Source organism: Trichosurus vulpecula, chromosome 5, assembly GCF_011100635.1.
Source record: "Trichosurus vulpecula isolate mTriVul1 chromosome 5, mTriVul1.pri, whole genome shotgun sequence".
Taxonomy (NCBI): domain Eukaryota; kingdom Metazoa; phylum Chordata; class Mammalia; order Diprotodontia; family Phalangeridae; genus Trichosurus; species Trichosurus vulpecula.
In genome coordinates this window covers 198766027-198838115 of record NC_050577.1, presented here as the reverse complement: position 1 = coordinate 198838115, position 72089 = coordinate 198766027, and the positions used below count along the sequence as shown (strand labels likewise).

The window sequence follows — 72089 nt, the reverse complement described above, 5'->3', positions numbered from 1 at the left end:
CAAATTACATGGGATGTGGTTAAAGTGCCAAAACCAAGTTGAAAAGTACCTTAGAAATAAAAAAAGATAAGACCCATTCCATTGCATAGCTTCTCAGGACATGAATAATGCCTCAATAAAAATTAATTAATTGATGTTACATTTAGCACACTCCATTACAGTGTGAGCTCCATGAAAGCAGGGACTGCCTTTTTTTAAATTCCGAGCATTAGCACGGTACCTGCCATTGTAGGCACTTTATAAATGCTAGTTGACTGACCATACTACGTAGTACCCATTTTAAACATTTAGCAGGTACTGCATAATACCTAACTAGTTCTAAGCACTTAGTAGATGCTCAATCAATATTTGTTGAGTAATTATTTAAACAATTTACCTTCTAATTCTGCTTCCTTTTGCTTCTATTCATCAATATCACAGACTCATAAAATTATAAAGCTAGAAGAGATCTGAGAGATTATTACATCAGCAAAGAACCCTTGGGTCAAAAAAAAAGAAATAAACTTATCTGGAGTTACTGCCTTTAACTGAATAGACCCCTGGAACTCCCTTCTTTTAGAATCTACTTCAATTTGGTTAGTGTGTGTGTGTGTGTGTGTGTGTGTGTGTGTGTGTGTGTGATTCACTGGCTCTCATATATATATGTATGTATATATACACTATATATATACATATATATATATAATATCTGTGATTTTGCTTCTGTTCAGTTGTCACTGTGCATCTTTGTTCAGTTTTGTTGGTGACAGCCCTCACCCTTGTCATTTTTCTTTTTAAAAAATTAATTTATTTTTAGTTTTCAACATTTGCTTTTATAAGATTTTGAGTTCTAAAATTTCCCTCCTCCCCTAGATGGCATGCAATTTGAGGTAGGCTATATATGTATGATCATATTAAACATTTCCATATTAGTCATGTTGTGAAAGAAGAATCAGAACAAAAGGGATAAACCATGAAAAAGAAAAAAACAACACACTATAAAAAAGAGAGCAAATAGTCTGCTTTGATCTTCATTCAGACTCCATGGTTATTTCTCTGGATGTGGATAGCATTTTCCATCATGAGTATTTTGAATTTTTTTAGATTATTGAATTGCTGAGAAGAGCTAAGTCTGTCAAAGTCAATCATCACACAATGTTGTTGCTACTGTGTAGTGTTCTTCTGGTTTGGTTCACTTCACTCAGCATCAGTTCATGCAAGTCTTTCCAGGTTTTTCTGAAATCTGCCTGCTCGCCATTTCTTATGGAACAATAGTATTCCATTACCTTCGTATACCACAACTTGTTCAGCCATTCCCCAATTGATGGGCATCTTCCCAATTTCCAATTCTTTGACACCACAAAAAGAGCTGCTATAAATATTTTTGTACACATGGGTCCTTTTCCCTTTTTAATGATTTCTTTGGGATATAGACCTAGTAGTGGTGTTTTTGGATCAAAGGGTATGAACAGTTTTATAGCACTTTTAGCGTAGTTCCAAATTGTTCTCTAGAATGGTTGAATCAGTTCACAACTTCACCAACAATGCATTAGTGTCCTAATTTTCCCACATCTTCTCCAACATTTATCATTTTCCTGTTTTGCCACGTTAGCCAATGTGATGCCTCAGAATTGTTTTAGTTTGCATTTCTCTAATCAATAATGGTTTAAAGCATTTTTCATTTGATTATAGATAGCTTTAATTTCTTCATCTGAAAACTGCCTGTTCATATCCTTTGACCACATCAATTGGGGAATGACTTGTATTCTTATATATTTGACTCAGTTCTCTATATATTTTAGAAATGAGGCCTTTATCAGAGACACTGACTGTAAAAATTGTTTTCTAGCTTTCTGCTTCCCTTCTGATCTTGGTTGCATTGGCTTTGTTTGTGCAAACCCTTTTGAACTTAATGTAATCAAAATTATCCATTTTGCATTTCATAATGTTCTTGTTTGGTCATAAATTCTTCCTATCTCCATAATTCTGAAAGGTAAACTATTCTTTGCTCTCCTAATTTGCTTATAGTTTCACCCTTTATGTCTAAATCATGTATCCATTTTGAACTTATCATGGGATATGGTGTAAGATATTAATCTATGCTTAGTTTCTGTTATACTGTTTTCTAATTTTCCCAGCAATTTTTGTCAAATAATGAGTTCTTATCCCAGAAACTGGAGTCTTAGGGTTTATCAAACAGTAGATTACTATAGTCATTGACTACTGTGTTTTGTGTATATTTATTACGGAAATTGGTCTATAATTTTCTTTTTCTGTTTTGGCACTTCTGAGTTTAGGTGTCAGCACCATATTTGTATCATAAAAAGAATTTGGTAGGACTCCTTCTTCACCTACATTTCCCAATAGTTTTTATAGTATTGGAATTAATTTTTTAAATGTTGGGTAGAATTCAGTTGTAAATCCATCCAGCCCTGGAGATTTTTTTCTTAGGGAGTTCATTGATGGTTTGTTCAATTTCTTTTTCTGAAATGGGGTATTTTTTTCTGTTAATCTAGGCAATTTATATTTTTGTAAATATTCATCCATTTCACTTAGATTGTCAGATTTATTGGCATACAGTTGGACAAAATAGCTTCTAATTATTATTTTAATTTCCTTTTCATTGGTGGTAAATTCACCCTGTTCATTTTTGATACTGGTAATTTGGTTTTCTTCTTTTTTAAAAAAATTAAATTCATCAAAGGTTTATCTATTTTACTGTTTTTTTTTTTCATGAAACCAGCTTTTAGTTTCATTTGTTGGTTCAATAGTTTTCTTAATTTTCTTAATTTCAATTTTATTAATCTCTCCTTTGATTTTCAGAATTTCTAATTTGGTATTTAATTGGGGATTTTTAATTTGTTCTTTTTCTAGTTTTTTTAAATCTCTTCTTTCTCTATTCATGTAAGCATTTAGAGATATAAAATTTCCCCTATGAAGCACTTTGGCTACATCCCATAAGTTCTGGTATGTTCTCTCATTATTGTCATTCTCTTGGATGAAGTTATTGATTGTTTCTATGATTTGTTGTTTGACCCACTCATTTTTTAGGGACAAGCATTAGAAAGACTAGCCAGTGGAAGATGGATTAGATTCATTCTGCTTGACCCCAGAAAGCAGCACTAAGAAGCAGTGTGGAAATTGTAAAGATACAAATTTAGGCTGCATATAAAGAAAGACTTTCTATTAAGTAGAGCTATCCAAAAGTGGAATGGGCTTTTTCCAGGCAATGATGGATTCACTCTCACTGGAAGTCTTCAAACCAAGTCTGGATGACCACTCGAAGATTATTCTGTAGAAGGGATTTTGGATAAGGTATGAATTAGAATAATTGGCCTTTGAGGTCCCATCAGCAAAGAAGTAGAAAGCCTGAGCAGTTAGTTGCTGGTTGTATATGTTTATGACAAAGGAGGAATTTGGAACAAAAAATTGGGGAGGGAGAGAAAAATTACTTGCCCAATTCCACCTGGACTTTTACCACATTATATTCATTTGACTAGAAGATCCAAAGAATCTTGGGAGAGAAAAATTGAGGGGCCTGAAAATCAGATAGGCCTTGGCACTGTTGAATGTCCACTTGTAAGAATAATATTAAATAGGTATATGTTGTCAATCAGAAATTGACAGAAGTTAAAAAGACTTTTTAGCCCTAAATCAAATACTTGAGATAGACATTATTTATGGAAAACAAGAGGAAGTAAGGTTTGGGAAAATATTAAATACTTATGGTCTCTATTAATTTGACCAATCTATATTTCTGAAAAGCTTGATACTAAGAAACCTACTCTTCTTCCAGAGAGGAAAAACTACCCACAACTAAGACTCTGAGAACTATATATTTCTTTTATTTTTGGAGGAAAAACAAGCTGAAGTGTTTTCCTTCTCTGATACTGAATGTGTAAAGGACCTTAGTCACTAAAACAGCTTACTTAAGCCACAGGGATCTAAGCTAAAAGAGAGATGGCAGACCCTATTCTTCCTCATACAAGAAAGGGGAAGCACTCCAGTTAAAGTCATAAGCCAGAATTAGAGAGAAGTTTTACAAGCACATGCTCAGTTAAACAATTCCTATAAAAAAAAAAGCCAAGAACAATGCAGAACCACAATGCAGAGAATATGCACCATCCAGTCCAGTAGGAGCGGGTGCAGTACAAAAACATCACCAGAAGGCATCAGCAGTGAGCTGTTCCTCCACCCGTATGATTTGTCCACATGAGCTCCCATCTCTATGTATGCTCCTTAGGGATTACTACTGTCCCACTCATTTTTGTGTTAGGGGTTTTTTTGTGTGACATCACATTTGAGAATTAATGTATCCCATGTTTGTGGAAGAAATGTTTTACTGCTACTTTTTGTCTTCTGCTATTTCATTAAATAACTTTGTCTTGAATCAATTGTATCCTCTGGCTAATTCACTAAAGTAAATTCATTAGCATGGACTCCCAAGTTATATTGTTGCTTTGTTTTTGTTTTTTAGTGGATACAGACCAAGACAGTACCTTGAACTAGGAATTGATTCTCACCACCCCCCTACCCCATACCTGAAAGAATAAGTTGACTTAGATACTAAGTTCTGGGGTAGAGTTCTGACTTAGAGATTCTGCGATTCTATAAAAAGGCTTCTATGTGATGGCTTTCCCTTTTCTGGAAGTAATTTAAGCTTTAGAAGGACAACCACTTATTAGAGGTATTGTAAAGGAGATTATCAGTCAAAATTTTGCTGGACTACACTTACAACTGTGAAGTTTTGTGATTCTGGGAAATGTTATTTTATCATTAATATCATTTTATTATGCCTGTGCTGAAAAACAATGGGTGGAAAAGCACAATATGTAAATGTCTTCACCCCCCAAAGAGAGAAAGAATGCAAAGAAAATAAATCATTTATTATAATGCTTTCATTAACCGAGTCATATAAATCTCCATCCAAAGAAAATGAGCCCTATGAGTTACTATATCTAAAAGAATTCTCTTATTGGTTTCTGGGCATTTTAAAACTTCAGAATATGATGACTGAAGTTTTCGTAAGAAGCCACACTGTGTCTCATTCAATCAACAATACATGAAACAGAGTATTTTTAAAATTCTATGTAATGATATAACACAAAATGATAAAGAATCACAAGAGCAAGAAAAATAAATAAGTCATGGTGATGGCCCAGAATTGGGATGCTATTGGGACATTTTGGGAATCACATCATTTCAATTCTCAGCACTGAGAGCCTTCTCACATATACACATTTATATATACACATAAGTCCTGGGAATTCTCTTGTGGCTTTGGTGATGCTCTGTAAGAATGGGAGAGAGTGGGGGCAGTTAAGTGGCGCAGTGAGTAAAGCACCGGCCCTGGAGTCAGGAGGACGTGAGTTCGAATCCCACTTCAGACACTTGACACACTTACTATCTGTGTGACCTTGGGCAAGTCACTTAACCCCAATTGTCCTACCTTCTCCCCTACAAAAAAAAAATTTAAAAAAAGAAAGAGAGAGAGAGAAGAGAGATTGTGAGAGAGAGACGGAGAAGCCTAACCTAACCTTAACCATAAGCCTGGCATAGAATTATAAACATTTGATTATTCTTACAATATTGCTGTATTGTAAATTGTATTGGTTCTGCTCACTTCACTTTGCATTAGTTCATAAAAGTCTTCCCAGGTTTTTCTGAAACCATCATTTCTTACAGTACAATAGTATTCCACATTCATGTTCCATAACTTGTTCAGCTATTTCCCATTTGATAAACATTCCCTCAGTTTATAATTCTATGCCATCCCCAAAAGAGCTTCTATATACATTTTTTGTACATATGGGTCCTTTTCTTGTTTCCTTGATCTCTTTGGGGGTACAAACCTACTGAGTCAAAGGGTTTGCATAATTTAACAGTTTGGGGGGCAGAGTTCAAATTGCTTTCCAAAACGGCTAGACCAGTTCACAGTTCCACCAACAATTTATTTATATACCTATTTTCCTACATTCCTTCCAACATTTGTCATTTTTCCTTTTCTGTCATCTTAGCTACTCTGATGGGTATAAGGTAGTATCTCAGAATTTTTAAATTTATACTTATCTAATTACTAGTGATTTAGATTCTTTTTCAGATGACTATAGCTTTGGTTTCTTCCTCTAAAAATTACCTTTTTATACCCTTTGACCATTTATCAATTAAGGAACAACTCTTAGTCATAAATCTGTCTTAGTTCCCTATGTATTTGAGAAATGAAACCTTAACTCAGAGGTGGGAACCTACAGCCTTGAGACCACATGTGACCCTCTAGGTCCATAAGTGCTGACTTTTGACCAAATCCCTACCCCTGGATGAGTCAAAGGGCTTCATTTTAGGATCTAGAGGCCAAATGTGGCCTCAAGGCCTCAGGTTCCCCACCTGTGTGCCTAGTCAGAGAAAGTTGAAGCAAAGAATTTTCCCCCATTTCCTGCTTTTCTTATCATTTTAGCTACATTGGTTTTATTTGTGCAAAAATTTTATTTAAAAAATATTTTTTAAAGTGAGTATCAGAGATGTTAACAAATTTCTTTCTGCAGCCTAGGGAAGGAAAGGACATCACTAGCTGGAGGTATCAAAGAAAACTTCATGGAAGAGATTCCATATGTGTTTGATTTTAAAGGATAGTTAAGAATTCAATAAGCAATAGGCAGAGAATTAGTGAGGGAACTCTAAAGCTCTGAGGAGAGAGCAAATTCCAATCCTCAGGTTACCCTCTTGTACTTTCTTCACTGTTCCAGTGAAGCTTTCTACTTTCTTGTGTAAAGAGTCCAGTTCTTTGGGGAGATCATCCATCTTATTAGCTGATTGCTGGATATTTTGAAAATCTAAACACCAACATAAAATCCATACATGTGATTGATTGTTTACAGTACAAGTTCTTGGTTTACAATACAGAGGTACATGGTGAGAGTAAGTAGGCCACAACACATCATTAACAAAGAATTACATGAAAGGGGACCATAAAAGATATCATGAGCAAGATATGGGATAGGAAATTTAAAGTTATAGTTTCATTACATGGAATTGTCCATCTCTCCTACACCTAGTATAGCAAGTACTCTAGTTAAGTAATTTGGTGAATATATTACTTTATTATATTATATTATATTGTATTTATTAACTATTATATATAATATTATATGATAATGTTGGAAAATACATTAATTATAATATAATAGAATGTATTTATTATATATTATATTATTATGTTTATTATATATTTTCCCTTTCTCTTTTTCCTTCTCTTCCTCCTCTCTCTTTTTCACTATCATCATATTATTAACATGTTATATATCAACATATTATTTATTATGTATTTTCTCCTTCTCTTTTTCCTTCTCTTCCTCCTCTCTCTTTTTCACTATCATCATCTTCATCATGTGCAGAAGGGTAAATTCTATAATATCCCTTGTTAAACAATCTCAGTATTAAAAACACTCAGTCTGTTTTTTTAAAAAAGTTAACTATAATACTAGTGACTTCTGTTTCACATATTTTTCATTGATTCTATGTTATCCTTGGCAAAAAATGGTCAGAATTGCTCAAAAATAAAAATAAACTTTTCAATAATTGAACAATGTGAGACTCTCATGCCTATTTACAGACAATTCCTGCTCTTTACTTTGTTCTGAAACATTAGGTTACGTTGGTAACCTAAGAAGCCAGATGTTACCACCAATAGTAGGCTAAGAATCTCTAGAATCATTGCAATGACTGCCCATGGAGAACAGGTAGGAGGAACATCTAATAGAGACAAGTGAAGAAATGTTAGAGATGGTGAAAATTTCTGCCTTGTGAATGAATAAAACAATTATTTTTTTTTGAAATTAGATATAGTCTATCTCAAATTGTCTGAAGTTTGAAAGTGACTTATGAGCAAATATAGAAAAAGAGAGAGAGAGGCTTGTGGGTTGTTTGTTGTTGTTTTTTTTCCTTTGTGTCAGGGGTGGAGCAGAGACAGGGACTTCATTTACTATACATTCTGACTTTAGGATATCCTTATAACTCATATATGGCTTAATAACAGGATAAAATTTTATGGATCAAAGAAACCTCAGAGATCTCCAGAGATATGGCAGCACAATAAAAGGAAAGTATATCAATTTGGTATCAGAGAACTCACATTCAAATCCTTCTCAGGATACTTATGGTCTTCATAACCCTGAGCATGACACTTAACCTCCATGGACCTCAGTTTCCTCATCTGTAAAAATGAGGGACAGACACAGTAGCACACTCCCGTAATCTCTTCTACCAGGGAGTCTGAGTCTGGTGGAGTTTTTGAGCTTAGAATCTCTGAGTTGCAATTGACCAAGCCAATCAAGTCCAGTACCAATGTGGTGAGCTTCCAGGAACTACCTAAGGAGAAATGAACTGGTCCAGGGTGGACATGGAACAAGGCATCACTCCAGTGCCAATAAATAGTGGGTCCAGGCCTGTGAAGAGCCACTTCACTTTTAGCTTAGGAGAGCTAGAGAGACTCAGTCTAAAAAAAAATGGGGAGGGGGACTAGATGTTCTCCTTCAGCCCTAAATCTATGATCTTAAGAATCACAGAATTTCAGAGTTGCAAGCGTCTTCAAAATTTTCTAGTCTAAGCCAACCCCCACCCCCCAAAAAAGATCTACTACCACAATGTCTTCCCAACATGGTACCTTGAATATAGTACTCCAGATGTTGTCTGAATGGAGCAGAGTACGGTGGAAACCCTCTTATTTCACAGATGAGAAAACTAAAGCCTGGAGATAGTAAAACCAAGGTTTACAAAGTTTAGCAAAGTTGAAACTGGAACTCGGGTTTTCTCAATCCTGGTACAATTCTCTTTCCAATATAACTTGTACCTATTTGCTGCCAAGAAAATTATCTACAGCAAGGTTAAAATGATTATTCACTTAATTATTGACATTTCCCAATTAAGTAGTGACATACGTGTGTATACATATATATATATAAAATACATATACATACATACATATACACACATGTTTGTTGATATAGCTTAGGAGAGAGAGTACAAATGTTCAACATGCAAATATTTATCTTGAGGACTTCTTACGACTAAAAGTATTTTACCTTGGTTACAATTTTTTTAGCCACCTATTAACACATTCATTAACTAATTCAGTGCTAACAAAAAGTTTATTATGTCCAATAGTTCTATAGATTTTTTTCACAACATATAATACCTTTATGCACAAATAGAAAAGTTTATTTTCTCTAGCATACTTGCAAACATTAATTCCCTAATAATATAATAAATCATGGTATAAGCAACTATGCAGAGAAATCTGGTCATAAAATTTGATGACTTAATGAAACAAATATTCTCGAACATTTGTTAACACATTGTTTCATCAGTATAACCTGAAGACCTGAAGGTTCTTTTCCTTAAAATGAGGGTCAAGTTTGATCAAAATGTGCTTCATTTTTGTCAGCATGGATAGAATTCAACCCAACTCAACAAATTTTTTTCAAAGTGCCTACTTTCTGTAAAGCACTATGCTATTTATTGTTGTGCACATTATTTTCAGAAGATCATAGAATTTTAGAGCTGGAAAGAATCTTAACAGATTATCTGGTACAGTCTGTTTTCCACATATGAAAACAGAGAGTAAAAGAGGTTGAGTGACTTGATCAGGTCACACTGATAGCTAGTGACTGATTAGTCAAACTCTGCGTTATACTATGCTACTAGAGAAGTGCATATTTTAACCTTTTTTTGTGAGCTGACATGGATTTTTTTACTTTGGTCTCATGTGTGTATTTCTTATTTACTTTTTAATCAGGAGGCCTCCATCTTTTGGCCCCATCTAAATTTTCATTTTGTAGTATTAAAATCAGATCCAACAAACAGTTTAAACACATATAAAATAAAGAATATGGACTGAGAACTGTAAGCGAACCATACCTTTGATGAAGATTTCATTGGGGTTTGGTTTCCCTTCTTCCTCTGGCGCAGCAGAAAGAGGAAGAGAAGGAGATACCCAGGTCTTTACTTCCTGCTCTGTAGTTTCTGTTGGTTAAGAGAGAACAAGTAGTTAGTCACACAAACACTGGAGAAAGTGAGATTTTAATTGGAGTTGAAAGACAGTGGAATAATTAGAACCAAAAGAGGATGAGTCAGAGAGAAGGCAAAGTGAAGGAAATAGAAACCTTTGGCATCAGCCTTATCTTGCTCCACTAGGATATAGGTTGGCATGCACCATACCTCCACAGAAATCTTAGGACCAGAATGTGAGGTCCTGGCAGGAGCCTGTTCCAAATGCCAGGAGAAAAATGTTCTGCATGCCTCCAAACTCTATCCATTTCATAATAACAGAGTGGAGGAAATGACACTATTGGGGTGATCACTAGTAAGAGATCATGCTGATATGGTAGTTTAAGGTTTATAAGTACTTTCTTCATAACAATTCTGTGAGTAATGAAAGTTATTCCCATTTTACAAATGAAAAAATTAGGTACTGAAGGAGTTAATTAACTGTGGTGGTGACACAAGGCCAATGCCAGGGCGAAGACTGGCACTCAGGTCTTTTCTGATACAACAATGGCCTTGCCAACATAGCATGCCCCCACCCCCATCATTAATTACTTTTCTTATAGAAGGTCTGTTAGACCAAAAGGAGAAGCAGATGTCCCTTTCTCTGTAAGAGAAAGTTTAGAAAGAATAATAAATAATATTTATTTTGACATTTCAAATATGTCATCTCATTTGATCTTCATGACAATCAGGTGAGGGAAGCCCTGTAGGTATTATTATCCCTATTTTACATATGAGGAATCAGAAAAGTTAAAGGAATTGCAGTCCTTTCTGACTCCAAGTCGAGCACTCCTTCTGTAGACCAAGTCACGTCAGCCAGGAAGGCAATTAACCCAGCTTAACTACCGGGTCATCCCCCAAATCACCATAAGTAAACTAGATATCCAAATCAGACATTCATTGGCTATCACTTTAATCTTACCAGAACCCAAATGTACTTCTCCCTTATAAAAATGCTTTATTTGATATCAAAATCCTTTCCTTAGACACTAAAGAAAACAAATTCTAGTTATTCAACATATCAGAAGGATTTATGTTAGACTTGGATAAACAAATATTAAATTTTACAAAGACATCCCAGAAAGGTTTGGTGGAAATATCTGGGTCAATAATTTTAGGTTCGAATTCTGATTTATCGTGGTTGCTGGAAGGGTTCTTAAATGATGATTCCTCCATCCTGATCCTGTTTATGAATCAAAAGGAAATAAAAAAGAGAAAGACGCTTTGTCTAGCTGTCCAGGATTATATGTAGATTGAGCCCGATAAGGAAAGGTCACTTATGATAGCTATGTGACAGTGGTGTTAAAACCACAAAGGAAATGTGCACAATTTTGTTGTTTCTAATGAGAGAAGGGCTTGCAATGAGAGAAATGATGCCTGTGACTTAGCATGAACAACCTTGAACAAATGAGAAAGTCTCAGTGGTATAGAGGGAATAGAAGCAGAGAAAAAAGTGAGGCAGGATGATACAAAAGACTCATTGGATTGGAATATCCTAAAGTCAGCCCTAGTTGAACATCTATCCTAGCAATGAGGATGATTATGTTGATGACAACAGTGATAGTGGTGATAATGATAGTTAACATTTATACAGTGCCTTTTAATTGTCACTTTATACATGTTACCTCATTTGATCCTCACAGATAGGTGCTATTATCATCACCATCTTAAAGCTGAGGAAACTGAGTCAGACAGAGATCAAATGACTTGGAAAGGGTCACACAGCAAATAAGTGTCTCAGGTTAAATTTGGACTCTGATCTTTCTCATTCCAAACCTGGCGTTCTATCATTCATATTATCTCCTTCTCTGACCTCTCCATTGGCTCCTCCCCAATAATGTTAATACTTTCTGTTAATGTAATGTTTTACAAAGCACTTTCACATCCACATTCTCTCTTAATCAAATGAGATAACCCATGCAATGCACATTAAAACTTTAAAATACTGCAGAAATGCTATTATATTATTATATGTATTATGTATAAATATATGATATATAATAAATAATATATAGATATATATATATGTATTATTACTATACTTACTATGTCTTCACAAAATCATTCTGAAAAATGTAGGATAGGTGTTATTATCCTAGGTTTATGGAAGAGGAAATTGAAGCCCAGGACAATGCAAAGAGCAGACAAAAGAGGTGAGAATTAAACCCAGGCCTTCTTTCTCTGAGTCCAGCTTTTTCCATGTTGTGATTTCTGATATGGATTCCAACATCCTTTCTCCAAGATTTAGAGTGTATAGAGAGCACCAGTGAATGCTTTTATCCATTTAATGGTGCAGACTTGAGGTGGCATGTTAAATGCCTAATCAACAGTCCTGTTCATTGCTTTATGTTCTGATCAGGTATCACCAACCCAGCAGATTCCAAAAGTAACTAAGTTACTGAATCCTGTTTAGTTTGTTTGTCAGATTAACACTTGTGAGTATCCTGTGTTTAACATTCCTTTTCCTTGTAGAGATAGATTACCTGCCCCATGCTTGATTCATATCGTAGACAGTGAACACTTTTTTTTAACTTCTTTATAAGAAATCCCTAGCTGTTGTTCAGTCAATCAGTCATGTTCAACTCTTCATGACCCTGTGGACTGTCCATAGAGTTTTCTTGGCAAAGACACTGGAGTGGCTTGCCATTCCTTCTCCAGTGAATCATTTTGTCAAACAATCAAAGGTTAAGCGATTTGTCCAGGGTCACACAACTAGAAGTGTCTGAGTCTGGATTTGAACTCAGATCTCCTTGACTCCAAGCCCATTGCTCTTTCCACTGAAGCACCAGCTGCCTCAAGAAGTCTCTTGATACTTGCATGATAAACAATCCCATCCCTAGGAAGGACGATTTAACAAGCCAAAGAACGTGTGAGCAGGATGCCTAACCCCTTTCATGAGAGGCAGACTTTCCCAGAATTGAATCCACTCCAAATAATGAAGTTGGGAACAGAAAAAAAAGGGGCATGGTATCCCTAGTGTCTTGGGCACAGCTGAACAGTTCCTCAGTATTTGGAATGGGAATACCAAAGAAGTAGAAATCTTCAGATGAAATTCTACCTTGAAATTAGCAGCATCCCAGATCAAATGTGCTTTTGATTCACTGTGCTCTGTGTTATCATAGAGGCAGGAGCACTGGGATATTTGTAAAAAAAAAATAGGACCTTCTGCTAATTGTTTCTGTCTCACACATTTGGTGTTTAGCACTATGCAGACCCAACAAATAGATGCGACTCTTCTACAGTGGGATTCTACCCTCAGAACCTGCTGCATTTGCTTTGAGCTGGTGAGGTTCAGACCAGACAGAAAGCCTCAGAGGCAGAGATCACTGCCTTCACTGTTGAGTTCAGTAGGAAGGCCTTTTCTTTTGCAACAGTCAGTGCAGCCCTCACAAGGCTCTCCTCACCAAAGATGAGGAGCAAAGGCATAGCCATTGAAACAGCAAGAGAATCTGCTCTCAACCGCAGTGTTGTATGTAAAGTACTGGCTTTGGCAGCAGTGAGAGCTGGATTCAAATTCTGTCTCTGATGTTTAGTGGCCATATGACCATGGGCAAGTCAATTCATGTCTCTGAATCTCAGTGTTCCCAATTGTAAGATCGGTATAATAATACTGGCAAAGTCTTCTCATCAAGGTTGTTGGAAGGCTACAGCGAGATAGATGACAAAACATGAAAATACTGCATAAAATGCCAACCCTTATTATTTCCATTTCTTCAGGCATATACCCCAGAGATGTCAGGAAGGGAAAGGAGAGAAAATATTTTATGCAACTTTTAATGGCTACGTAATGGGGGTTAGAGAGCTGTCCAGTGAGCACCGAGTCCTTAAGGCATGCTTGAATTTGTGCTTCTTAACGGGTCATACCTGCCTGGGGTAATCCTGCCTGGTTCCAATCCAAGATGGTGGAGATTTAATGAGCCCAATTCATTCAATGAGTCACTGAGGGGCTGGTACTATGTGATAATAATGAGTCTTCTGATTGCTTCAGAGTAGGAGGAATGGGGAGAAGATATAGAGATACATTTCAGCTTAATATAAGGGAGAACGTTTGTAATAATCATAACTACCGAACCATAGAATGGCTACCTTACAAGATGCCAAGCTCTTCATCACTAAATGCATCTAGGTTGTAAAGGGAATACTTCTTTTGACCGGGGGTATAAGGGGGTGTTAATATTTTATTTTTCCCAATTACATGTAAAAACAATTTTAACATTCTTTTTTTCGAATTGTGATTTCCAAATTCTTTCTCTCCTCTTCCCCCCTTGTTGAGAAGGCAAGCAATTTCATGCAAAACACATTTTCATGTAAGTGATGCTGTAAAAGAAAACACAAACAAAAAAAAGACCAAGAAAAATAAAGAAAGTAAAAAAAAATTTCAATCTGCATTCAGGTTCCTCCAGTTCTTTCTCTGGAGATAGACAGCACCTTATAAAGCAAATTCTTTAATTAGGTGAGATATTGAACTGGATGGCCTTTAAAGCCCCTTCCCAAGGGAGTGGCTTCAGAAAGACCTGTGAAGACTTACCATATTCCCCCATGTATAAGACACACCCTTTTTCAATAAATTTGAGGTCTAAAAACTGGGTGTGTCATATACAGTGATTGTAGATTTTTTTACTTACATTTCCCGCTTTTTCACACTTGTTGTCCTTGCGCTCATTGTTTCACATTTGTTACAGGTTTATTAGGTTATGTTTTGCAACATTCTGCCCAGAAATGGCTCAGAAAAGATTTTCGTACAGTGCCGAATGCAAGTTAAAAGTGTTCCAGTTTGCAAAAGTGAATGGAAATCATGCTGCTGAACGTAGGTTTGGTCCTCCTCCAACTGAGAAAACAATCTGAGACTGGCTATGGGAGGAAGAAAACGCTACTGAAAACGCCATGGCAGAAGAAGGCCATGAGAGGCAAGTCAGCAAAATGGCCTGATTTAGAGAGGGAATTGAAGATATGGATTGAAGAGCAAAGGGCACTTGGAATTCCTGTGTCCACAAAGGTGGTTCAGCATGAGGCAAGAAGAATTGTTGATGAAAAAGAAGTTACTGATTTCAAAGGAGGACACAATTGGTGCTTCAGGTTCATGAAAAGGAATGTACTAAGCATGCGTACATTCACCAGACTTGCCCAAAAGATGCCTGAAAGCTATGAGCAGATGAGTAAAACTTGAGTTCAATAACTTTATGTAATACATTTTTTTTTTCAAATTTCAGGCCCCAAAACTAAGGTGTGTGTTATACATGGGAAAGTATGGTATATAAACTGATGCAAAGTAAAGGGAATAGAACCAGGAGAAGAATGTATACAGTAACAGCAATATTGTAACAATGATGAACAGCAAAAGACTTAGCAGCTGTGACCAACACAATCATCCACAATAGTTCCAAAAGACTCCTGATAGAATATGCATGCTATCCACCTCCAGATAGAGAATTGCTAGACTATGGGTACAAACGAAAGCATATTTTTTATTTATTTATTTTTCATGCTTTTTTTCTCCCAACATGGCTATTGTAAAAATATTGTATGTTTTACAAGACTTCATAGGTATAACAGGGATCTTTTTCAATGGGTAGAGGAGGAGAGAAAAAGGGAGAAAATTTAGAACTGAAAAACAAAAATTAAAAAATAAATTTTTTAAAAGGAAAAAGATTCAAAAATGAAAAAAGCAATAGAGTCCCTTCCCAGTATGAGATTCTATGATTTTAAATATGCCTATCTGAGGTGTGCAGCAGCTCAGGACCCACCCCAAAACTCTGGTCTCCTAAGAGCATTTTGAGGCAAATTCCTGTGATATTGAATTACTGAGTCCTAATGGGTCAGGCAAACAAAATTATCTTCTCACCTAGCTGAAGATATTTCCTGTGCCAAGAGGGGTGAGTTACATAAATCAACAAATTCAATTATTCCTTAAGCATTTATTAAACATTTACTAAAATCTCACAGGATGAAGCTGCCTATCCTCTGACTCCTTGCAGAAAGCATCAGGAGAGAAGTAATCTCTCCGTTACTCTATGGTCTCTGAACAGAATTCCATGGCCTTCAATTCCCCGTATTCCCTAGAAACTATTTTTTGTGATGTGTCATTTATTTAAACTTCTATTCCATTAAATGGAAGGGGAAAGGAAAAAGAAATCATTTGCACCATGGATATCGTTCAAATTAATTTAAAATATTTTCTGACTTGGAAGCATTCTTTTTTTTTTAATTTGCTGAAATTCCCCCTAAATCACTATGAAAATGAGTATTATGTCCTTCCATATCCCACAGAAGGAGCTAGGCGGCACCATGGTGCACAGAGTGCTGGACCCGGAGTCAGGAAGACCTGAGTTCAGATCCAGCCTCAAATACTATCTGTGAGATACTGGGCAAATCATTTAAACACTACCTGCCTTGGTTTCCTCAACTGTAAAATGAGGCTAATAACAATACCTACCTCAAAGAGTTGTGAGGATCAAGTGAGATAATATTTGTCAGACTTAGCACAGTGTCTGGTATATTGCTGCTGTTGTTCAGTCACTCCATCATGTCTTTCTGTTTGTGATCCCTTGACCATAGGATGCCAGGCAAATTTCCAGTCCTCCATTATCTCCCAAAGTCTGTCTAAGCTCATGTTCGTTGCTTCCCCAACACTATCTATCCATCTCATTCTCTGTTGTCCCCTTATCTTTTTGCTGTTAATCTTTCCCAACACCAAGGTCTTTTCCAAGGAGTCCTGTCTTCTCGTTATATGACCGAAATATGTAAGCTTCATCTTCAATATTTGACTTCCCAGTGAATAGTCTGAATTGATTTCTTTGAGTATTGACTGGTTTCATCTCCTTACTGTCCGAGGGACTCTCAAAAGTCTTCTCCAGCACCATAATTTGAGAGCATAGATTCTGTGGTGCTTAACTTTCACTATAGTTCAACTCTCACAGCTGTGCATTGCCACTGGAAAAACCATAGCTTCAGGGGGGAACATTTTCCTTATCTTGTTAATCAGATAGTTATTACGTGGAAACCCAGAATTTTAATTTTTACTTCTCTTAAGCATTTTTTCATGTGGCTACTGAGAGCTTTAATTTCTTCCTTTTAAATCTATCTTTGACCATTTATTGTGGAAAAGATCTTGTGATTACAAATTTGAATCAATTCTTAATATATCTTGGGCTGCAAAGATGTTTCCCCCCCTTAGGACCTGTTTAGCTCCTAATTTTAACTGCAACATGTGTGTACACATAAAAAAATTTGCATTTTACAATTTTGTTTTTGGCCATCCTCCCTATTCCTTGTTTGGTCATGAACTCTTCTCCTTTCTATAGTTATGAAAGTTAATTTCCTTTTTGAAGAAAAAAAAATTTCCTTTAGGTTGCTTATAACGTTACTTTTTATATCTAAGTCTTATATCGATTCAGAGTTTATCTTGGCATATGGTATGAGATATTGAATTGTACCTAATTTCTACTAAAGTCTTTTCCGAATTTCCTAGAAGTTTTTCTCAAATAGTGAATCCTAGCATCTACCTAAAACCATCAACAAGCATTATTTGTAATGGGGATAAGCTAGATGCATTCCCAATAAGATCAGGGGTGAAACAAGGATGTCCATTATCACCCCTATTATTCAATTTGGTACTAGAAACGTTAGCTGTAGCAATAAGAGAAGAAAAAGAAACTGAAGGAATTAGAATAGGAAAAGAAGAAACTAAATTATCACTTTTTGCAGATGATATGATGATTTATTTAGAGAATCCTAGAGAATCAAGTAAAAAACTACTTGAAATAATAAACAACTTTAGCAAAGTTGCAGGATATAAAATAAACCCACATAAATCCTCAGCATTCCTATACATTACTGACAAAGCCCAACAGCAAGAGATAGAAAGAGAAATTCCATTCAAAGTTACTGTAGACACTATAAAATATTTGGGAGTCTATTTGCCAAGACAAACCCAGGGCCTATATGAACATAACTACGACACACTTTTCACGCGAATAAAATCAGATCTAAATAAATGGAAAAATATCAGTTGCTCATGGTTAGGCCGAGCTAATATAATAAAAATGACAATTTTACCTAAATTAATCTATCTATTCAGTGCCATACCAATCAAATTACCAAAAAATTATTTTACTGAGCTGGACAAAATAATAACAAAATTCATCTGGAAAAACAAGAGGTCTAGAATATCTAGAGTATTAATGAAAAGAAATGCTAGAGAAGGTGGCCTAGCAATACCAGATATTGAATTGTACTACAGAGCAGCAGTCATCAAAACTGGTTAAGAAACAGGGGTGTGGATCAGTGGAATAGGATAGGTACACAAGTAGGAGAAATCAACAAGTTTAGCAATCTACTCTTTGATAAACCCAAAGAGGCCAGCTTCTGGGCTAATAATTCATTATTTCACAAAAACTGTTGGGAAAATTGGAAAATGGTAGGGCAGAAACTGGGCATAGACCAATATCTTACACCATATACCAAAATAAGGTCAAAATGTCTTCATGATTTAGGAGTAAAGGCCAATACTATAAGTAATTTGGGAGAGCAAGGAATAGTCTATTTATCAGATTTATGGAAAAGAAAAGAATTCATGACCCAACAAAAGATAGAGAGCATTACAAAATGCAAAATGGATAATTTTGATTATGTCAAATTGAAATGTTTTGTACAAAAAAATACAATGCAACAAAAATTAGGAGGGAAGCAGAAAATTGGGAGAAAATCTTTGCAACTAGTATCTCTGATAAACGCCTCATTTCTAAAATATACAGGGAACTGAGCCAAATATATAGGAACACAAGCTATTCCCCAATTGAGAAATGGTCAAAGGATATGAACAGGCAGTTTTCAGAGGAAGAAATTAAAGCTATCTATAGGCATATGAAAAAATGCTCTGGATCACTACTGATTAGAGAAATGCAAATCAAAACAACTCTTAGATACCACATCTCTCCTGTCAGGTTGGCTAAAATAACAAAACAGAAAAATGATAAGTGCTGGAAAGGATGTGGGGAGATTGGAACATTGTTACATTGCTAGTGGAGTTGTGAGCTGATCCAGCCATTTTGGAGAGCAATTTGGAACTATGCCCAAAGGGCTATAAAAATGTTCATACCCTTTGACCCAGCATTACCACTTCTAGGGTTGTATCCCAAAGAAATCACACAAGCGGGAAAAGGACCCATATGTACAAGGACATTTATAGCAGCTCTTTTTGTGGTAGCCAAGAATTGGAAATCAAAGGGATGCCCATCAATTGGGGAATGACTGAACAAGCTGTGGTATATGAAGGTAATGGAATACTATTGTGCCATAAGAAATGGGGATGATACGGACTTCGTAACAACCTGGAAAAACCTACATGACATAATGCTGAGTGAGCAGAGCAGAGCCAGGAGAACATTGTACACAACCACAGATATATGGACTCTGTGAGGACCAACCCTGACATGCTTCGCTCTTCTCAGCAACATAAGTTGCAAGGACAACTCCAGGGGACTCACAATGGAGAATGAAATCTTCATCCAGAGAAAGAACTGTGAAGTTTGAATACAGATTGAGGCACACTACATGCTCGCCTTTTTTTGCTTCTCTTTTGTTTTTGGTTTTGGTTTTTTTTTGTTTGTTTGTTTGTTTGGTTTTTTTTTTTGGTTATGTCTCTTCTTTCTCATGATTCATTCCACTGGTCATAATTCTTCTCCATAACTTGACTAGTGTATAAATTAATTCAATGCGAAGTTATACATGGTAGTTATATGAGATTCCAGGCCATCTTGGGGAGGGAGGGGGGAGGGAGGGGAGAAAATCTGGAACTCAAAATTATGTAGAACCATGTGTGGTAAACTAAAAATAAATTAATAAATTAATAAAAAATGAAAATAAAAATAAAAATAAAAAAAATAGTGAATCCTTCCCCTTGTAACTGGAGTCTTTGGGCTTATCAAACATTATGCTATTGTGTCTATTTGCTTTGGTATGTTGTGTACCTAATCTGTTCCACTGATTGACCTCACTTCTTAACCAGTACAAAAACATTTTGATGAATACAACTTTGTAGTATAATTTAAGATCTGGTCCTTTGGGGCCTCCTTTTTTTTCTGTTCCTCTTGAGATTCTTAACCTTTGTTTTCCAGATGAAAAAAAAATCCTTTGGTAATTTATTTATCACCAAATAAGTAAATTAATTTAAACAATACTTGGATTTCTATTATATTGGGTTGTCCTACCTATGGGTCAATGATATTGTTTAAGTCTATTATCATTTCTGAAAAGAATATTTTAAAAATTGCATTCATATAGTTTCTAGGTTTGTCTTGGTAGATAGACTCCCAAATATTTTATGCATTTTGTAGCTATTTTGAATAAAATTTCTGTCTTTTCCTGATGGATTTTTTTGGCTATTACTCAGGAATGCTGATGATTTTTGTGGATTTATTTTCTGTCCTGAAATATTAATCTTGTTGTTGTTCAGTCATTTCAGATATGTCTGACTCATTGTCACCCCATTTAGGGTTTTCTTGGCAGAAATAACAGAAAGGTTTACCATTGCTAATTTTACAGATGAGGAAACTGAGGCAAAAAGGGTTAGGGGACTTGCCCAGGGTCACATAGCTAGTAAGTGTCTAAGGTCAAATTTGAACTCAGAAAAAATGAGTCTTCCTGACTCCAGGCCTGGAATTCTATCTACTGTGCCACCTAGTTGCCCTGAAATACTAATACATTTATTAATTTTTTCAATTTTAGTTGACATTTTTGGGGTCTCTGGATGCTATCACCTGTAAAAAGTGATAATATTCTTTTCTATTTGCCTATACTTATTTCTTTAATTTCTCTTTTTTGTATTACTGCCATAGCTAGCATTTCTAGTACTATGCTAAATAGTGGTGTCAGTAATGAGCATCTTTGCTTTACCCCTGATCATATTGGAAATGACTCTACAGATAATGTTTACTCTTGATTTTATAGATAGTATTTATTACACTGAGTAAAAGTACATATATCCCTTGTGCTTTCTATTCTTTTTTAAATTTAAACAAGTATTGGATTTTGTCAAGAACTATTTTCATTATCTATTGATAAAATTAAGTGATTTTGATTTTTCATATTATTAATATGACTTATGATGTTTGTAATATTCCTTGTATTGAACAAATCTTGAATTCTTCATGTAAAAACAACCTGGTCATGGTGTATAATGCTTTTAACTTGTTGTTGTAGCTTATTTGCTAATATTTTATTTAAAATTTTTGTGTCAGTATTTATTGATCTATAATTTTCTTTCCCAGCTTTCCTTTTCCTCACTTTAGATATCAGGATAATGCTCGTGTCACAAAAAGAGACTGAAAGGGTCCCTTCTGTGGCGCAAGGGAGTTCAGATAAAAAGTTTCATCCCACACAACTTTATTGCTACTCACAAGGGAAGGAGGAAAACAGCAATCTCAGGGTTTGAACTCTATACCTTCAGTGGACAACATGTAGGAGGAGTATCTGGACTCCAGATGAAGGCTCTCAAACCCTCAGGCTCAATCTTAAATGTTATTTGAAACAAAAAGTCAGCATAGTACCAATAGGAGACTGTCCAATTATCTAAAGAACCAATACAATGAAAGTATTTCTGAACCTTATAAGGAACTTGGTATACAGAGCAGAAGAATAAAGAGGTAGAGAAGTTAATTTTAATAATACCATTCTAGTAAAAGGCTGAAATGGTAGGCTGGGGACATACCAATCAAGCCAGTTTTCACTGAATGACACCTTCTTTTCCTATTTTTGCAAATATTTTGTAATATTTGAATAAATTCTTTTAATGTTTGACTTGTATTAATTGACTATATTTTCTTTGTACTAGTTCACTTGTAAATCTATCTGTTTCTGGAGTTTTTACTTCAGGAATTTATTTGTGATTTGTTTGATTTCTTTTTCCTGATATTGGAAATAATATATTGAAATAATTTATTTGTTCTTTTTCTAATTTGAGTTTTTTACATTTTATGTTTCCTCTATATTATGAGTTGTGCTGCCACAAAAATGAGTCAATATTTTCTCCTTCTCTTACCAATAGCATTTATTTTCAGAAAAGGAGCCACCATTAGACAGAGATGCCAAAATATTCAGATGATTTCAAGGAAAATTCCATAGATTTTTCATTTGGCCATTTTTCTAGAAGTATATTCAAGTCACATGGTAAATTTAATAACAGTAAAACTAAAGAGTGGGAATTTGGGCCTTTTCAAAGTCCTTAAGACAAAGAAATAAATTTTAACTCAGGTTCAAAGTGTCCAATAACTGGACATTTAATTATTTTTCCATATGGTGACTTGAAGATTCTTAGCTCAGACAAGTGGTGCAAGATGGTGTAAGCACACAGGAAAATGATGAATGTTGGAGAAGATGTGGGAAAGTTGGAACACTAATTCATTATTGATGGAGCTGTGAGCTGATCCAACTATTCTGGAGAGCAATTTAGAACTATGCCCAAAAGGCTATAAAAATGTGCCTGCCCTTTGATCCAGCAATAGTACTTCTAGGGCTGTATCCCAAAGAGATCATAAAAATGGGGAAAGGAACCACATGTACAAAAACATTTATAGCAGCTCTCTTTGTGGTGGTCAAGAACTAGGAATTGAAGGGATGCCCATTAATTGGGAAATGGCTGAACAAGTTGTGGTATATGAATGTAATGGAATACTACCATGCTATAAGAAATGATGAATAGGCAGACTTCAGAAAAACCTGGAAAGACATATATGGACTGATGCTGAGTGAAGTGAGCAGAACCAGGAGAAGATTGTACACAGTAACATCCACAGTAATAGACTTAGCCCTTCTCAGCAATGCAAGGACCTAAAACAATTCCAAAGGATTCATGTTGCAAAGTGCCACCCACATCCAGAGAAAGAACTATGGAATCTGAATGCAGATTGAAGAATCTTTTTTTTGTTGTTGTTTTGTTTTTTCTTTATCATGGTTTCTCCCATTTGTTATAATTCTTCTATATAACATGACTAATATGAAAATACATTTAATAGGAATGTATATGTAGAGCCTATATCAGATTCTAGATCATCTTGGGGAGGGAGTGAGAGGGAGGGGGAGAAAACTTAAAACTTATAGAAGTGAATGTTGAAAACTAAAAATAAATAAATTAACTAATAAATTTTTAAAAAGATGGCATAAGCACATTTTCATTTCTGGAAGAGGAAGCCCAGCCAAGAGAAGAAATAACCCAAATATATTATGTACATAAAGAGTCAGTATACCAACTTTAAGACAGTTTCTAACCAGAATTTTTCTCCTTTACTTCCTTCTTCCAACAAAGAACAAAAGGCCAATAATCCAAAAGTCTGCCTTAACTGGACAGCTGAAGAGCACTTATGGACAGAATTCATAGACCTTTTTTTATAGCCCTTGTAAATCTCTTTTCCCTCCACCCTTTACTCCTCTCCCCATTTAACAACTGTAGTTTCTCTGAAGTGTCATCACTCTGGCATTCCCATAAATGTTGCATCACCACTCTGGTAGCTAATTCATTATGAAATCAGGAAGGATCTAATTTTACATTAGTCTTTCTTCTATCAGTCACCATTTTTCAAGTAGGTCGAAGCATCCCTCCTTGGTTACTCAATGTTTTCACAAAAATCGTATCATCAGCCAAGCACAACTGGTCAAATGCTCCTCATACCATTCTTACTATAAGAAAATGACAAAAGAATGTTGCTGTCCAAATATTTTCACAACAGAGATGAAATTAGCATATTACTCATATGGTATTATCACCCTGCCATTGCTATTAGCAGTATCCTGCCATCACAATGTGACCTGACAGACCATGATCATCTGTATGACCTCTGCTGTATTGCAAAATGTGTGGTTCATACTTCATTATTGAAGAGAACCGTGACATCAGGGAGGTGATGACATGACTTGCATTGAATTGGATTTGAGTGAAGGAGAGCTATACAAAGTCACCAGCCTCACTTTCTCCTCCAGAGCCATCTGAGTCCAGTCGCCACATATAGATCAGGATGACTGGAGATGGCCCTGGGTGCAGTGGCAAACCTTGGCCTTTTTAAGCTAAGGCCCATTCAGTGAAGAGGCCTCTTGAAGAAGTGAATCAAGGGATGGACCCTTTCATTAAAAAAAAAAAAATCAACCTGGGAGGGAAAGACCCTTAGGTTTACTGGAAAAAAGAGAAACAATTACTATTTACATTTACTAAGCTAGGAGGGACCAAAAAGTAATGATCAAGTGGTGCTCGGGCAGGCATCTATTGTTGTCCAAACAATGAGATCCAGAATGAATTAGATTTAAGGCATGGTTTTTGAGAAAGAAATCTAGCCAGTAAACCCCAAGACAACTAGTTAAGTTTCAGCCATTGAAATTTACCTTCCTTTGGGCAGAACACCCTCAGGTGAGAGTATGATCCTTGATTTTGGGAGAGGAGGGGAGGGGAGGGGGAAGGGGAGGAATGAATGATAGACACCTCATATGATCTTCTTCCACGAGGGTTCTGTATCCTCACTAGCAATAAATTCTTCTTGCACGTTCTTTCTCCACTGGTGAGGTTGGCAATGATATTCTACCATCTTATGTGTCAGAACAGGCTACTTGATTTCCTCAGTGAAGTCAGTTTACCTCATTGAAAGTAAGTGATAAGATATGCAGATACCTTAACCAGGTGAAAACAGTCAATAAGTCAATCTCAATAGGCTTTCTAAAATCTACATTCTAAAATCAGGCAGTCAGCTGCCTAACTGATAATGTTGGGAGTAAACGCACCAGTAGGGACTCAAACCACAGAGAATCATTCCTCACTCCTCAGGGGTAAATCTTGAACCCTGAAGGGAAAGGGAAAGCCTGTTCTGTCACCCAAGATGCATTTTTGAGAGTGGGAGTTGGGATCAAGATTCTCAAAACTTGTATGTGCTATATATAGAAAGGTGGCAATGACCTAAAAAAGATCAGTTGCCTTGTAGTCCACAGCTCAATTCAACAATTATTAAGTGCCTACTATGTTAAAAAAAAAAAAAAAAGCACTATACTGGGTGTTGAGGATACAAAAACAAAAAATATTATAGTCCATACCTTCAAGGAGCTTACATACTAGTAGCCAGATGAGACGTAGTCAGAATGACATCTTCTGCCTGACACCTTTCCCAACTCCCCTACTGTTCTCCCTTCCAAACTACCTTGAATTTTACTACTTTTTATGTTTTGCACCTTAAATGTATGTAAGAATTTGTTGTCTTCTCTATTAGAGTGTCCTATGAGTATGGATTGTTTCTTTCATTGTACTTGTATCCTCAGGCCTTGGCACAGCATGTTATGAATGGCAGAGACTTAATAAATACTTGTTGATTAGTTGGCCTGAATGATTCAAAAAGGGATAAATTGCTTCTAGCTGGGAAAATGATGCAAGCCAAAAGAACTTCCAAGGTAGCACCTAAACTGGACCTGGAAAGAAGAATGTCCAAAGACAGAGATGAGAGAATCTATTCCAAGCATGACATATGACAAGTAGGCCCCACTTTTCTAGACGAGATATAATCATTGTAGCCAAAAACATTAGACTGAGACTCAGAGGACTAGTTTCTATTCTGCCAGCACTTTGTTTTATGAATGACTGTAGGCAAGCTACTTAATGTCTCCTAGTCTCAGTTTCTTCATCAAAAGGTGTGAGGAAGGAGATGGAGAGGGAAAAATAAACTAAATTAATTGTAGATCTAACAGTCTGATTCCATGTTAAACTAGGATATGAACACTGTCTCTCATGTGTTGTAGCACAGAACTGAATTTTACAAATTTTTAATTTCTTCAAATCTTAGTGTAACTAGGAGCCCATCACCTCCAATCTCCTATATTGGGACACTTCCCATGGATCTGACTCTGCACCCTAGTCCTTTCCAGTAGGCTCTCTGTTTAGGTCCCATGAGGGGGTGGAGCCAAGATGGTGGCTGAAAAGCAGGGACTAGCGTGAACTCCCCTCCGAGTCCCTCCAAAACCCTATAAAAAATGGCTCTGAACCAATTCTAGAACTGCAGAACCCACAAAAGAGCAGAGGCAAGCAGGGCTCCAGCCCAAGACAGCCTGGATGGTCTCTGGGTGAGGTCTATCCCACACAGAACTGGGAGCAGAGCCGAGCGGAGCAGAGCAGAGCCCAGCATGAGCCGTGCAGACCAACCAGACCAGGAGCCAGGGGGAGCGTGCCCTAGAGCCCTAAATCAGTGAGCTGCAGCAGTTACCAGACTTCTCAACCCACAAACACCAAAGACAACAGAGAAGGTTAGTGGGAAAAGCTGCGGGAGTGGAAGAAGTTCGGGGTTCGGCTATTGCCCTTGGGGCAGCGGAGGTGGGGCAGCTACAGAAGTACAGCTGCAGTTGCTTCTGGCCCCAGGCCCACCTGGTGGGAGGAATTAAGTGGCGGATCAGAGCAGGAGTGCACAGCCTGCTGAAGGTCTAAGCCCAGTCCGGCTTGGGGGTTCTTGGGGAAGGAGGAGTGCTGGTGTAGCAGAGCTGGCACATCCCTCCAAGCATGGAACATAGAACTCTTTAGTCTACAAGCAGTTATACCCCGCTGAAAAACTCAAGGGTCAAGTTAGTTGGTTGGGAATATGGCCAGGCAGCGAAAACGCACCCAGATTCAGTCTCAGACTCTGGAATCCTTCTTTGGTGTTTAGGTCCCATAGGTCCTGTTTAGGTCCTTTAGGACATGGACAACTGTAGTTCCTGTAGGTTGATCCTCAATATTCTCTGTTGGGATATCTCAGGGATATGTCAAAGATGATAGGAGAATTCTATTTTAGCTCCCTCATTATCTTCTGAACATGTGGCTTGGGACTCTGTGGATAGCTCTCTATGGGACTCTGACAGCTCTTCCTCAGACTTCCAGTAGGAAGAAAGAGAGGGAATCTCCCTCCTCTCTACCTATCTCAAGAAGCAGAATGGTAGCTAGGTGCATAGGACAGTGAGAGTGTTTTCTTGCCCAGATGAGCCTGAAAATGGATCTCAAGTCTCTGGCTGCCTCTTCTAATTTGTATTTTTTTCCCTGCACACAGAAAACCAAACAGCAATACCAAAAGATGGAAACTTTCAGCCTGATGGTTACTTCATAAATTCTAGAGGTTTAGAGGTCATTAAGAAGTCTGGTTGCTGATTGCCCAGCAGGATGTGCAAACACACCCATCTCAGAAGAGAAGATGACCACAGGCAAGAGGCTGAGTCATGCATGCTTAGCTAGCTTGATGTGGACCTTGGATGAACTGCTCAGATCCAAGGTGAAAGTGAAATTCAGCAGTCTCCAGAATTTTGTTTTAAGCATCAGCCTCCCAGGAAAATATAATAGAGGATGGTAGAATATAGTTTGTGTTTTAGATATATGTTAATAAATGCTTATGAGTCATTTGTGTTTTAAGCATTTCTTTCATGGGAGGAAATGAATAGCTGTCCTCTACCTAAGGTCTGCAATTTTGACACTGAATAAACTTCTATAGATGAGACTCTATTAATCCATTTTAGGAAAACCCTAGGCATGAGTATACCTAAGTTTTATTTAAGAAAAGATCCCTGAAGCATAATGAGTCATAAAGGAAAAGGAAAAGACTGGTCTGTGTCCTTTAAAGTCAAGCTGAAGTTGGTCTGTGGGAATGCAGAACTAGGGGCCCTTTGTGTGTGAGAACAAGCTGCCTACTAGGGAAACAGTTTTACTTCAAATATATAATTTTCATTATCAGGCATGGGGAACCTAAGGCCTTGAGGTCTCATGTGGCCCTCTAGGTCCTCAAGTGTGGCCCTTTGACTGAATTCTTTATTTGTTCTGTGAAGTTTGGATTCAATCAAAGGGCCACACTTGAGAACCTAGAGGGCCACATGTGGCCTTGAGGCCACAGGTTCCCCACCCTGTATCTAAATGTTATACATCGGTAAAATGTCAAGCAAAGTAAATAAGTAAATGACATGCACTAAATGTGTCAAGAAAGATATCAAAAAGATCACAGTACTTCAATAAATACTAAAAGAAATTAATTTAATAAAAGGTTTTATAAGAAATCAATGGTATCTTCAGTATTAGAAATTGCCATTGTTCTGTTTGTCAGTCATCCCATTTTATTTTCTTTGTGAATGTCTTTGTGCCTCTGAACAGCACAGTCCTCTTCTTGGGGCTCCACTTTTGCCTGTTTTAATAAGTGAAGTAAAACTCTAGACTTTCTAACTGCCTTATAGGGTCTGAGAACCCACAATGATGAACAGTTAGAACTAGACATTCTCAACAGAGAAGGGCCTTTTCCAACTCCCAACCACTACCAGGGCCAAGAGGACTGATGAGAAATAAAAGGACCGACCATTTCTTCCTCTTTCTAAATCTCTACCTTCTCACCCCACTGGACAAAAGAGAATCTTCTTTTTTATGTTCTTCCTGTAGCCTCACATTAAGAAACAAGAGTTTGTACCTTATTACTCCTAATTCCCTTGGAAGGAGGATTCCTTAGTGAATTCTTATTTGGAGCAAATGTTGCCTGTAATTTCCTTCTCTCTATTTCTCTCATATTGACTCTCACCTGATTCTCATCTCCATGGTCTCACAATCAGAATTTAGATGGAAAATGTTCCAGAAGGGAACTTGTCTGGAAGCCACAACTGAAGGGGAGACAAACTATTTCCCTGATCCCAGAAGCATTGTGGATTTGTAAAAATCTTTGAAATATTGTCCGTTAATTTCAACCTGGGTCTTACAGACCATCCAAAAACCCAAATCCAGATCCCAAGTGTTGATTTAGGAATTCATACCCAGCTATGTCCAGAGAATATATTCAAAGAAACCTCTAGGTCTGAAGTCTGGGAGGCAGCATAAGTAGTGGTTAAATCACTGGTTCTGACCAGGATTCAAATCCCACCTCCAGCACTTACTACCTGTTTGACATTGGGCAAGTTACTTAACTTTCCGAGGCTCGGTTCCCTCAATTGTAAAATGACGGGAGTGGACTAAATGGCCTTTGAGGTCCCTCTTAAGAGCTATGATCCTGTGATTCTCCCCTGCTTATCTTCCCCCAAAATATCCAAATGTCCAATACAATTCCTAAGAAACATCAGTGCCCGGAGCATATCACTTGTGTCTTTTCAGTTCAGTGGTGCTTCAGAGGACAGTGTAGCTGGAGGAAATACTCTCTACTCTGATGCCTGCTACAGCTGCATATAGCTCAGGCACCACCAGCTCAGGTATCTGCAGCACAGCTTTATCATCTGCACCATGGCTGGCAGCCTCTAGGCGAAGACGTAATTGTGTTGGGGAGGGTCGGCTATCCTCACTCCATCTCCAGCAGGATTTCATGATGCTATACCTGGAAGAAGGGGAAGCAGATGAAAAACTTAGTTCTTTGGTAGCAACGCCCATCAGCAGACTACTCTCCCTCTACCTGAATCATTTCCCTTTTATAATACTGAAAATATTCCTCTCTGTTTCTCATCTCCTCCCCAATTGCTATACTTTTGTCAGGCATGGCCAGTGAACAATTTTCATTTCTCCCTTTCTTTTGGTTCTCTCTTTATCATATCCTTCTTGATAAGGGTAGTCTTTTATAAAAAGTCTTAGCAAAGTACCACAGACAGCAAGACTAGGGCAATCTATGTTGTCTTGTCAATTGTCAGTCACTTCTGGGTTACAGTAATGGGAAAATTAGAAACCAGTTTTGTAAACCAGAGTAGTGGGAAAATTAGAAACCAGCTCTGCTACTTAGCACTTCAGAAATCTTAGGTAAGTCACTTCCCCCCATCTCTAAAATGAGGGGATTGGATAAAGGACTTCTCAGGTTCTAGTTTGAAATCTTATGAAATGTTCAGGTCTCCAGGAAGGTTTACCATATTTCACCTCATAATTGTCGCAGATTTTATGCCAAATTTTTTGGCAAAAAAAGGGGTGCAAGCACTTTTGTGAAGCTTTTAAAAAAATTGTGCCAGTATTTGTTAAAAATTGTTTATTACTAAACTATCTTTGGTACAAGATTAGGATGTATGGAATACTCGTGAATATACACTAAAATTGAATATTGACAATGAGCATGTTCTGAGAATTCTAGGGTCACAGCTGGAGAGATAAATGCATATGGTGAATGGTGAATACATTGCTGCTCTGTTTACCTTTTAAGTGACATGATGAATAGAATTGTACCATGTGACGATTATGCAATGAAAAGTTACAAATCAATTTTTGGACTGAAAAAAAACAGGGTGCAAAGATTATGCAGCGGTGGGTGGTGATGATTATGTGGTGAGATACAGTAATTGAGAAGTTTCGGTTTCCGCTAGAGAAGTCTGCCTGCTTGACCACCCTTGACAATGTTGCAAATTACCATTGGACACCAGGTTACCTTTTAGTTACCTGAAATTGGGGAAAGGCACAAAGTTTCAGAGGTGGAACAAAGAAATCACCTCTTCCATTCTCAGCTCCTACCAGTACAGTAAGTCTCAGGAGAAAAAAAAAAGTGGTCTACAAAATTTTAGGTTGACCAGATTAAGGCGGTAGTTTTCTGCTTATTAATAGGGCAGAACTCCCTTAATTCAAAACTGGAGTCTCCAGTGAGTCATGTCGACAGGATAGAGGGAGTACCTTTTGGTCACTGGACAGAGCAGAATTCTTTTGACTCATACCTGGCAACTTCTTGAAAAAAACAGGACCACTTCCACTGACTTTTAAATATGGCAGAGCGTAGAATACAAAAGATGTTGCCCTTCACACTCAAGAAGGCAAAGCTGAGTAGACCTGGATCTTGGCTTATGATGCAATGTGTCAGGAGACCATGGGCAAGTCCATTCTCTCTGAAACGCTGTCTCCTTGTTTGTAAGATGGGGACTATACTATCTATTTCATAGCATGGTTATGAGGAAATTGCTTTGTCAACCTTAAACACACAGACACCCATATGAAGTATTTATTTTTCTATCATATATAATTTATTTTGGCCCCACCCCTCCAATCAAGTGAATCTGATTGATTTTACTTAAACTTGCTAATTCACATCTCCATGACTTTCTTCATGCTATTTCTTTTTTTTGTAATGATCATTGTCTGCATTATGATTTTTTTCCCTTCATACAATTTTGTTGGAAAAATAACACAAAAAACCTTGTTTTCTTTAATTCTAAGCATTAGCACATAGTTGTGACTGTATTTTTGTAATTTTGTTAAAGAGAAAACAGATTTATTTATATAATTTTCATTTCATTTTTCAGAATAAAATCCCGACGAAGTCTTTTTTTTACTGTTTGCTATGAAATATTGATGCCCATTTTAAGTGGATTCACAGTAAGTGACCTATTTCTAGTACCAATTATTCTCCAATAACAAGGATCTCTTGTGTATTTCTTTGACATGGTTATGAGTTCTTAGAAAAATAGGTTTTGAGGGGGCCTTAATGTCTTTGAGTTCAACTTAATGTCATAGCTCACAAATATTAATACTTAATTTAAAGATTTTTCTTTTTATAAAAAATACTTTATTTTTAACATTCATTTTTTAGAACTTTGAGTTTCCAATTCTCTCTCTCCCTCAAACCCCTCCTCCACCCATTGAGAAGGCAAGCAATATGATATCAACTATATACATCGTGCCATTTCTAACACTTGATATGTCCTCCCCTTCCTTTCCACCATTTCATATCCATCTCTTCCATCAAGACCTAATTCAAAGTTTGCCATCATGGATCCTTCCTTCATTACCCTAAACTTCTCTGACACTTCTTTACAGCAAAAGAATTATGATACATAGTTGAAATGCTACTTATTATTATCAATTATATTACTTACAAAATTACTTTCTCATTTCTCACATGAATACAATGATAAGAGCTTACCCATTACTACACTATATACAGGATACTATTTGTAGTCCTTCCGAGGTCTGGTCTGAGACTGTGCACATTAGCACAAAGAGGGTAATGAATGACCACTCTGTATTCTGAGGGAGATGTAGCTAATGTGGGGTAGGGAGAAGGTTGAGGGCAGGGGAGAAGGAAGAAAAGCATGTCCCAAAGGAATTGCTTACATGGTGGATGTGCAACTGGAAGGTCTTTTCATGATTCTTCTTCTCTGAAGATGCTGTAGAATGCTGGTAGGAGGGACCTCTGGATATGGTGGAGCCCCTGCAAAGGGAGGAAAAAGCAACAGCAGTGGGTGACCCTCCAGGAAAAATCCTGATTCCTGTCTAATAAGGACTCTCTAGTGGTAATAATCTTCTTCATCTACCTCACTCCATCTAGCTCGGTTAATTTCCAAAGGAACTGGAAATTGGGGTGGAGGGGGAAGGAACCAATGAAAGTATAAGAATTTTTTAAAAAAGAATTTGTTTGCCACCTGATGGCCAAGTGAAAGTATTACATGCAAAAGATGGGAAGCACGTTTGAAGACACTAGGAACCTAAGGGAGTAAAGTCCATACCAAGCAATTGTGCCAGAGAAATTCATAACTAAGACCAAAACAGGAGAAGAAGCCATAGACCCTCAGTCAAATGAATCACCTAGGTTGAAGCCTGTATTCAGCCATAACCATTATCTCTAGTCAGGATTGGCCCATGGAGTGGTAGAATGGGGAAAAACTTTACAGATGGTTTACCTTGTCCGCATTTCTTAACCTGAAGTCTGTGAATTTATTTTTTTTATATTTGCATAGCTATATTTCAATATAATTGAATTCATTTGTAATCTTATTTATTTTATTTTATGCATTTGCATGCATTATTCTGAGAAGAGGTCCATAGTCTTCACCAAGATTGCCAAAGGGGTCTATGATGGAAAAAAAGTTAAGAACACCTGAAGTTTGATCCCTTTATCTTATAGAGGCCTCTGGTCTGAAAACATATCTCGAGATGGGGGTGGGGAGGATGTGAAGCAGTTTGGGCTGTCCCATCAACTACTGGTTGGTTGGTTGGTTGGATATTGTCCTTCATTCTCGAAGAGGACCAAAATGACATCACTGTGTTAGAGTCAAATTACAGTGTGTCCAGCTGTGGCTGATCAGACCAATATGAGCTCAGAATGCACTACCACAAGTTGGGCACAAATAGTCCATGTGAACAGTTGAGGTGGATTCTCTAAATTTGCACATTCTGCTTTTCCTTTGAGCTACTTCAATTCTGCTTTGCTCATAGAGCATAGCACTTTCTCTGATGAGGGCATGCCATACTGGATGGTCCTGTGCCAATATCTCCCATGTCACACAATCAATTCCAAAATTCTTAAGAGAGAACTTGAGAATGTCCTTGTATCAGTTTTTTTTTAACCACTATGTAAACACTTGCCCTGTGTGAGTTCTCCATAAAAGCCTTTTTGGCAAGCATATGTTTGTCTTTCAAACAACATGGCCAGCCCATCAGAGTTGCACTCTGTGCAGTAGTTTGAATGCTTGGCAGTTTAGTTCAAGAAAGGACCTCAGTGTCTGGTATTTTATCCTTCCAGGTGATCTTCAGAATCCTCCTAGGACAATTCAAATAGAAGCGATTCAGTTTCCTGGTGTGGGGCTAGTATACTGTCCAGATTTCACAGGCATACAATGATGAGGTCAGCACAACAGCTCTATAGATCTTCAGTTTGGTAGTCAGTCTAATACCTCTTCTCTCCCACACTTGCCTTTGGAGCCTCACAAACACTGAGCCAACTCTGGCAATGCATGTGTCAACCTCATTGTCGATGTGTACCTCCCTAGAAAGTATACTGCCAAGGTAAGTGAACTTATCCACAGTATCCAAAACGTCTCCACTTGCTGTAATGAATGATTCCACATATGGATGGCGTGGTACTGGCTGATGGAGCACCTGTGTTTTCTTGGTGTTAACTGTTAGGCCAAAATTAGCACAAGTAGCAGAAGATCGATCCATACCTTCTTTGCATCTCAGCTTCAGAGGCTGCACTGAGTGCACAACCATTAGTCAACAAAAAATCATACACCAACACTCCCTCCACTTTTGTTTTGGCTTGTAGCCTTTTCAAGTTGAAGACTTTACTATTAGTGTGATAGTTGATCTCAATTGTAACAGATATGTCAAATACTCAGCCTAGGAGCAACATTGCTGCCAGCAACACTTCCAGTGAAACTGAACCACATTAAAATGTAATTGGGAAATATTTTTAAAAATAAATAAAAATAGAATATGAATAATGTAAACACATGGTTTTCCAAATCAATATGCCCCAGGCAGGGATCTCTATGTAAGGTTTTTTTATTTGTTTTGTTTGTATTTGAGTTTGACACCACTGATTTATACCACAATATGTAATAAATCCCACCAAAAGAAAAACCAGCAAACTACAATAGATTCAGCTAATTAATAGCCAAAGCTGCCTTTCCCTAGAAATTAAGTTTGAATTCCGACCCCATTGTTTGGCTGAAAGTTCTTGGTTTATCCCCACCTCCCTTCCTCTAGGGATCATCCTTACCTAAAGTCACCATCTCATACAGCAAGATTCCAAAGGACCATCTGTAAATCAAACAAAATAAACCTGCTCAGTCTCTACTTTTTTGCATGTTGAAGAGATGTCACACAATCAATAGATACCAATAGGAAGAGAACTATTAAGAATAAAGAGAAGAGGATTAAGGGTAAGCACTGCCAGAGCTCAATAGCCTATGGGCTCCTTCATTGTCTCCTTCATTCAATTTCTGGGTCCTGGAAGTCAGTGGCTGTCTTGTCTATATCTCTCACCAGTGGATTCCCAGTTTGTTCACTTGGTTCTAAAGACAGAAAAGGGCAGAGATTTCCCGCTGTGATTTATATTTCAGTTTTCCTCCCCATTCTCCCTTGCCTTCTCTTCCCACTCTCACTTTCTTCCAGAGGCCATACCACTTATTGGCTCCTTTCTACTCCTACTCCCATTTAGCTACTTCTCTTTCCTGCTTTGTCAGATTCAAATAGCCCAACCCAGAAAAACTAAGAGCAGAGTCAGCTTTACAGACAAATGGAACCAGTCTTTTTGGTGAGATTAAAGGCCTACTACTTCCACTGATGCTGGACATTTTCCAATTAGTGATTCATTTCTTGCAATTAAGTATTACCTGATCTTGCTAGTACTCTAAGTTCCCTCAGTGGAAGATGGGCTTGAACACCTTAATTTAATGTTAATGAATTTATCAGATTATTTCCTCCTTTGGAAGAGATAAGAACTAGAGTGCTGGGTGTCTAAAAGGGAACCAGACACTGGAAGATGGGGGAAAGAACAAGGAAAAAGAAGAGGCTGAAAACAAACTTTTCACCTTCGCAGATCTTGCAGATTTCTTTAGGTTTGATTTTCATCACTAATTAAATGTTACTTAATTTTTGTTTTATAGACTAAAGCCCTATGTATGGTCTTTGGAAAATCAGGACAAGGACTACTGAGCAGAAACAATCCATACACATCTCCTCTGATTCCTGTAGATTTCAACAGGAGCCTCTCAGGGGCTTGCCACTTTAGGGGTATTATCCGTTTGGAAGAGATGGCACCTCGAGCATGGACTTCATACGCCAGACCCAGCCCACAGAGCTTAGCAGTGAGGTCACTCTGGATCAGGACATTCCTGGCTGCTATATCTCCATGGAATAGTCGCTTCCCCTGGAGAAATTCCTGTTGGGATAAAAATGAAGAGGAGATCAGGGCTTTGGAAACCACTGACTTGGAGTACAAAGGAAAAGAGCAACACCGGAGTCAGTCTGGGCCATTCGACTCCAGTTAGACCTCACTAATAATAAACTTACGGCCCAATTATCTATGCTAATGGGAAGGAAAATACAGTGTGTATGACAAAATACAATGAATAATCCCCAAAGGCATTTATATTCTGTTTTGAAATGCAGTCAGAAATCATATACTAGATGTTGATTCATCCCTGGTCCTCTCCTGGCATGAGATGACTAAAGGAGATTAAGAAACCTTATGGCAATTAGGAACACTGAACCTGAAAAAAATGCTACAAGAACAGCAACCTTTGGCTAATATGACAAAAAAAGAAAATAATAAATGTTGGAGAGGAAAACAATCTTGCCAACAAAATGTCATGATGAACATGTGTCTATTTCCCTTTAGGGATCTTAGCATTCACTCCCTCTTCTCTTTTCCTATCAGAAGTTTTCCCAGATTCCAGGTCTGTCTCAGATAGCCACCTGGAGTTCATCTGTAAAATGAAGTTAAACTGTGTCACCTCTACGTTCCCTTCTAGCTCTAACATTGGAATTGTGGGTATTTCTAAGAAATTTAAAGGAAAAGTTAGAAGTTTGAAACTGTCCATAGGGAGCAATCAGTCAATCAGAGTGAATACAATTATCTTGATAATTAAGGTAAAGAAACCAGGAGGATTACCTGAATAATTCAGGCAAAAGAATATATTTCTTCTCCAATTCTCAATTGTTTCTTCAAATTCTCTACTTCTGTGGAGACCCAGAGCGCACTGATGGACTTTTCTCCATCCTTCTCCACTTTCTTCTGTTCATTAATTCTATATTCTCCCTCTGTCTCCTTAATAGGACCATAACTAGTCTTCAATCAAAGAAGAGACAAAATCCCATAGGGAGGCCAAATAGGAACTTCAGGAATTTTATTTGTTTTTTTTTTAAGTATTAAGGATATATACTTCCATCAGCTCCTGTGGTCTTTCATCCACTCGGTCCCTCTCTAAATATCTTCTCTCATCTTATTACCTGATCTATCCCTTCTCCATCCATAAATACTAAGGAGACACCTTAGTCTTTTAGTAGGACCACCTCCCCAATACCATCTTTTCTTTAGGACTGAGAGAACTTTCTAAAGCCTTGCTGTTGTTTCTGAAGTGAGCCATAACTAGACGAGTCTCTGAAATAAAGTTTACAAGACTTTTTCTTTGTTATGTAGAGCAAGTACTGTTTATTTCCAATGGACAATGTATCTTTCTCTCCTTATCCTCTTCCATTTTAGAGCATGTGGAGCGAAAGCTGTGTAGAGCTAAAAGCATGGGAACCAGATCCACAACTAGGAATTTTTGCACCAACAGCAAACACCACAAACTATAATGGGAAAAGCTTGGGGGAATATACTCTCAGTTGGAGGTAGAAGAGGTAGGTCCACGTGTGGAAACAACTTCCTCATACCCAATGGAGGTGGCTTGTTTTAACTTAGTAGTCTTGCTGACTATTTGCAAAAGTTCTGTTGCTTCTACAAAGAACTACAAATGGTCAGAACCTTCTAAATTTTGGGCAATGCCTTTGGTCATCTCATTCTAATTATAACTCTCCCCTCCCTTCCAAAACCCCTGAATATGTCTGCCAATCTCACCAAAGCCATTAGAACCTGCTGCCCAATATGATAGATTTGCTTCTCTGTGAGGTCATAGAGGAGGCCATCCATTGTCATTACATCCTAAAGGGAGGAAAGAAGAAAGGAAAGAAAGCATTTCATCATGGATATTCCATAACAAGCTGGCCAAAGGATGGTAGCAGAAGGAAAGACAGAGACAAATATTTTTTAAAGATACATCAAAGGACAGAGACACTGAAAACTAGAAATAGAGAGATAAAAGCCAAGTGAAAAATATCATAATATGAGCAGAGATTAAGAGATACAAGAATATGGGCTTTCAGATAGATATATGCAGTGGAAGAGGACAAAGGAACATAGCACACCGAAGAAATAAATGTTTACAGGAAACAAATTGGGATAATGATGGGAATCAGATTAAAAAAACAAATAATCAACAGCAACATAAAATACGTGCAAAGGTCATTTGTACATTTAATTAGCAATTTCTTTCGACATTTGTGTTTGAGTCTAGGTGATCAGCAGTGTATAGAACCTAATTTGGGGGTCAGTGGGGAAAATTAGAGGATGGGCTGCCCAAGTACTCATCTTAATCATCCCAACCTCCACCTAGTTTGCCGTTCTGCCTCCATCTGTCCCCAGATTATTTTGTAATCAGGCCTGTAATTTTATCAGCATCTGGTAAGAAAATTCTCTCCCAATACAGGTCAGCAACTCAATTATAACTACCAGTCTTGGAAAATTGGCTTAGGGCATGGAGAAATTAAGTTACTTAACCAAGGTCATAGCCAACATGTACCAGTAGCAGAACTTGAATTCAGGTCCTCCTGGACTCTAGAACTATGTCATGTTGCCCCTCTCACTCCAGATAAATGAAATTAAGGGCATGAGTGAGTAGAGCAGATCAGCCAAGGAACTTGTGAAGATATACCAAATAAATAAATTAAGTAAAATTTTTAAATAAAATATCCATGCCGTTCATTTTGCATCCTTGGATCCATAGATCCCAGACCATAAGGACCAATCAGTCAATCAACACAGACTTATTAAGTGACTATTATGTACCAGGTACAGTGTGATACACTGGAAATTCAAATAAATAAATAAAACATCCCCTGCCCTCAAGGAGTTTGCGATCTCACTCAAGGGGAGATGAATATTTTCAGCACATTGTGGGAGATCAATAGATAATTCTGTTAGTTTTATAGCTGGATGAGTGGAGCAGAGAACCAAGGAGATGAGCAGAATTTTTAAAAGGAAGAAGGTAGAGGTTTGAGAAATTTCAGAAAAAAAGAATTCAAGATGGAGGAGCAAGGCTAAAGCAATACAATGAATGCAACTCTGATAGAATCTCCAAAACTGGAAAGGCTTTAAGTATAGTCCTGAGTACAAAGTGCTCACTCCTTCTCTTGGAGGATCAATTTGGGTAATCATTTAAAGAGATATCACCATTAGGGTGGCCACTGAGTGATTTATTTCAAGGAGCCCCCTGTGAAAAAGAGATTTATTGAACATTTTCTGTTTGGCCCTAGGGAATGCAAAGTATATAAACTGAAGAGAATTTCTCTGTTGATAGTGAGGTCCCCTAGATGTTTCTGCCTGAAGAAGCCTTTGTGCTGATTACATCAAGCTTCCCTAGAACATTGTAGCATCTTCTACAAGAGATGTGTAACCACTCAAAAGAGTGTGACCTGACCATCCACACAGGAAAGCTTAAGCAATTGAAAAATGTCTATTGCTCAGATTACAGTATACTTTGGATGGACAACACGTGTAACTTGTCCATCTTTATATCTGATATAGACAGTATAAAGGGATAACAAGTTCAGCCCAGAGTTGAGCAGAGAAAGTGCAATTTCCTGAAGGAAATTGTAATGACCTAGAATTTTCCATGAAACATAGACCCCTCTGTTAATTCTGACATTCTGCTGGTATAGTTATATGGCAGTGAGACAGGAAATCTGACAGTCTCTGACAAATTAAAAGTGAATATCACACACAGGGCAATGGAGATCCAGATGGTGGATATAACAGGCTGTACATATAACCAATGAGGAAGTAAGAAAAACTAGAGAAAAGATATCAAAGAATTGTATGATAGAAAGAGATGTCATGTGGTGAGAATGAGAGATGACAGGTGAATAATGGAATATTCCCCTGGTGTTGGGAGATAGTGAAGAAGGCCTCCAGAACATTAGGTGGAACCCCTGTGGTGAACATATGGCAGGAAATGGAGAAAATCACACAGGATGGTCAGGCATGCATGCTTTTGGATATGCATTGGGGAGGAAAATTCCATATCAATTTGACTGGTCTCTGTGCTTAGCAGTGTCTAGTACATACTTACTGATTAATAAATGTCAGTTGAACTTTCCCATATTTATAAAAATTTAATAATGATAAACTGTGTATAAGGGTATCTTTGATTAAAATGTTAGAAAAGAATAGGTGGGTTTATACAAGAATTTTTTTTCTTCCAGAGACCATATCTCAGGATAGCAGATCATGCTGTTTATTGTTTGTTGATTTTATAAGAAGAAAAAGAGTATTTGACTCAATAAAGCCTCCTCCAATCGACTGCATCTCATGTAAAGGTTAAGCTGTAAAAATTTATTGATAGAGAAAACTTTGTTCAACAATTCTCTTATCAGGATCAAGCAATGCATAAACCAAATAGATATATGCTTACCAAAGGTGTTCACCACTGTCACAGTATCTAACTGAAAAAATTAGTTCCTCATAGATGCTCAGACACTCTCAATGCTCCTGTTCATGATTGACAAAGTGCTTCAAGCCCTAGAACAGTCTCCTAGAACAGTGAAATCTAGGATGAATCAAGGGAGATGGGTCTAGTAGTCTGCCTAGGAAAAACCAAATGAAGAATGACTGTTGTCTATACTGATATTTAGTTTTGTGGGCAATCCATCTACAATTTTATATAGTTTGGACAAGCGTTACAAACGCACTATGAGCTGCTTCTAAAATTGAATGGAATGGAGAAAGCAGGTTGGCAGCATTTTTGAAATTGTGTAGTGCTTTCAATGATCTCAAGCTGCCCCTTGACACCTAAAAAGACATTTTTTAATATTAGTATTCTTCTGGTGATTGTTATTATGGGACCACCAGAACCTCTAAAGAACCACAATTAAAAGTTACTCAAAGAGAAATGGGATGGGGGACCCAGGGGAGCTATAGGTAGGTGACCACATATTGCTAACTATGGCTTACATTTGAGAAAGGACATAAAATATATCAGCCTATAAATGTAGGATGGAAAATTTTCATAGGACAGCCAAATAACAAGAATAGGTGACAATAGATGTATAACCTGATTGCTAAACTAGTCTCACTTAATGTAGAAAAAGGCATCAAGCTTTTTGGGTTGATTTGCTACAGAGGATTCATTAAGGTCATAGAAGAGAATTGATAGGAAGTCTTGGATGTGTTACAATTCACACAAGGACCCCATTGAAGCATGATATGAGATTGAGAAATACATACACCTTTTCTGAGTCAATATCTCTAGAAGCTAAGGGTAGAACTAAAAAAGGAAGACAGTTTTGGTTTGACACCTTAGGAAATAATCAGGAAAATAGAAATTTCACATCTGTCTTGTCCTTAAATCACACTTCTTCACACACACACACACACACACACACACACACACACACACACACATGCACGCACACCAGCTCACCCGGCGGCAAGTCCAAAGAAAGTTGAGCAGGTCACCCTGGGTCACATCCTCCAGTACCATATAGAGGGGCAGCTTCTGTGTGCAACAGCCTTCAAGCTGGACCAAGTTCTTATGCTTGCCTAGAAAATGGTAGAACTGAATCCGTCCCAAAAAATCTTCTATCTCATGAAATCCTACTGGTTCTGCAGAAGACAGGAGACAGGGATGGTAAGCAAAAGGAATACGGTAGCTGTGGAGGAGTTCGTGAGGCAAAGAACAACGTTGCCTAAGATTCTGCTGAGACCCCATGAAGGGGATATACTTAGTTGGTGGTCAAGGTAGATAAGAAATGGGTAGTTAGAAGGTTGTTTTGAAGCAGCTGATACCCAGAATGCTGAGGTCTTCACTGACATTTTCTCATAGGTCTCATAGATCTTAGAGCTGCAAGGTACTGCAAGAGATCACTGCACTAAAAGAATACTGAGCTGGGAGCCAGGAGACTGAGACTTGAGGACTGGCTAAAGTGGGTTATACTGACATGGGAACGATGCAGGGGGGTGGTATTTTTTAAATGACACAAATTTAAAGAAAAACAAAAACACCGAAGCATTAAAGAAAGTAGATTTCAGGGGGGAGGGCACTGAGTAATTTTTTTAAAGGGGGCAGTAGGCCAAATAAGTTTGGGGACCTCTGGGCTAGCTGCATGTTCTTGGGCTAGTCCTTTAACATCTCTGACCCTCAGTTTCCTCACCTGTAAAACTGTGGTTGCTAATATGGCCTCTTGCTTCAGGTGAACATGTTATTCACAGGATCATAGATTTAAAGCTATAAGGAAGTTTAGAGGTCATCTAGTCCATTTTCCCCATTTTATAGTTCAGGAACTTAAACATACATTTAAGTGCTGTGCCCTTTTTATTATTCCATACTGACTTTTTACAAATGGGGAAACCAAAGTCCAAGCTAGTCAGGTGACAAAGGAGGCACTGGAATCCTGGATTCCGATCTCAATGAAGTGTTTCTTTCACTAAATAATTTTTTTTCACACACCAGTATGGAAATGGAAAGCAATATAATTTACGTATGGCTTTTCACATTAAAATGTTATTACCATACGTGCTCTTCAGTTGCCATTCTTGTTTTGTTACCTTCCCTATTTTCCTGTGTCCTCTCCCCATCTTGGATTACCAGTGGGAGAAGCATAATCAGGACAAGGTCACATTTGGGGAAGGGAAGAACAACGGTCATGCTAGAAAACTTAATTGGGCCACTAGATGTACCATAGTATAGACAGTATGGTTCTACTGTCTGATTGGGAGAGACTGAGCTGATATCTAAAAGACAGGTTCTGGCTAGGGACCCTTCCCAAGTTAACTAGGGTAATAGGATGTGGAAATAAAAAGATGAGGGAGGAGGAGAGGGCTCCTTAGCTTACCTCTCAAAGCTTTAAGGACAACACTCTTAGCCTTAGTAGAGTCCCCAGTGTTCATCTTGGTCCGGTAGATGGCTCCACATGTTCCATTGTGAATCTCCTCCAGGACTTCTGAGATTTGTTCCCTGGGCACCTGCAGCTTAGCCAGGGTGGGTGCAGCAGCCTGTAAGAGGCCCTCCACTGAAGTCTGCTTCTGTGGCACAAAGATGTTTCCTCCAAGCCCTGCGGCTTCCCAGCTTAGGCCCCGAGATGGAGGCATAGGGGCAATTCCTAAGGCAAAGAGAGGAAACACCTCAACTGAGATTCAGGTCTTTGCTGATCTAGGATGTCAGAGAAGGAAGACCCAGGAGAAATATGTCAGAGATCCCTGCAACTCTTTTTCCTCTGACTAGTAATGTCCCTTAAGACCCAGTTTTACTGCCAAGGACTTTTCCAAGGACTTTTCCAAGGACCTCTCCAGGAACTACCTTCAACCACCACACCAACATAAGAGGGTCCTCCAATAAAATGCCAAGCTTTTCCCTCTTATTTGGTCTTCAATGAAGATGAAAAATGGCTGGTCATCCACCACCTTTGGCTTAATTAATGTCCTGGCTTTTCTTCTTTTTCTACCTGCTCTTCCTAGAATTGCAGGATAATTTCTCAGGAGTTTCATTTCAGGGTAAAGAGGGCAAGCTCCTCAGGTACCCAAGTACTCATGGTAACTATTATGAAGACAAAGGGAAATGAAATTACTTCAGCCAATTCAAACTAAATTACTTCTATTCAGTGAGAGAATATTACTCTTTAATCAGTTTCTCCTCTCTGACCAATTTCAGCTCACCCACCTATGCCCTTTCCCTAGGGTCCTCAGTCTTTGAAGACCCTCTATACCAGTAATGCCAAACTCAAAGTGAAATGGAGATCACTGAACTAGACATAAAAATCTTTGTGGGCCACACACTGACTTGGAAAAGCATATGTTAATATTATCTATATCTTATTATACTCTTATTTATTTTGTAAAATATTTCCAATGACATTTTAATTTGCTTCAGGCACACTTGGGAGCATTGTGAATCTGAGATGAACTGCAGCCAGTGTTGACATCTCTGCTCTATGCTATCTTATTTCTAGGCAGGATAATCTCTGTCCTACTTGGATAAAAAAAAATGAATTTTCCCTTATTATTAAATACCTTCAGGAAAGGAGAGCACCTTGTTGCTATAGTTGTTTTTCTCTCTCTAGGGTCTCACATCCCTTCCAGGAAGTATTTTGTGGGTGGGGAGACTAGACCTGTGATGTCATTGGCATAGGAAATTTCCATGAGAAAAAGCCCTCTACCAATGCTGAATAACTCTCTCTCTCTCTCTCTCTCTCTCTCTCTCTCTCTCTCTCTCTCTCTCTCAGCAACTTAGAGTTTTAAAGAATTGCTTGGGGCACTAAGAAGTGGCATTCCCACAGAAGGTATGTGTCAGAACCCAAGTCTGCCTGACTTCATGGCTGGCTCCCTATCCATTACGTCACACTGCCTCTAATCAGAAAAGTATTCACTATATTTAACTTAAACATCTCTAGTAAGTTTATTTCCTCTTATTATGTCTTCAGTAAAACTAAAAACCAGCTGGTCACCTGCCACCTTTGGCTTAATAACCTTTCACAGACTTATACACTGTAATTAAGTCTACACACCCTCAGCTATACACTCTTTATAAGAAAAGATGGAATTGGGCTGTCCCAATAGAACACACAGAGCTGGCATAGCCTGAGCTCTCCCTTCTCAGTCCTAGAATATTTTCTGATATTCTGATGGAGGAAAAAGGGAATAGAACAGAAGGCCTCTGCTTTGAACAGCTACTATTGTATACACACAACACTGCATTTCTTCAAAATCCTAGGAGGTGAGATCATCCTCATCCCAACTTCCAGCTTTGTAGTACAGCGTGGCAAGGCCTCTGAGCCTTTAGACACAAGCCCATCTTATCTCACTTTCCCATTCCTTCTGAAGAAACTTTACCAGGCTCTGAAGTCCTTTCCCCCTGGCCTTTACCTTGGAGTCCAGGTGACTGTCTCTGGACCCTTTGTCCTCGACAGTGGAGCCATAAGATGACCCCCAGAAGGATAAGGAAGGCTGCAACAAAGAGTGTGGGAACGATGACAATTTCGTACTGGTTTTCCCGTAGAACTGCAGAGGCAATTAGCAGAAAAAGGAAAAGAAGTATAAAGGGAATATGGCCCAGAAATCCCATACCTAACTTGACTCCTCTCCTAACTCACACGCAACTACCTCTTAAGTGGAATATAGTTGCTCCCCACTGAGAATTCCAAATGGCTTTGCTCTTTAATCTTCCTATTGAATGAACAAAACGTCCACTCTGGGTTGGACTCAATATTGCTCTCCTCCATATGAAAGGTAAAGCTATTGAGAGAGATAAAGAGGAGGCTGAGCTTGAAACCCTGATTGGCACTTTTCCATCTAGAGAGAATATTGGGGGTGTGCTAGAGCCAAGTCTAACTGGCTATCAAGAATAAATTGTTAAATTTTCGGTGTGGGTATTCACACCTTAGAAATCAGCAATGCCTACAAATCAGAGGTTTATTTACTGTTTTATTGATTATTTAGACTTAATAAAGGGATAGAGAAAATGTTTATAACATAGATTAAACTTAAAAGTACTATAATCCAAAAAGAGGGGGCAGAAAGGGCTAGATGATACCATACAGTGGACAGAACGCCAGACTGGAGTCAGGAGAACCTGAGTTCAAATCCAGCCTGATACTTACCAGCTGTGTGACCCTGGGAAAGTCATTTAGGCCCAATTGCCTCAAAAAAAATTTTGAGAACCTTTTTTTTTTCTCAGAGAGCCCACTGTTAAGCATCTAGCAGTATACCACTGCAAGGACCCTTCTTCTAGAAATCACCTTCATTCCCTCTGGGTTTTCAATGTATGATTCCAACCAGCCTGAGCCTGCTTGTCCTTGAGAACCTTGAGTTGACATAAGTGATGTGATAGCCAGAACTTACTGCATAGCTTGTCAGTGAGGTTGCATTCCAGTAGCACCCTTGTCATCTTCCTCGAATCTCCCACTGTAATCGGGCTGCCACCTCCAGTGCCTGTTCTACAGGATGCATAGAATGTTCACATCTGTGAACAGTCCCACAGGGCTTGATGTGTCTGAAACATGGAAGAGTGTGATTAGGTCTTTTCTTGTAATCATTATAGATCATTAGTCATTAAACCAATAAGTCTCCTGTAGTTCCCTGGACCTTCCTCTCCCTAATCTTGAGGCACACATTTTCTTACTAGTCTCTTGCGTGACATCTAACCAATGCCCTTCATGTTCTCTACTGTGGGGAGGACATGTTCTCATTTGGGAGATTCTCCACTGTGGAGAGGGTATGGAGCATTTTTCTTAATGAGTTCTAGATATTCTCATTCACGAAGAGTTGACATGTGCACTGCCAGCCTAGCAACACAGTAACCACTGTTACCAAAGGTTGTTGCTTCTTCGCTTTAGGCAGCTTTAAAATCTGTGTTATCCACTCCAAAACCCTGTTTTGTAGATATATCCCTAAGTCAATGAGAAAGCAGTATCCAGGTGTAGACCACAGACCATAATTCGAAGCATTGGATGGGTTTCATTGCATTCATTGTCCAGGTTTGGGTATTGTACCCACCATCCAGGTATACACTAGAGGTACCCAAATATCTTTATTATCTAGCTACACACTGCCCACATTACTATAGCCCTGGGCTAAATTCATTCCCCTGTGTAACATGCCACATTAAGGTCATTTTCCCCAAAGTCTTTACTCCAACATTCCGGAACCCACACAGCTTAGGCTGTCTTTAAGCTGTCTGAATATGATGTCTCTCTTCTATTATACTTGATATACCAGACTTTCTCTACTCTTTGTCATATTTAATACTATATAGTCTACCTCTCATATGAACTACTTTGACTCCAGTCTTGCTTCCTGTAGTGGGTGTGGCCTCAAAGTCCACACTGAAATGAATCCTGAGCTGCTTGCCCTCTGGTCTGTATTTCAGCATATTTTACATTCTCTCTGTGATTATTTAGTATAGTCTCCATTCCTGTGAGGTCACAAAAAGTCCACTCTCTTAAGGGCTGTGCTTCTTACTGATCTGGAATATAACTATGCAGTTCACTTGCCTTTAAATATTATCAGATTTCACAACCTATTTTATTGCTATTTTGGTGGGAGTTTCCAGTTAACAGTGCTTCCATTAACTGAGTTATACAATAACATACTGTTCTGCATCGTGAAGAAGATACATTAGTTATATAGTCTTGCCTTGTAATATTTTATATTATATATACATTTTATATAGTGTATACATTATACTTTGTGCTGTGTTCATTTATTCATTCTAATAACCACGGTGATACTGAGAGCCAGATTCTTCCAGGGCTCAAAAATATATATAATTAGTACAAAAAATTTACCAGCTCCTAAGCCCAGTTTCTAGTCCCATACTAATTTTCCTGGATCTGCATAGAACTTGTAAATGGGCATGATATTTAATAAAGCTCATTCCCACATATCTTAAAGGAGGGCCAGGTGTGTGGCTTGTTGACAAAGGCCCAGGTAAAAAGAGCAGTCAAACTGAAATACAGAAAAGTGATACAGACAGCAGGGAGAGTTAAGACTTAAGTCAGGGGTTTAGACTTAGCAGAGGACCCAAAGATTGAAATGACTTTGAGTAGGAAAAGCTCTACATGGGGGAGAAGAGAGGGCAGGGAGAGCATCTGGGAACTAGTGAGAAATTAAGGGTGAAGCAGAGCAGGAAAGAATTTTGAATGTAAATTCAAAAGACTGACTAGGAGTTATCTAGAAATTTCTACATATCAGTCAGTTTTCTTATTACTATGCCTCTTAAACCTTCTTTTCAACCTATTGTCAAAAGCAATTATGTTCATTGAAATAGCTAGCTTAATGAATTTGAGCTTTTACAGACCAAACCTTGGAGCACAACACAAAAAGTAGATTTAGCAATCATCTATTTCATCCTCCTCCCTTTGCAAATGGGGAAACTGAGGCCCAAGGATTTTCTCGAAGGTACACAAGTAGTATGTAATAGGAAGAAGGAGAGGGGAAGTTGGAGGTTGAACCAGGTCCTCTAACTACAAATCCAGTGCCCTTTCCCTTACCAGCTCTGCTTCACAAGATAAAAGGAAGCAGGAGTCATTCAGTAGTCAGCTCCTATCTGCAAGCTCTGCCCAGAAACCAAATGATACACCCACAGACTCACACAAAATAAGCACCAAAAAGCCCCAGAGTCACATGTCCCCACAAAACTGATATGGAGGAGCCACATTTGAATATGTGCATATGAGCAAACAGCCCATAAAATGAGACAATAATAGCCCTTACCTTCCAGGATTCTTGTGAGTATAAAATGAGATAATATTTGTAAAGTGCTTTGTAAACCTTAAAGCACTTTACAGATGATGATGATGAAGAGGATGTCAGGGATTCTGAGACCCATGCTCGCACCCTCACAACTAGATTCTCACTCTCAAAAACAACATCCTTCAAACACAAAGTTAAGACTGCATCAGGAGGAGCACTTCCTAAATCCCAGCTCACACTATTAGTAGGACTTGTTATGGGGCAGTGCCAGGTAGAGTGCCTAAGTATGTACTGTACCTATAACCTCACCTTGGCAGTAACGCTTTGAATGAAAAAGGGGTCTGGAGTGAAGGAGCAAATTTGGGGAGGTCATGATAGAGAGCTTTCCATGAGCTTGTGATCTGGATGTGTTTCTACAAATGTTCCCACAAATAAGCTGTGTGATACTGGTTTATACAGTTAAGGACAGCTCAGCCTGGAGGTGAAGGGATGAACTGCATGTCTAGCTCAGGTCCCTTCTCAAATCTAGGATTCTGGGATTTTAAGATTATCTGTACAAAGAGAAATGAACACCAAAATATGTGACAACTCTTCCGTTGCAGAGCTCATGTAAACCTCTGTATTAAATCCCCTGGACATTGAAAGACATGTATGGTTACATGAAACGAAAAAAAGAGGTGTTTTGGGAGATTTTCTGTATCTGGACCCTTTGCTCATTTGCTTGTTAACCCAATTCCCTTGAGATCCTGCTAGCAGTCTGCAAAAAGCTGTCTTTTGATGATGATTCAAAGCCCACCTATTTTAGCATCCTAGCTCTGACTAGGAAAGAAGCTTCTGGCAGATCCAAAACGTATTTCCTCATTTGCATATGTCAATACTCTCTGCATTCCCCATAACAGTTTAACAATTAATTTTTAATTAATAATACTTTCTATTATAGGTTTATCTCTTTTCCTACCTAGTCTAACCAACCTGAGAATGACAGTAGCAGAGTGGAAGTCAGTCACGTAGGAATCAAGGGCCATAAGTAAGTGTTAAAGAATTATTGGGAAGATCACGAATGTGTCTATATATGTACCCACAGAGACTATCTTAATTGCCCCATTTGAAACTATATTACTGTTCCTCTCAAGTTTGTCATTTCTTGTTGTTTTTTTTTCATTTTAGCTCCATATAAGAAAAAAGTTTCCTGCAAAAGTGGTATGTATTGCCTTGGAAGGGAAATACTGAGTTCTCTCTCACTGGAGTACTTCAAGCAGGAGTTTGAAGGGATTCAGTTGAAGCAATTCTTCTCAAGTCCAGGTTGGACTGCATGGTTTCCGAGGTTCCTTTTCATTCTGGAATTCTGTGGCTCTGTATTTGTTCTCAAATTCTCTTCATCCAGTCATTGAACCAATTCTTCTCCCAAGATGAGAAGGATATAATATGATGGGGAAAACTGGGGTGAATAATGATGGCAAAGGGCTACTAAAATTTTTATCTAGACTTCTGTCTAGAGAACTGGTCAATCAATGAACATGAACAGACATAAGCTAACTACTGGACATCTACTTTGACACTCACATTCACAAAATAAGCCTAACACCCCATCTGTACCTACCCCACCATCTATGGTGACACGCACACCCATGAATGCAATGAGGTACACTTAATTCACATACACATGTTTTTACCCACATTCTCCCAGAAGTTATCTCTGTATTTACCAATGGATCCATGGATAAGAGCCAGAAGGTACCCACAGATGCAACCTCTCCTGCCCAGACATAAACCCCAAACAGAAAACACCTACTTGCTCTGATAATACTTGGCCTCATTCCAGAGAATTTTGACTAACTTTCCTACCTGAGCTTCACCCTCTGGCTTTTCTACCACATGTTGAATGCTGAGGCCTGTATTCCTTTTTGTTTGGTTTCATTTTTGTCTGAACCCACAAACTTACTAGTATAGGGGACTTCTGATGTAGAAACAACCTCTACCACTGCAAATGGACAACTCATAACCTTTTTATAGTCTCAAAGAATTGTCTTGAACATCAAAAGGTAGCAGTTTCATGGTTACACAATATATTTTTGTTTACATCAGAGGCAAGATTTGGCCCTAGGCTTTAATGATGGAGCCTGGCATACCAATAGTTTTACACAGAGTTCACAGGATCCATGATGTTTTGAATTTGGCATTGGTTGAAGACACTGGAGAGAAAAAGGATATGCGTGGAAAATCCAGCTTAGACAGACAACATGGAGTAGTGAAAGAGTGAAAGTTATGGTTACTATGCTGGGTATCTGCCCATCATGCCTCCAGGGCTGTCCAAGAAAAGAACTAAGCAAATGTTCAGGACCATCACCAAGCCACAAAACTCGAAGAGAAGATGAATTTACCAAGGCATAATACAGGAACAGAGCTTCAAGCAGAGTAAGTGAAAGTGGCAGGTAGTCTTATTCCTGAATTATTTACTGTTGTTTATAAATTTATTCCCATTGGCATAAAAGAAAAGTTGATGATCACTTACACCAAATGATGTGATTTATTGACATTGGCTCAGGCTAAGACTGGAGGTGCTTTGCACCTAAAGAGATTCAAGCCATTATCCCCCAACGAAGCTGAAGGGGAAAGGATAGGCTCTGAATCCCCAAGAAAGAGAGATCATTTCATCATCATCCCCTAACTCTAGTAAGAGAAATCATCAAGGCTATATATTATTATTACATCCAGTATATTATTATATGGACTATTTGTGCCTGACCTGTAGTAGAGCTTTCTGAACTCATATTGGTCCAATCAGTCACAGTCCAACACACTGTACCTTGACCCCAACATAGTGATGTCATTTCGGATCTCTTTGAGAACAAAGGGCAACAACTAATATCCAGAACCATCATTATGATACATGAGTCATTACCCTTTTGCATGTAAGATTATATGAGGTTCATCCCCAGCTTCTTTTTGTGGGGGAGAGTTTCTACTTCCTCTATATGTGAAAGTCCAATTACACATGTGGAGAGCTAAACACATATATGTGTGTAAATAAATACATATGTTTACATATACATTATATACATTTGCATATGATCTATGTATGTATGTGTGTGCATATACATATATCCAGGGCAGCTAGGTGTCTTAGTGGATAGAGCACTGGGCTTGGAATCAGGAAAACTAATCTTCATGAGTTCAAATCTGGCTTTAGACACTTAGTAGCTGTATGACTCTGAACAAGTCACTTAATCCTGCTTCAGTTCCTCATCTATAAAATGAGGTGGGGAGGGAAATAGCAAACCAATAAAGTAGCTTTGCCAAGAAAACCTCAAACAGGGTCACAAAGAGTCAGACACAACAGAAATAACTCAACAACAAAATACATATGTGCATATGTTTGTGTGTTTGTGTATGTGTACATATCTCTATCCATAAATAGGGATAGTGATGGATAGAAAGATAATTTGCTTACGATATTACCTTTTATGTCTAAGTCATGTACCCACTTGAAATTTATCTTGATCCATGGAATGATGTATTGGTCTATACTTAATTTCTACCATACTGTTTTCCAGTTTTCTCAGAAATTTTTTTTGAATAATGAATTCTTCCCATAGAAACACTAGTCTTTAGTCTGATTGCACAGCATGTTACTTTTTATTTCCTTCTGTACATGTATACTTAATCTGTTCCACTGATCAATCCCCGATTTTTTAACCAGTTTTAATTCATTTTGATGGTTGCTGCTTTGTAATATAGTTTGAGATGCAGTACTGCTAGGCCTCCTTGTCCACTTTTTTCATTGCCTCTTTGGAATTCTTGACCTTTTGTTTGTTCCTCCAGATAAATTTTGCTATTATTTTTTCTGCCTCTATAAAATAATCCTTTGGTTGGTTTGGCACCAAATAAGTAAACTAATTTAGATTTTATCATTTTTGTTATATTAGCACAGCCTTTCAATGAGTAATAAACATCCCTCCAAATATTTAAGTCCAGTTTTATTCCTTTAAAGTGCTTTGTAGTTGTTCCTAGGTGTGTTTTTTTTAATTTTTTTTCCTAGGTGTGTTTTGCATGACCCTTCAGATATTTTATGCATGCTGTCATTATTTCAAATTGAATTTTCTTTTCTATATCTTCCTACTAGGTTTTATTGGTAATGTCCAGGAAAGCTTATGACATTAGATTTATTCTGAAAATTAGCTAAAGTGAAGGAATAGTTGCATTTCATTTTAGTTTTTAGTTGCCTTTTCCTTAGGATTCTATAGATCATTATATCATTTACAAAAAAGTGATAAGTTTGTTTCCTTTTTGCCCATATTTTTCCCTCAATTTCTCTTCCTTTTCTTGTTGATATAGCTAGGATTTCCAGCACTATGCTATATATAATAATAATGATAATGGTCATGCTTACTTTACCCCTGACCTTATTAGGAAAGTCTCAAACAGTTTTCACAGTGTCAGGATGCAGCAGTTTGGTGTCTCTTAATGTTTCCATGGCAACCGCTATCACGAGGACAGATTTCCGGAAGTGGGGGGGGGTGCTGAGGAGGTTTGTGCGCATGCCTAGGACAGAAGAGGCCCCCTTGTTGGGAGTTGGCGGAGTCTTTTCCTTTTCAGTTTCGGGAGAAGATCTTATTAAGCCTCCTTTTGAAATGAGGCTCTGTGCCAGACAGTGGGCACACTCAGAGCACACCAGAAATACTGTTTCCACCCAGTACGCAAATCCATTGATTTTCCTGGCTCAGTTGAAGCTCCTCCTCTCACGTGGGGCCTTTTCCGTTCCCTCTGACCCTGCCCAACCCTTTCCCCAGACCTAGCCACTTGCTTGCTTGCTGAAAGATCTCTGCCTTCTCTTGAGTTCAGATCGAGATGCCTTCTTCCCTCGGAGCTGAGACCTCTCTGCCTTCTAGAAGCCACCTCTGTGGGTGCAGGTCCCAGGCCAGCCTCCTGCCCAGGATGAGAAAGGAAGGACCTCTGCTCCTGTGGGATCCTTCTCCCTCCCCTGCTCAGCCTGCGAAGGACCAAGGCCTGGCCCAAGCATGGAGCCTGGAGCCCAAGGGAATGGCTCTTGGGAGCTGCAAACCCCCAGCCCAGGACTTGGTGACATTTAAGGATGTAGCTGTGGACTTCACCCTGGAGGAGTGGGGCCTCTTGGACAATCCTCAAAAAGAATTGTACAAGGAGGTCATGCTGGAGAATGCCCAGAATCTGCTCTCCCTGGGGCTGCCAGTTCCCAGAGATGATGTGATTCTTACTTTGAGCAAAAGGAAGCACCATGGTTGCTGGAGCAAGAAGACCTGAGGAGCTGCCATCCAGAAGGAGAGACTAGACCTACAATGAAAGAGGCTACTGCAAAGCTAAGCATTTCTGTGGAACAAACTCACAAGGAAGGTGTCATGAGTGATGGTCCCTGTGACTTCACTGGGCAAGAAATCTGTATTGTACTTCACAGAATTCACATAGGAGAGAAACCTTATGATTGTCATTATTACGGCAAAACCTTCAGTCAACACTCATCCCTTATTAACCACCAAAAAATTCAGACTGGAAAGAAGCAACATGAGTGTCATAAATGTGGTAAAGCTTTCAGTGAAGACTCATCCTTCATTATACATCAGAGAATTCACACTGGCAAGAAACCTTATGAATGTAATGAATGTGGAAAGACTTTCATACAGAGCTTCAGTCTTGGTGAACATCAGAGAATCCACACTGGAGAGAAACCTTGTGAATATAATGAATGTGGAAAGACTTTCACACAGAGTTCCAATCTGGCTAAACATCAGAGAATTCACAATGGAAAGAAAGTATATGAATGTAATGAATGTGGAGAGATTTTCATACTGCACCCCAATCTTGTTGAACATAAGAGAATCCACACTGAGGAGAAACCTTATGAATATAATGAATGTGGAAAGACTTTCACACAGAGTTCCAATCTGGCTAAACATCAGAGAATTCACAATGGAAAGAAAGTATATGAATGTAATGAATGTGGAGAGATTTTCATACTGCACCCCAATCTTGTTGAACATAAGAGAATCCACACTGAGGAGAAACCTTATGAATGTACTCATTGTAGAAAGGCTTTCAGCCAGGAATGCCATCTTGCTCTACATCAAAGAATCCACACTGGAGAGAAACTTTGTGAATGTAATGAATGTGGAAAGGCTTTCAGATACAAATCCCAACTTGCTGTACATCAGAGAGTCCACACTTCAGAGAAACATTATGAATGTAATCAATGTGGAAAGAGTTACAAAAGCAGCTCAGGTTTAACTACACATAGGAGAATCCACACTGGAGAGAAACTGTACAAATGTAATGAATGTGGAAAGACTTTCAGATGCAGCTCTAGTCTTGCTGTACATCAGACAAGTCACACAGGAGAGAAACCATATCAACGTGTTCAGTGTGGAAAGAATTTTCGACTTTGCAACAAATTTGTTGACCATCAGAAAATCCACACTGGAGAGAAACCTTATCTATGTCATCAATGTGGAAAGGCTTTTAGAAGAAGCTCTAGTCTGGCTAGACATCAGAGAACCCATACTGGAGAGAAACCTTATGAATATCATCGATGTGGAAAAACTTTCCCATGGAAATCCGGTCTTGCTTTACATGAAAGAATCCACAATGGAGAGAAACCTTATGAATGTGATCAGTGTGGAAAGACTTTCAGATGCAACTCTAGTCTTGCTGAGCATCAGAGTATCCACACTGGAGAGAAACCTTATGAATGTGGTCTGTGTGGAAAGAATTTTCAACAATGCAACAAATTTGCTGAACATCAGAAAATCCACACTGGAGAGAAACCTTATGAATGTAATCAATGTGGAAAGGGTTTCATTTCTCACTTCCATCTTACTCTTCATGAGAGAATCCACACTGGAGAGAGACCTTATGAGTGTCTGGAATGTGGCAGAGCTTTTTATTTACGCTCTACCCTTACTAAACATCAGAGAATCCATACTAGAGCACAAACCTCCTTAATATAATCAATATGGAAAAATCACTCAAGCTAGTTATCCCTTATTTCCTATCAGAGAATTCACAGGAGATAGAAATTGTATCCTTGTAATGAGTATGGAAAGTCATATAAATGGAGTACAGAGTTTGTTAGATATCAGAAAATTCATCTTGGGAATAAGCCCTATATGGATTCAATGAGGTAAGGCCTTCAGCCCAAGATCATCTCTTCCTTTACATCAAAAATTCATAGTGGGGAGAAGACTTATGAATGTGCTCAATGAAGACCTACCTTTCCCTGGAAGATGGAAGTCACTAGAGACTGCAATATTCCCACTGCAAAGAAGCCTTATAAAAGCTAAATTTGTGAGAAGGTTTTCACCTAGAGCTCATACTTGTATGTGTGTTGGAAAAATCTTGCTAGACATAAAACTTTTGTATCCAATTATTGAAGGAAAGTCTCTTCCTACAGCACACACCTCATTAGACATCACAAATTTCACACTGTGTACAAAGCCCTAAAAATGGATTTAATATTTCTCTGAAGTCCTCAGGTTTCTCATTATTCCTCTCTAACATGCCATGACATTCCTTGGCAATAACTTCTTCAGCCATTCCCCAGTTGTTTGGTACTCACTTTGTCTCGTGATATCTGACACAAAAAAACCTGGCATAAATATTTTGGTATCAGTTTGACATTTATTTTGTAATGCTTTTTTTTAGGCTGCTGGGTAGCAGAATGAATAGAGGGCTGCCCCTGAATCCAAAAGACCTGAATTCAGATTTAGTCTCTGATACTTAATATCTGTGTGGCCCTAGATGAGTCACTTAACCTATTTCTGCCTGAGTTTTTCCATCTGTAGAATGGGGATGGTGATAATAGCACCTACTTTGCAGGGTTGATGAAAGGATCAAATGAGACAATATTGGTCAAGTGTTTCACAAACATCAAATCCCTATGTAAATGTAAGCTATTATCATTATTATAAAAATAATCAAAATTATCCATTTTACACTTCAGCTCTACTCTTACCTTATGATATAGTTTAAGGTCTGATGCTGCTGAATCTAGTTCCTTTACATCTTTTCTTTCTGGTTTCTTTGAAATTCCTGAAGCTCTGCTCTTCCAGATGAACTCTGTTATTATTTTTTCTGACCCAGTAAGATAATTTTTAGTAATTTAATTGATACTGCATTACATAAATAGATTGGTTAGGTAAAATTGTCATTTTAAAAATTATATTAGCCTTACCTACCCATGCACAATAAATGTTACTTCAATTATTTATGTGAAAAAAAAGAAAGTCTAACTTTTCTCCCTTACATATAATGTGTTCTCTCAGTTTTAGATAGATACTATTTACCATACTGAAGAAAAACCTATTTATTCTTATAAATTATATTTGTCAATATAATCATATAGGTATTATATTGCATTATAGTATAGTATGTTTTAACATGTCTATTGTGCTTATAGTATTTTCTTCTATTGAACCAATTCTATATTCCTGATATAAATTAAACCTAGTCATAGAACATAATCTTTTTAAAATTTTTTTGTAGCCTATTTGTTCATTTTTAAAAGTCGCATTAGTATTCACTAGAAATATTGGTAGTTTTCTTCTCTGCTTTGTCTCTCTTTAGTTAGGTGTCAAGACCATATTTGTACCATAAAAATAAGTTGAAAGCATCCCTTTTTTTCCTATTTTTGAAAACAGTTTATGTAATATTGGAATTAATTGTTCTTTGAATGTTTAATAAAATTTACTCAGTAAATCCATCTGGTCCTAGAGTTTTCTTCTTTGGGAGTTAATTTATGGCTTGCTCAATTCCTTTTTCTGATACTGGACCATTTAAATGATCTGGTTTGTTTTTTTCTCTTGTATGTAGGTTATGCTCATTTTAAAAAATATAGTAATAGGAAATAAGGTATGTGAGCTAAGAGTTACTATTTTCTTTGCCTTTGTTTGATATTAACAACAGTCATTATTTTTTTCAAGCACTTGATATTATCTCCTCTATCAGATATCTTGGAAATCAATCCCCCAGTTCCCTCAGTATTGTGCTGCCTCCCATATAGACTTCCTCTGTATATACTTATTTTAGTATATACAGCTGCTGCACTTTCTGTCTGTTTTTTAGTGGCATTTCTAATCCCTTATGAAGAATATAAGGGACTTTATTAGAGTCTAGATGTGATGACTTCAGTGAAACTGATGGAGAAACAATTTTTTTTTAATTTCACATCTTTCATTTATTTTTTTTAATTTATTTTTTGTTTTCAACATTCATTTCCACAAGATTACAAGATTTTGAGTTACAAATTTTCTCCCTATCTTTACCCTCCCCCTCCACTACAAGATGGCATGTATTCTGATTGCTACTTTCCCTAGTCTGCCTTCCCTTCTATCACTCCCCCACCATCTCCTTTCCCCTTACTTCCTTATAGGGCAAGATAGGTGGAGAAACAGAAATCTCGACCATCTCCTCCTCCCCTCCAATTTTCTCTGTTTGTTGTTCTCTTTCCAGGTTCGTCCATCAATGCTTTTGAAATGATCTGGATTGAGTCCCTTGTCAAGCTTTCTAGAATTTTACTCCTTTTCCTCCATTTCTTGCTCTTTCAAAGACCATGCTGCTCATATCTTATTCCATCCTCCCCCATTCCTTTTCACAAATGATTTTATATTCTAAACTTCTTTAGCTCTCATTTGACAAAGTGATCAATGTATGCTATATAAGTTCGTTTGCAGACTCTTTCAGCTTCCTTGTTGTGGTAATTGATTTATACCTATCAAATGTCCTTGAGAAACTGCACTGATGTTTGGGTTTGGGGTTTTTATTAACCCATTTCCCATTTTTCAACATCAGTTGACTATTTACATAGATCAGATTGGAGTTGTCTCAATTATGGGACATATATCCTTATTTTTATTCTTAGAACTTGACGTTGATTTTGTCTTTGCAATAAGTTGGTATTCTGATTGTACACTGACAACTGATTCACAAATGACCCCTAGTATGCACTAGCAGTTTCCCATCTGTTAAGAATAATTGATTTTATTTTTGTGGAGTTATTTGTGAGTCACCATAATTAGGGGCTCCTAACTTTCTTTTTGAAGAAAGCATACACAATATATGAGCATGAGACTTTTTTGGAGTCTACAAGTCTTTGGCCTCCTTCCTTTCTTAGTCCTAAACCATACTTTTGCCTTTGCTCTGTATATCTACCTTTGTGCTAAAGTTACTAAGCGATAAAGTATATTTATTGAATTTATAGGGTCTTATCAAATCCTTTGTAGAATTTCTCTACCTTCTTATCTTCTGCAACAGATTCTGGCACAGAAACTGAAAGTAATGTGATCTTTTTGTAAATGCTTATGAGCCCTACAATATGAAATGGCCAATATCCAGGAAATGTTCTTATTACCCTAAGATGTACAATCAAATCGCCCGCACTAACTCTTTTATGTTCCACTCTAAGGAGAACTTATGTAAGCCACTTTTCTATTTAGTTGTAAATTTACTTTGTTTTTCTGGTTTCATATATAGTGAGAAGGCCAAGCTTGATATGATTCATTCCCTCCAATAGTGTGTCAGCCCTCTGGTCATTTGAGACCATAGTACTGACAGCAAAGTTAATGTTTATAGAAACTGGAAAAAAAACCCTACAATTATTAGCACCCTTTGAGACTGTAATGACAGAAATGGAAGAGTGCCACACAGGACTGATAGCTATTCTGTGTTTGTCTTTGTTTTATGATTTGCCATGGCCAGAGAATTCATCACCTCCTAGATAACCCATTTAGTGTAAGCCTCTCCTTATTTTGCTAGGCAGGTTCTAAGAAAACAGACACAATCTATTTCTGGGACTGCAGTTATAAGAGCAACAGTGAATTGATGATAATAGTCCTCACTGCTCCCTTCTATAGGAAAGAATTGGGATTGGATATTGAGATTAAAGTTTTGTAGAGATAGAAAAGTAGGCATAGACTTCAACAAACATTTTTTAAGACCTCATTATGTACAAAGTACTGTTCTTGCCACTGAGGGAAATTCTAAGTTTGAATAAGACAGTGTCTCTGTCCTCATCAAGGTATTATGTAATACAAGTAGAAATACACAATTAATTGAACACCTATCCTTGATAATCCAATGCATTGTCATGCAGTTGGCCAGTATAGTTATCCCTTCCACATTGCATCATGGGTCAGCATAAGAAATTAAATGGGAATTTGGGGGGAGTTTTGCAGAAGCTATAGATGACACGCGAAGACCAGCAGATGACACAGAAAACTGTAGAAACTCAGAAATGCTTAAAATATATGTATAGTATTGTATAATATCAACACATTTTATCCTTTAATACCATAACAATTCAGACCTCTTCCCTGGTACGAAGGGATAGCCAAAAAATTTTACATGGATTTTTGAGACTGCAGGAACGCCGCACCTCTAACCACCATGATGTGAAGGGTTAATTGTATTATGTTCTGAGGAGTATTTTACACTTGGTGCAGAGGTCCTTAACCCTTTTTGTGCCATAGATTCCTTTGGTAGTCTAATGCAGCTTATGAGCTTCACCAAAATGAGATTCATAAATATGTAAAATAAAATTTCAAATGAAAACAATTACATTTGAATGGTTATCAAATATCTTTTTAACAAATAAGTTCACAGACCCCAAGATAGTGGATTACCTCTCACTGGAAGTCTTCAAGTAAATGTGAATTACTTACTAAGCATACCATGGAGAAAATTCCAGTTCAGGTGAAGTTTGAACTGAACACCCTCAGAGATCTTGCAAAATCTGAGATTTGGCGATATTCCCCAGGGTCAGCAGATTAGCCACCTGATAGCTTAAGTCCAGATGATCCTGGGTGATTTCTTTATCCTCTCCATTTTCCCAGTTATTCAGAGATTATGATCATCTTGACCTTTTCTGGAAGGTCAGGGTTTGAAAAGTAGTTTAGGACTACTGGGAAGCAGACACCTGCCCAGTATTAAAATCTGGTCTATTAACAGTAGAACTGAAGCTTATCAATTTTCCAGTTCCTTGAATCTGCCCATCTTCACAGTTGCTGTGGCCAAAGCTGTACATAGCTGAGTATGCTCAATACATATCCTGTCTTCTCCATAGGAAAGTGCACTTTGCACAAAGAAGTAACACAATTGCTAGGCAGACAAGCTTAGAGACATCTAAAAGCTTTTCCCTGTCTTCCTGAATCTTAATGCCTTCCCCTTCTTTATTATCTCCAGTTTATCCTGTATATATATATTGTTAATACATAGTTGTTTACATGTTCTCCTCCCCGTCAGACTGTGAGTTCCTTGAGAGTATGGACTAATTTTTGCTTTTTTTCATATCCCCACTGCTTAGCACAGTATCTAACACATAGTAGGTGCTTAATAAATGCTTATTAACATGACTTAACATAGAGGCTCTCAAAATACACTCTCCAAACAGCATAGAAAATATATACACCAAGTCCTATTTGTCCCATTCCTAGATTCCATGTTACACACATGGAATACAAATATAAAATACAAATACAGAAAACACATAGATATTTTCCTGAAATGGGACATTAATCTGCTTAAGGGATAGACATTTCACTTGTATAGGAAACTCTCCAGTAAGGGACCTCTGCAAGTTGACACCTCCTCTGCAACTTATGGCACTAGAGAACTAACTGGCACACTGAGAGGTGGTGATTTGCCCAGGGGTGTGGATCACATGGCCATTATATGTCAGAAGCTGGACTTGAACCCAGCTTTTCCTGACTTCAAGGCTCATTCTCCGTCTTCTATCACTGTGCATTCTTATTGTCTCCTCTAATAAACACCATTAGATTTTTTTCCCAGTCATTAAGTGCTGGGGGAGAAGAAAGGAAAGAACATCCCCACTTAAATAAGAAATGAAAAGAAGTGAACAACCAACTACCACCTGAGATGGCACATACACAGAAATACTCTTAATCCAACAATACTTTGTCTTTCCTACCTGAGAGATACGGCAAGGTTCACCAGCACCAACTGCTTGGAGTTCCTTTCAAACCTGTTGTCCACTATTTTATGACCTGAAGTCTTCAGTCACCTTATTTTTCCAAAGGATCGATCCTTCTCTCATGCTCATCCCTCCTGGCTTCTGTCCTCTGGCTCCATAAATCGATTCTCAGCAGCTTTCTTCCATTCTGTAGGGATTTTAATTCTTGCTACCTTTCTAGCATAATTATGCAAATTACCCTCTCTCAGAGCAAAGGATCTGGAGGTAAAGCATCTTCCTCTCCCTCCTTCTGTCCCTCTCTGTGTCTCCGTCTGTCTGTCTGTGTCTGTCTTTCTGTTTCTCTTTGTTTCTCTCTGGCTCTGGCTCTGGCGCTCTCTCTCTCTCTCTCTTTCTCTCCCTCTCTGTTTCTCTTTCTCTCTCTCTGTCTCTCTGTTTCTCTCCTTCTGTTTGTCTCTCTCTCTCTGTCTCTGTTTTTCTTCTCTCTCTGTTTCTCTCTCTCCTTCTGTTTTTCTCTCTGTGTGTGTTTTTCTCTCTTTCTCTCTGTCTGTCTGTCTGTCTGTCTTTCTCTTTCTCTCTCTCTCTCCTAAAAGAGCCTCTGTCCTAGGCAGAGGTATGATTGTGCAATCAGGAAGCTACTGCTACTGCCATTCGCCTGAGTGCTGCGTCATGCTGGGTGTGTCACTGCAAAGAATCTATACATAGGACAAATTGGTCTCAGCTGCACAATAAAGGCTGACACCTAGGGTCTGACAGAGATGACAGGACATTTATGGGAGTACAGGTCTTTACCCTAGAGCAAACAGAACAAATTGCTACCTGAGGAGTTAGCCTGGGTGGTGAAGGGAGAGCCAAATCTGAGGGGAAAGGGAGGAGATGGCATTGATTCCAGCCATCTTGTCAGATCTAACTGCTAATTCTAGTTTCATGGGTGACTGGATAAGCACCCAAGGGCACAGCACCTGACCATACCTTCCCTTCCTTCTCTGAGTAACTGGGACCATTTCTGTCAGGGAGAAGCTGAATCAGGCAGCAGAATAATTTAATGCAGGTTGGAGAGCAACAGGTATAATAGGAAAGGATTAAGATAGTTAGTAATGGGCAAACAATGAACATGAACTTGGCCAGACTTTGAGAGATAGTAGGGCCTGGTGTGCTGTGGTCCAAGGTGTCATGAAGAGTTGGACATGACTGAGTGACTGAACAGCAACAACAAAAAATCACCAAGGTTAAGTCACTAGGAAAAACTTGAAAGACAGCCACTGAGGGGAATTTGTTCAGGTCAACAGAAACTATCTACAGAGGACAGTGTTGATAAGTGATTGCTGATAGTACCCAGGAGATAATAAAACATTAAGTCTGGGATCACAGCGCCTACAGAGAGAACAATGCTAACATTGTGCTTCCTTTCTCCCACAGTGCACTTGTACCTTTTTGCTGATGCCTTCAATGAAAACGTTTGACCAAAAGAGGAAATACCTATATGGCAGAGTCTGCCAGGAATGAGCTTTGAGGCAAGTCATCAACTAGTGATGGAATCCCAGTAGAATAGCTAGACCTAGCCAATCCAGCTTCTCTCTCTCCATGGAGAGATTTTTTGGAGCCTCAGTAAAACAAGACCCTCTGCTTTAAGGAGAGAAGAATAACTATTCCTTCGTGCTTCAGACCTTCCATTTGCCTTTGGTGCCAGTGGTTCTGCAGAGAGGTCATACAGGGCAATTTAATACAATCATTGAGAAGGAAAAGGAATGGAGGGGTTTCTCTAGAAAAAGCCAGATGAAAGAAATGGGGGAGATGTTAAAAGTTCTTTTATTGATCTCCTAATTATCGGCCAAGGTAGGCGGGAAAGATTAGAACTCAGTAACCAAAAAAGGTTAACCAAAAAACGCATGCATATATCTGAGTCCTTTTCTTCCCTTCAAGCCAGGTATAAAATGGAAGCCATAGTGTAGAGAAGGCAGGCTTTGTATTTTTTCTCCCAAAATTTAAATCTTCATCTTATCTCTCCTCATCAGTTAATCCTTACTGATTTCTTATTAAAGTGTATTAAAGATCTATTACAAGTAGCAGCATGTAGAACCATAGAATCTTATAGTTGAAGAAATGGAGACCCAGAAAGGGGAAGTAATTTCCCCCAAACTCCAGATGTGGTGAACAGCAAAGCTAAAACCAGACCTTCCAAATGCTATGCTCTTTTCTTTATCATACCAATCCACAAACCAGGCCCCATATTAAAATGTTATGGATGTTATGGAGGGAAAGAAGTAAGAACAGTTCCTGTTTTCATGACAGCAAAGCCCTAGATTATCAGCCAGAAGACTACCTCTGCCTCTGACTTAGGAGACTTTGGGCAGATCTCATCACCTCTATGGGCATCACTTGCCTCATTTATTTTTTTTTAGAGTATAATTATCCTTGCACACCTACACATAGAGATTTGGAGGTAAACAAAACAACAAAAGTGACAGCTTTCAATTCTTAAGAGATAAGCAGTAGAATTCAGCAAAAATTAAAAATAAAAAATCTTCTGAACAGCTCCGGCCTCAAGAAGCTTAACATTCTGCAAGAGGGGTGCAGAGGATCCAATATGCACACTGTTAAGTAATACAAGGTAATTAAAGGGTAAACAGTGGAGTAAAGGGAATGAATAGGGAAAGGCTTTTTGTAGAAAGTGGTGACACCTGCAATGAACTTCCAATAAGGATAAGGATTTTAAGGAGCAAATGTGAGGAGGACAAGCGTTCCAGGTATAGGAGATAGACTGTGTGAGAGTATGAAGATAGGAGATGAGAGACAGGAAATGGAATACCAAATTCATGTGACAGCTGGTAGGCCAGTTGGCTAAAGCATAGAGTGAAGGGCAATAATATGAAAGGGTGGAGCCAGGTTATGGAGTTCAAGGCTGAGGAATATGTATTTTATCCTACTGGATCTAGGTAGTCTCTAAAGATTTTTGAGAGAGATTTGTGATTAGATCTATGCCTTAGGGGGATTATTTTGGCATCTTGGGGAGGTTGGATTGCAGATGGAAAAGACTAGAAACAGGCATCAATGGGGAGATGATTTACATAGTCCAGGTAAGAGGTAATAAGAGCCTTAAGTCAAATCAACAACAGGAATTTATTAGGCAACTACTAACTTCAAGCAAATGAGATGAAAAAGAAAGGGAAAAAATAGTCCCTGCTTTCAAGTAGTGTACAATCTAAAGAAACAAAATACAAATAACTATATATAAACAAGATATAGTCAATCCTTAACATTTAAGCATTCCCATGACTTTTGTAGTAACCTCATTTGCAGTCTTACATTGGTGACTCACAGCTATATACAGTAGAAAAAAAATGAGAGGCATGATGCACACAAGTTTGTGGAGTGGCTGGCATTCTCTTGTTTACCAGCTACACCAGTACAATTGTAAAGAGCTCCCTATGCATTCATTGCATGTTTTCATTGTTTGCCAATCCTATCATCAACTGCAGACTCAAAGTTAAATATCAGCTCTCTTCTGCTATGTTCCCATACTCTGAGACTCTTAAAGAACTCAAATTGTGAGTGAAGCAGATGTCACCCACTTATTTCAAGCTGGTGTGTCCCAATATGCAATGCTATCCACCAGCAGTGAAGGACAGAGTGTCAGAGGTGATGTCAAGACTTCAACTAGTCTCAGCAACTTGATAGCAGTGACTAAAGTCCCAGCAACCTCTCCCTTGATTTTCAGATGGCAACCAAGATAAAAAAGATTTCTAGCAATATAATATACAGTATAATACCCATCTGACACAGTAAAAGTTATGATTCAGCTTAAAAATGTTTTAGTTTTAAGAATTTTACTTGTATAGTATTTGGTAGTACCTCAGATTTCATGTGTTGTGAAAAGTGAATATTGTCTGAAATCAATGTGTTTTTTATTGGGATGTTAGCACAAAAGGTCACAGAATTCTAAGGAGTTACTAGTGAGAAAAAGTTTTGCATGTTAACAATTTATTTTGTGTACTTCATTTTATGAGTTATTTCATGGTTACCATGTGAGGAAAAGTACATATTATCAGAATTAATATTTTGTTAAAAAAGAATCATATGCAAAAAAGTGTATTGTCATCAATCTCTAGTGAAAGATTATACACTGTGGTGGTCATGGGAACCCAACTCCCTATTTCCCACAGGTTTATTATATCAACATTTGTGTTTTTTTACTTGGATGAAATTTTTTAGCACTGTTACCTGTGCAAGTTGAAGATCAACTGTATATACAAGATGAATTGCAGATAATATAAAAAAGAAGGCATTAGTATTAAGGGGAATCATTTAATCAGCAATGTTTTAGCTGAAATTTAAAGAAATCTAGGAAATCCAGGAGACAGAGGCCAGGCACAGGCCAGGACAGTCAGTGAAAAGGCACTGAGATGGGAGATGTTATTTCTTGTGATAGGAACAACAGAGGCTAGTATTCCTGGATCATAGAGTAGGTGGAGGGGAATAAGGTATAAGAGTCCTGGAAAGGTAGGAAGGGGTCAAGTTATGAAGAGTTTTAAAAGCTAATGTGGTTTGGGATTGCTGGGAACCCCAAAATGTCAGGGTACAGGGCAGCATCTGCCTGGAATGAATGCATGCACTCAAACCTTCTTCCAGTCAAATGACAAGGTTTATTGTAATGCCAATAAGGAGGTCAAGATTCTTAAAGAAGTAACAACTTAATGGGAGTAAAACTGCTGCTTACATACAAAAGGGGCAGTGAAGTGATCTGAATGGGATTAAGTAGTAGGTAAATAGTCTGGGGTGAGCCAGATACAACAGTGAAAGGAATATCAAGTAAGCTAATTAGGCAATCTAGGTGGGCTGGGGTGGGCCAGTTGCCTTGGACAGAGGTTCTGGTGATCTAGGCTGCTGAAATGTATGGGAAAATTCAGGGACTGGATTGCTTTCAAAGACATAGTATTTTCCTTTTAGGGGTCCAGATCCCACCACCCCATCAAAAACCCAAACTATTTTATATTTAATCCTGGAGGTAACTGGAAATTACTAGAGTTTATTGATCAGGGCAGTGACATCATTCTGGCAACTTTGGAGGATGGACTAGAATGGAGAGAGATATGTAGCAAGGAGATTGACCAGAAAGTCATTGCAATAGTCCAGGCATGAAGTAATGAGAGCCTGCACCAGGTGATGGCAGAGTCAAAGGAAAGAGACATATGTGTCAATGTGAATTTTAAATGAAAACAATCAATACAACAAAATGGAGGTCTTTAATCAGGTCATATGAGCTGCAGCTCTGAGTGCCACACAGAAAATTCTCAGGTACCCCAGGAGGGGGCTGGGAACAGACTTTATATAGGTTACTAAGACAGAAGGAATGCCTAGGCTGCAGGTAGGAGGGGTTAGGCATCTCATAGTTTCACCAGGTAAGTTGTTTTGCATAACAAGGAAAAGTCCATAAAGAAAGCTGATGCAGTTTGGCATTGCTGGGAACCTGAAATGTCAGGGTACAGGTCAGCATCTTCCTGGAATGAATTTATACACTCAAACCTTCTTCCAGTCAAATGATAAGGTTTATTGTATCTCTGGAAGGTAGAGTTTGAGAGATCTACAAAATATTCTGAGGCTAGAAATGACAACATCTGGTCAGCACCAGGTAATTCAATGACCTGGGAATGGAGACTGGGGCAGCTTCATTCAGTTCTTAATCAACTGTGTTTGTCATTTGCAAGTCAAGTTACAAAGGTTGAACTGACTGGACTTGTCAACAGATTGGATCTGGGGGATTAGGGAATGAGGGGCACCAAAATTATGAGCCCAGACAACTTGGAGAAGGATGATGCCATCAACAATCACAGGAAGGTTAGAAAGAGGAAAGAGTTTGAGAGGAAGACTGAGTCATTTCCTGAGTTCCTTAGGTAAGGAGGGAGACTGACCTAGAGAACAGTCAATGACTACAACAAAGGCCTGCACCAGGTGATACAGAGGGATTAAGTGTACCACCTGAGTGATGGTAGCAAAGATTTTTCAAAAATAATAAAAATAAAAAATATTTTATTGGCAAATAGCAATGAAGAGCAAGAAAAAGGCCAACTTCTTCTCCTGACCCAGTATGGGGTAGAAAATTGGGGAAAATAAATTAAGAGCACTCACTACCACAAAAGATGGCCAGGGATATCAAGTCTTCTCACCCTAGGTTTCAATGAGGACAAGAACATGAAAGGAATCTGAAATGAAAACTTTCTCATCAAAGCTTTTTTTTTTGGCTCCTTGATTGGTCCTACCATTTATGATAGTCCAAACTGTCTCATTTTCCTTCCTTTCTTTCCTTATGCCCTAGGCTTTACCCTGTTTGCAATAGCTGAATAATTCCCCAAAGTACTAGAAGCTATGCATGGGAAGGAGAACCATTTTCTTTGTAGATGTAGGTTCTGGTTTTGAATGTGTAATTAACTAGGGATGGGACCTTTGGGGCAAGTCATCTAACTTCTCTGCATCCCAATTTACATATATGTGAAGATACCTCTCAAGGGCGATTGTTTGATGAGATAATGCTTGTGAAAGCATTATAGAACTACAGGCACTATTGTTCTTGTTGTATGTTGTTGTTATTTGTTAATAAGTAAAATATTGTTACCAGTCCCACCCTCTCAGAAAGCAGAGCGAATAAAATCAGATCTAAATAAATGGAAAAAATGGAAAAAAGGGGGAAAAAATCCACTGATGAAATCAAGTCCCTAAAGAATAAGATTGGCGAAATGGCTACGGAGATTCAGAATCTAGAGAGAGAAAAGAATACCCTGAGAGGCAAAATCAACCAATTGGAAAAGGAGACTCAAAAGCAAAATGTAAACACTAACTCATTAAAAATTAGACTTGAGCAAGTGGAAGCTAATGAATCTATGAGGCACCAAGAAGTAGTAAAACAAAACGTAAAGAATGAAAAAATAGAAAAAAAAAATGTGAAATATCTGATTGGCAAAACAACTGACCTGGAAAATAGATCCAGGAGAGACAATTTGAGAGTTATTGGTCTACCGGAAATCCACGATGAAAAAAAGAGCCTTGACAGTATCTTCGAAGAAATTAATCAAAGACAACTGCCCAGAGGTCCTAGAACCAGAAGGCAAAATAGTCATTGAAAGAATCCACCGATCACCCCCTGAAAGAGATCCCAAACTGAAAACACCAAGAAATATTATAGACAAATTTCAGAGCTATAAACTCAGGGAGAAAATACTGCAAGCAGCCAAAAAGAAGCAATTCAAATATCGTGGAACTACAGTCAGGATCACGCAGGATCTCTCAGCTTCCACATTAAAAGACAGGAGAAATTGGAATATGATATTCCAAAGGGCAAAGGAGCTGGGACTACAACCAAGGATCAACTACCTAGCAAAACTAAGCATAATTTTCCAGGCAAGGCGATGGACATTCAATGAAATAAGGGAATTCCAGACCTTCCTGATGAAAAGGCCAGAACTCAATGGAAAATTTGATCTCCAAATACAAAACTCAAGAGAGACATAAAAAGGTAACCAGGGGGAAAAACCCCACAAGCCTTATTAACCAATAAGGGCAGGTTGTTTACATCTGTATGTGGGATTATATCATCTCATGTATGTTTTATTTATATATATATATATATATATATATACACACACACACACACACACACACACACACACACATATATATATATACATATATATATATATATATATACACACATATATAAGTCATTCTTGTGAATGGTACAGCGATTATGACAAATGAAAGGGATATACATAGGTTGTGAATGCCTGTATAAATTAACTGATGTAAAGATATAAAATATAAGTAAGAGATATAAAGGGAGGGCTATGAGGGAAGCGGTAAGGAGGTAGTAGAAAAGGGTAAATTACACCAAATGAAGTGGCACAAAAACATATTATAGTAGAGGGAAAGAAGGGAGGGAGAAGAGCAGTATTTGAGCTTTACTGTCATCTGATCTAGTTCAAGAAGGGAATAACATACTCTGATAAGTTTAGAAATCTAACTTGTCCTACAGGAAGTGGGAGGGTAAGGGGGGAAAAAGGGAGGGGGTGGTCAGAAGGGAGAGGAGAAGTAGCAAGTGGGTAACGGTAAGATAAGGGAGGGGAATAAAGAGGGAGGGTTAACTGAGGAAAGCGGCGGTCAAAAGCAAAACTTTGTTGAGGAGAAGGGGAAAGGGAGAAATAAAAGCATAAACAGGGGGAATTAGGATGGAGAAAAAGACACACATAGAAATCATAACCCTGAACATTCAGGGGATGAACATTCTCACAAAACAGAAGCAGATAGCAGAATGGATTAAAAACCATAATCCTACAATATGCTGTTTACAGGAAACGCATTTGAAACAGGGGGATACACATAGGGTGAGGGTAAAAGGCTGGAGTAAAATATATTGTGCCTCAGCTAAAGTAAAAAAAGAAGGTGTAGCAATCCTAATCTCAGACAAAGCAAAAGTAAAGATAGATTTAATTAAAAGAGATAAGGAAGGACATTATATCCTGCTAAAAGGCACCTTAAACAATGAAGAAATATCATTGCTTAACATATATGCACCAAGTGGTAAGGCATACAAATTCTTAGAGGAGAGGTTAAGGGAGTTACAGGAAGAAATAGACAGCAAAACTATAATATTGGGAGGCCTCAACCTCCCCCTTTCTGAACTTGATAAATCTAACCTCAAAATAAATAAGAAAAAAGTTAAGGAGGTAAACAGAATTTTAGAAAAGGCACATATGATAGACCTCTGGAGAAAACTGAATGGGGATAAAAAGGAATATACTTTCTTCTCAAAAGTACATGGCACATACTCAAAAATTGACCATGTACTAGGGCATAAAAACCTCACAATCCAGTGCAGAAAAGCAGAAGTAGTCAATGTATCCTTTTCAGATCATGATGCAATAAGAATCATTTTCAATAAAGTACCATGGAAAAATAAGCTAAAAACTAATCAGAAACTAAATAATTTAATTCTAAAGAATGAGTGGGCCAAAGAACAAATCAGAGAAACAATTAGTAATTTCATTCAAGAGAATGACAATAATGAAACAACATACCAAAACTTATGGGATGCAGCAAAAGCAGTTCTTAGGGGGAGTTTTATATCTCTAAATGCCTACATGAATATAATAGGGAAAGAGGAGATCAATGATCTGGGCATACAGCTGAAAAAGCTAGAAAAAGAGCAAATTGAAAACCCCCAATTAAATACCAAATTAGAAATAATGAAAATCAAAGGAGAGATTAATAAAATTGAAACCAAGAAAACTATTGAATTAATAAATAAAACAAAGAGCTGGTTTTATGAAAAAACCAATAAAGTTGATAAACCTTTGGCCAATTTGATTAAAAAAAAGAAAGAAGAAAATCAAATTACCAGTATCAAAAATGAAAAGGGTGAGGTCACCTCTAATGAAGAGGAAATCAAAACAATAATTAGGAATTATTTTGCCCAACTGTATGCCCATAAATTTGACAACCTTAGAGATATAGATGAATATCTACAAAAACATAAACTGCCCAGGCTAACAGAGAAGGAAGTGAAATTTATTAATAACCCCATATCAGAAAAAGAAATTGAGCATGCCATCAATGAACTCCCTAGGAAAAAATCTCCAGGTCCAGATGGTTTTACATGTGAATTCTATCAAACATTTAAAGAACAACTAATTCCAATACTTTGTAGACTATTTGGGAAAATAGGTGAAGAAGGAGTCCTACCAAATTCTTTTTATGACACAAATATGGTACTAATACCCAAACTGGGTAGAGTTAAAACAGAGAAAGAAAATTATAGACCAATTTCTCTAATGAATATTGATGCAAAAATTTTAAATAAAATATTAGCAAAAAGATTGCAGCAACTCATTACGAGAATAATACACTATGACCAGGTAGGATTTATTCCAGGAATGCAAGGCTGGTTTAATATTAGGAAAACTATTAGCATAATTGACCATATCAACAACAAAACTAGCAGAAACCATATGATCATCTCAATAGATGCAGAAAAAGCCTTTGACAAAGTACAACACCCATTCCTATTAAAAACACTAGAAAGCATAGGAATAAGTGGAACCTTCCTCAAAATTATAAATAGCATCTACCTAAAACCATCGACAAGCATTATTTGTAATGGGGATAAACTAGATGCATTCCCAATAAGATCAGGAGTGAAACAAGGATGTCCATTATCACCCCTATTATTCAATTTGGTACTAGAAACATTAGCTGTAGCAATAAGAGAAGAAAAAGAAATTGAAGGAATTAGAGTAGGAAAAGAAGAAACTAAATTATCACTTTTTGCAGATGATATGATGATTTGTCTAGAGAATCCTAGAGAATCAAGTAAAAAACTACTTGAAATAATAAACAACTTTAGCAAAGTTGCAGGATATAAAATAAACCCACATAAATCCTCAGCATTCCTATACATTACTGACAAAGCCCAACAGCAAGAGATAGAAAGAGAAATTCCATTCAAAGTTACTGAAGGCACTATAAAATATTTGGGAGTCTATTTGCCAAGACAAACCCAGGGCCTATATGAACATAACTATGAAACACTTTTCACGCGAATAAAATCAGATCTAAATAAATGGAAAAATATCAGTTGCTCATGGTTAGGCCGAGCTAATATAATAAAAATGACAATTTTACCTAAATTAATCTATCTATTCAGTGTCATACCAATCGAACTACCAAAAAATTTTTTTACTGAGCTGGACAAAATAATAACAAAATTCATTTGGAAAAACAAGAGGTCTAGAGTATCTAGGATATTAATGAAAAGACATGCTAGAGAAGGTGGCTTAGCCACACCAGATATTAAACTGTACTACACAGCAGCAGTCATCAAAACTGCCTGGTACTGGTTAAGAAACAGGGGTGTGGATCAGTGGAATAGGATAGGTACACAAGTAGGAGAAATCAACAAGTTTAGCAATCTACTCTTTGATAAACCCAAAGAGGCCAACTTCTGGGCTAATAATTCACTATTTCACAAAAACTGTTGGGAAAATTGGAGAATGGTAGGGCAAAAACTGGGCATAGACCAATATCTTACACCATATACCAAAATAAAGTCAAAATGGGTTCATGATTTAGGAGTAAAAGCTGATACTATAAGTAATTTGGGAAAGCAAGGAATAGTTTACTTATCAGATTTATGGAAAAGTAAAGAATTCATGACCCAACAAGAGATAGAGAGCATTACAAAATGCAAAATGGATAATTTTGATTATGTCAAATTGAAAGGTTTTTGTACAAAAAAAGCCAATGCAACAAGAATTAGGAGGGAAGCAGAAAATTGGGAGAAAATCTTTGCAACTAGTATCTATGATAAAGGCCTCATTTCTAAAATATACAGGGAACTGGGCCAAATATATAGGAATACAAGCCATTCCCCAATTGAGAAATGGTCA

The 72089-nt window shown here is 37.9% G+C and overlaps 2 protein-coding genes across 2 annotated transcripts; one reads left to right on the top strand and one right to left on the bottom strand.

Annotated features, from left to right (window-relative positions):
* Positions 1–29131: 29131 nt before the first annotated feature.
* Positions 29132–47844, bottom strand: STYK1 (serine/threonine/tyrosine kinase 1). Its single transcript, XM_036760677.1, has 10 exons — positions 47802–47844; positions 45357–45446; positions 44382–44516; positions 42356–42622; positions 40945–41126; positions 37266–37349; positions 35377–35585; positions 34422–34462; positions 32036–32132; positions 29132–29336 (listed from the first exon to the last, which is right to left on the bottom strand). Exons 1-10 carry the CDS (start codon positions 47842–47844, stop codon positions 29132–29134), a joined length of 1353 nt encoding a protein of 450 aa, XP_036616572.1.
* A 5179-nt stretch (positions 47845–53023) lies between these two features.
* On the top strand, positions 53024–54685 carry LOC118851153 (zinc finger protein 665-like). The gene is made up of 2 exons (XM_036760676.1): positions 53024–53318; positions 53664–54685. The coding sequence occupies exons 1-2, from the start codon at positions 53024–53026 to the stop codon at positions 54683–54685; spliced, it is 1317 nt and encodes a 438-aa protein (XP_036616571.1).
* The last annotated feature ends 17404 nt before the right edge of the window (positions 54686–72089 follow it).

Coding starts and splice junctions, on each gene's coding strand:
- STYK1 (XM_036760677.1), bottom strand. CDS start 47,844: ATGGGTCTCAGAATCCCTGACATCCTCTTCATCATCATCATCT. Junction 37,350..40,944: donor TTCTTTGGACTTGCCGCCGG/GTGAGCTGGTGT, acceptor TCCTCCCTTTAG/GATGTAATGACAATGGATGG. Junction 34,463..35,376: donor ACAGGAATCAGAGGAGATGT/GTATGGATTGTT, acceptor TTTGATTTACAG/ATGGTCCTTTGGAATCTTGC.
- LOC118851153 (XM_036760676.1), top strand. CDS start 53,024: ATGAAAGAGGCTACTGCAAAGCTAAGCATTTCTGTGGAACAAACTCAC. Junction 53,319..53,663: donor ACATCAGAGAATTCACACTG/GCAAGAAACCTT, acceptor ATGGAAAGAAAG/TATATGAATGTAATGAATGT.